This window comes from Neoarius graeffei, chromosome 17 (assembly GCF_027579695.1).
Source record: "Neoarius graeffei isolate fNeoGra1 chromosome 17, fNeoGra1.pri, whole genome shotgun sequence".
NCBI classification, from domain to species: domain Eukaryota; kingdom Metazoa; phylum Chordata; class Actinopteri; order Siluriformes; family Ariidae; genus Neoarius; species Neoarius graeffei.
In genome coordinates this window covers 55648154-55720242 of record NC_083585.1, presented here as the reverse complement: position 1 = coordinate 55720242, position 72089 = coordinate 55648154, and the positions used below count along the sequence as shown (strand labels likewise).

Below are 72089 nucleotides of genomic sequence, written 5' to 3'. Positions count from 1 at the left end.
GTGCCTACAGTGAAACATGGTGGTGGCAGTGTCCTTATGTGGGGCTGCATGAGTGCTGCTGGTGTCGGGGAGCTGCATTTCATTGATGGCATCATGAATTCACAGATGTATTGCTCTATACTGAAAGAGAAGATGCTACCATCACTCCGTGCTACCATCGTCGTGCACTTTTCCAACATGACTAAACACACATCTAAGGCCACTGTTGGATTTCTGAAGAAGAACAGGGTGAAAGTGATTCAGTGGCCAAGTACGTCTCCTGATCTGAACCCAATCGAACACCTATGGGGAATTCTGAAGAGACGAGTTGAGCATCACTCTCCATCCAGCATCCAGTCACTAAAAGAGGTCATTGTTGAAGAATGGAAAAAGATCGATGTTGCAAAATGTCGCCAACTTGTTCATTCCATGCCTAGAAGACTTGGTGCTGTCATTAAAAATCATGGAGGCCATACAAAGTACTAGATGTAGTAGTTTTTGTTGTGGGGTGCACTCAGTGGCGTGCACAGATAGACACGAGGTGGTGCTCAAGCACCTGCCTCTCTGCCCTCTGTCCAAAAAAGTGCCCTTTTGAATTTTTTTTTTTTACAGTTTACTGAGGCCAATGTCGACATGATCTTTTAGAAAAGCCGCGGCATTAAAAGCGTGTGTGAAAATAATGTCCCGATGTGTGCCCCCTCCGCACACACACCGGACCTCTGTCTCTCTTGCTCTGTCATGTGAACAAGCGTGCAGTGCATTCAATGTGAGGTTGCAGCAGCATAGCGTCCTGGAAGCCACGGCCTTGTCGTAGCACAGACAACACATCGGGCAGTCAGTCAGCTCTTCCCCTGCCCCACCAGCCAGGTAACACATGAATTGAGTGAAAATGTATTGTTTGCCCTCTAAGCCCAAGCTGTAATTATTTTGTCATGAAGTAGCCCGTCGCATACAGAAACAACTGCACATGAGTATTATATTTTTTGCTAGACCATTTTCAGATTTAGGAAAACAAACATTTCTTTTTCTATTTTGTTCAACTAGAGATTCCTGGCAAAGTCAAAAAGCCTTGATGTAATAAATTAACATTAAGTGGTTGTTTTACACCTTTAAAAACTAAAACGGGTCAGTGGCGACCCGAACACAAGAGGAGGGTTAAATCTCAGACTTTTATAATAAGGTGTTCCACATGCGCAAAAAAGTGCCTTTTTTCCCCCCAGAGCACTTGCCCCCCCCAAAATGTCTGTGCACGCCACTGGGTGTACTCATTTTTGCACCACCCTAATTTGAGAAAAACTGAAAAACGTGTCATCTAAGTTATATTATTAACCTTACTTTCACGTTATAAGTTAAACAGATGTTATATTAAACTTTGTCTTTTCAATATGTAGTGAAAATTCATTATGTCTGATTGATTATTATAACTATTCTTTAAGTTCGTTTCTTAAGACACGTATTTTTAGTAGGTTATCTCGTTTGTTGACAGTTTCGGCGAACACTTCCGCCTTCTTCAAAACAGTCACCAGATGTCGAGTGGTGACGTGCCTTATCAGCTGATGTTACTCTATGGAGGCGTGAACGTCCCGCCCAATTTGACAGGTAGTCCACGCCTCCTGCTGTCAGGTCGCTGCCCCAGGACTGCGCTCCAGGTGTGTGACAGCGCGTACGCTCCCTCATCCCGGTTCATCGTCCTCTGCGCCCGCTTTCGTATCTCCACTGCCTCCAAAACGGTGAAACGGGCAGATGCTTCCACACTCGCAGGAAAGAACACCAATTAGAATGTGAAAAAGAAACAACAAAAAGACTCACAAGATCCGAAAAAGAAAAAGCAAACCAAGAAAACTTAAAATCAGCCATTTCAGACCACTGCAAACGACAAAATCATATTATGAATTGGGAAGAGGCCAGAGTCATTCGCGCTGAAGAGAATAGATACCAGCGTTGGATTTTGGAGGCAGTGGAGATACGAAAGCGGGCGCAGAGGACGATGAACCGGGATGAGGGAGCGTACGTGCTGTCACACACCTGGAGTGCCGTCCTGGGGCAGCGACCTGACAGCAGGAGGCGTGGACTACCTGTCAAATTGGGCGGGACGTTCACGCCTCCATAGAGTAACATCAGCTGATAAGGCACGTCACCACTCGACATCTGGTGACTGTTTTGAAGAAGGTGGAAGTGTTCGCCGAAACTGTCAACAAACGAGGTAACATACTAAAAAATACGTGTCTTAAGAAACGAACTTAAAGAATAGTTATAAAAATTTGTCTTTTCAACATCTTGGAAATTGTTTGTGTTCATTGAGATATTGTTTAAAATGTTACTTTTCAAAGGGGGTGCACTTATTTACGCTGAGCACTGTACAACGGCATGCAGTCTGTGGTCTTGCGCTTAAACCTGGACAAATGTGTACATTTTCTCTCTCAGGCTCTTCTCTACTGAAAGCTCTTTGGGGTTTCAAAGACAAGAACCGAGCTCAACAGAAGTTGCTTGTATCTAATTTAAATCAGTGTCAGTAATTTTTGTTGCATTTGAGAAGGAATGAAAGAAGAAGAAATGTTCTGTGTATTATTTTTTTTTTTTTAGTGGATAGTTTGATCTGTTTGTCGCACCAATCGCACCATCTCATCTCATCTCATCTCATTATCTGTAGCCGCTTTATCCTGTTCTACAGGGTCGCAGGCAAGCTGGAGCCTATCCCAGCTGACTACGGGCGAAAGGCGGGGTACACCCTGGACAAGTCGCCAGGTCATCACAGGGCTGACACATAGACACAGACAACCATTCACACTCACATTCACACCTACGCTCAATTTAGAGTCACCAGTTAACCTAACCTACATGTCTTTGGACTGTGGGGGAAACCGGAGCACCCGGAGGAAACCCACGCGGACACGGGGAGAACATGCAAACTCCACACAGAAAGGCCCTCGCCGGCCACGGGGCTCGAACCCGGACCTTCTTGCTATGAGGCGACAGTGCTAACCACTACACATCATATCATCATACTTTTTTATTTTCTGCTTATAGTGACGTAATGGGCGGCACGGTGGTGTAGTGGTTAGCGCTGTCGCCTCACAGCAAGAAGGTCCTGGGTTCGAGCCCCGGGGCCGGCGAGGGCCTTTCTGTGCGGAGTTTGCATGTTGTCCACGTGGGTTTCCTCCGGGTGCTCCGGTTTCCCCCACAGTCCAAAGACATGCAGGTCAGGTTAACTGGTGACTCTAAATTGACCGTAGGTGTGAATGTGAGTGTGAATGGTTGTCTGTGTCTATGTGTCAGCCCTGTGATGACCTGGCGACTTGTCCAGGGTGTACCCCGCCTTTCGCCCGTAGTCAGCTGGGATAGACTCCAGCTTGCCTGCGACCCTGTAGAAGGATAAAAGCGGCTAGAGATAATGAGATGAGATGAGATAGTGACGTAATGTTGTGAAACATCCATGAAACTTATTACTGATGTTACAGCAGCTATAAACGTTTGTTCCGTGATGTTCTATTGAAGTTAAAACAGAAAAATGCACCATGTTAGGAAGGAACTGGAAAATGTCACTTCCTCTGTCCCAAAGACTTTCCTGTGGTGGAAAACCAAAAAAGGAAAAATGTTTACATCAGACTTTTCAACAGCGCGGACACTGGAGAGTCTTTATTTGTTCAGTAACACACTTTATCATTTTAGTTTTAGATTATATAAAGCATCCATGTGAAGGAGCTGTTACTATAGAAACTGTAACAGCTTTTCAGATGTAAATTGAGGGCTGTTTTAGTGGACAATGTAAATCAAGGAGAAAGCGTTTTGTGTGTGTCACAGTGCCACCTAGTGTCTGCTCTGTCATCTCACCGTTTCTGTTTCAGGGTCCAGAGGAGTACTGCCTGATTTGGGTCGCCACCGATCTCCTGTCCTTCGCTGTGGTCCTGGGGATTTTTGTCTTTCAGAAGTAAGGACTTTATCAGTTTGAGTGTGTAAAGGGTTTTTACAGGACAGAGACACGGTGCATGCAGAGTGAGAGATTTACAGGACAGATTTACACACTGTTTGGAGCGAAGCTCATATTTGTGCTTTATTATTTATTAAGCTGCACATCATCTGGATCTGTCTCTCATTCTCTTTCATGGATTCATCCTGCTAGTGGCAGTTAAATGGGTTGAAATAAACTAGAATTAGAAACTCGAAGTAAGAAATAAGGGTCAGTGAAGTGAAATGTTTGTTTTATTTTATTTTTTGGGGGAAATACAGTTACTGTAAAAGTCCCCTGATGGAGATGTGGCAAAAGTCACTATAATGGTAAAGGTGATAATCATATTCACCAAACATTACATTTGTGTGGTTTTAGAGTATACTGTAAAATGAAAATAGACTTAGGAAAATATTATTATTATTATTATTATTATTATTATTATGAATAATAATAATCAGGGCTTTGAACCGGTTCAAGGAACGAAAACGAAAACCGGGAACTTTTTCTATTTCACATGGAACAGAAACGAAACCAGAAACTTTATTATTTTTTATGTTCCGGAACAGAAACGCTTATTAAAAATAATGGTAACCGGTTAATACCGGTTTTTATTTCGTTCCTCAAAGTTTCCGTAGCCTACAAATAAAAAAGTCATTCTTCTCCTGCGCAAGTTTCTATGACCCGCTGGGGTTCACTTCCTGTGTGACGTTCGCTGACTGAATGGAGAGAGCGGGAGGGTGGACTACTATCACGTCTCCACATCTTAAATAAGAGGTAAATATTGCAGTCTATCGTTATTCAAAAACGTCAATTTCAAACACGATATCAATATATTTGTCCACATTAATGAGAGGCTCGCGGACATTAAATGACGTTAACCTCTGTTAGCCTATCAATGCATAGGGCCTGACTAGCCTTTGGTAACACACTAAACGAATTCTCTTTCATTTTTGGCACTTTTTCTGTTTGTGTAGATGGGAAGACATACTGAGAATCCAAATCGCCAACATTTGAAATAATAATTGTTTTGAATTATTTCTTGTCTTATTTAATGAAGGTTGTAATAGAATTAGCCTACATTTGGCTTAAGCTGGATGAGACAGAGACATCATTTTATAGCCATTTGTTAAACAGCTGACAGGGAACGTAATTAACCGTTCCGGGAACGAAATTTTTTTGTTCTAACCGGTTCGGGAACGTCTATTTAATGGTGGAACCCAAAACCGGAAACGTTAAAATTCCGTTTCTGTTCGGAACGAACCAATAGGAAAAAAATTCTGGTTCAAAGCCCTGATAATAATGTCAAGGTATTATTATTATTATTATTATTATTATTATTATACTTTTTTTTAAAAGGGAGAGACATTTAATAAGTATGAATTAAAACACTGGGGGGACGGTGGTGCTGTTATAGACCCCTTCGCATGTTTGTAAACAAACCGACCGTTGCCAGGATGCGCGCGCAGCCTGGACCCAGAAACAATGGCGCTGCCCATAGACCGGCATTATGAGCTGTCAGATTATGCCAAACAATTGTCGTTACAAGATCGAGAATGCTACATAAATAAGTTAACTCTAACAAGTGGACATCGCCTACCGGATCCGCATTTAATTAAAGAGTGGACGGACGATGTTAGTAAGTTCCCTGGTATACAATGGCCAGATATATACTCGTACCTTATTGACAAGACTTCAGTGTACACCCACGAAAAACTTCGTGCCTACAAGTCTTTAGACGCATATGATTATGTTATGTGCGGGCATGTACAACTTGATTAACAATGGGACATTCATATTCATTTTGTTTTAATCAAATTATGCCAGTGATGTGATGGCAATGTGGCTTTAGCTACAACAGCAAATACCAACACTAAACAGCAATTTGCAGGAGGTAATGGCATGAAAGGAATGATAGTGTAAAGAGTGCAGCTAAGAGAAATCAGAGCTGCGTAAAAAGCGAGAGGCAGAGAGCAGAAATGAAGCTGAACGGGGCGGGAGCTAGGTTAGAGCAGTCAGCGTAAGTTGGCATTTAGAGTGAGGGCACACAATTTTACCTTTCCATCCTTGCTTTAAAATTGTGATTTTCGGCATACACAAATAATGATGGCACAAAATCTGGACTGCTTGAGTCAAGCGAGACCTCTCCTACAAACAAAACTGCATGCAAAGCTAAGTTAACATACTAACAATATTCATTACATTGTGTAACTATGACCCAGCTAATCAGACAAACGTCACCAAAGTATTTTGCTACATCAATAAACGAAGACTAGAAAGAATAAAAAAGAAAGATTTAATAAATAGCCTGATCTTACCTGTGATGAAGTGGGCGCTGCAAACCCGCGCATTTTTGATGGTGCTTTCATCCCAGTCTACACGTTTGATGGCTTGTAGCCATAGACGTCGGCGATTTTTTTGGAATGGGTGAGATCCTGCTGGAATTCTGAACATTTTAACCCCATCACTGCTACGATTCTGACACCCGACAACACAACAACTAGGCATTTCTGAGTCTTTTTGGGTCCAGGCTGCGCGCGCAATTTCCGCTTACGTATGAATGACGTTTACTGCGAAGGGGTCTATAGGAAAAATAATCCTTACGTTATTTATCTCGTACCATAGCAACTGTCTTGTGCCAACTATTTTTTGATAACTGTTTTTTTTTTATTATGGTAAAGTATGAGGGCCATTGCAGAGATGGATGGAAAGAAAGAAAGAAAGAAAGAAAGAAAGAAAGAAAGAAAGAAAGAAAGAAAGAAAACTCAATTTCTGAGATTCAAGTCATAACTTTTACAAGAAAAAGCTCTCTGAAATTTTCACAAATTTATGAGAAATAAAACTTGGGGAAAGTTGTTTTTTTTTTTTTTTTTGGTCAAGGATTCCGATCGCTTCACTTTACAAGGTTGGATCTATGTCATCCCATCACAGACTTTACAGCTGAGCTGAGAGTTACAGGAAACACAGTGTTTCCTCCTCGATTGCGCAGTATAAAAGAATAAAGCACTAAGAGATTTTTAACTGCATTTCCCAGAATGCACTGCAGCCAGGAAGCTGGGAAACACGACAGGTTTTTTTTTTGTTGTTGTTTGTTTTTTTAATTTGTGACCACCTTAATCTAGAAATTTCCGACTTTTTAATCTCAAAGAATTTCTAATCCCCCCCCCCCCCCCCCCCCAAGTTTTAACTGTAATTTTGGAAATTCTGATCTTTTTTTTTTTCTGTTACTATTATCCCATTCCACCATTTTTTTTAAACTGCAATGGCCCTAATACACTGTCGTACATTTTATCCATTATTAATTACATTCAGTGTTGTTGGAAGTCCGCAAGACGAGTTTGTTCCAGCACTTCTGATCAATTGTTCCTTCATAATCACATCATTGTTTTTTCTCTCTCGTGAAGCGAATAAGACAAAAATGCTTTTTGTTACCAAGAAACGAGACCCTCCTCTGTCCTGAAGACGTTCCCATTACAGCTTTACCTGACACTGCAGAAACGCGTCCTTAGAGAAAACCTCCATGAGGTACATTATTAAATAAATAACAGCACATTTTTTAACCAGTTTATTATTAGATGTCGATTACAGGTAGCACAAATGTCTTGGCAATGAGCTGTTACTATGGAAATGATAACATATTAGAACAAGTAGATCCATACGAACCTGTTCTTGAGAATTAATCAAAACTTTATGACCAATCAGAATCAAGGCTTTAACAGCACTGTGGTATAAACAGAAAAAAAAATCTTGATCAGTGGAATTGTTTTGTATAAAATAATGTGAAATTAGTGAATTTAGAAGTTTATGAAAAGTTACAAAAAGCATTTTTGTCATCTTAATTTTAAAAGAGAGAAAGAAATGAGGGGATTGTTGGGGATTTTGTTTAGCTACAACTGAAACAAATTTGTCTTGCGGACATCTACAACATAGCTATTAATGGATAAAAATTGATGTCATTTTAGAAAAAAAATAGTAATTAAAAATGTAATTGCTATGAGACAAATAATGTTGATTGTTCTATCCATATTCACTGGATATGAGCAATCGCGTGCTCTGATTGGCTACTCTACTACTAGGATATCAGCTCATATACTGTGAGTAGAGAAAAACAAAATGGCAGCGCGTGTTGCTGAGCCACCCGAGGACGAAATAAAAACTCTACTCGAAAACAAACCCCTAAGAAATACAAAAAAAAGCAACAAAATATGGAATGAAAGTATTTGATGGTAAGAATTTATTATTTTTCAAGAATTATTATTATCGCATTTTTCACAAATTGCTCCTGTCATTTCGCTGGTTTGTTTACATTCTAAGTGGAAATTATTTTGTCGGATCTTTTGTATAAAGTTTTTATCCCCCGCTGGCTGAAAGGCCCGAAGGGGGATTACGTCGTGGCGATGTCCGTCCGTCCCGGGAAGGGTGCTCACCTTCTGAAATCAACTCCTCTCACAATTTTTGGAGGAATTTCACGAAACTTGGCAGGATTCTTTGCTACATGTCTATAATACACATATTGTAATTTTGTTAAATTGGGTCACATTTTGCCAGAGTTACAGCCGTTGATTAACAAAATTATACTTTGACAATTTCATGAGTGTTTTTTCCTTCTGGAATCAACTCCTCTTGCAATTTTTGGAGGAATTTCACCAAACTTGGCAAAAGGCTTTGTTATATGACAGTTAATAATAATAATCTTTATTATTTATACCGCGCATATATCATGTATATATGATCAAATGCGCCTTATAAATTCCAAATAAATAAACTACAATAAATTGCTAACTTTAAAATATTTACAAATTTAAAATTCAATAATACAACTATATATGAATATGTGAATGAAAATAATTCAAAGATTGATAATGGATTATAGAAAATATAATTACTTAGTGTTCATAAGCAATTCTGAATAAAATGTCTTTACTAAAATCTAAAATCTGTTATAATTATTCTCTTCTCTAATATGGCAATTGGGGCGGCACGGTGGTGTAGTGGTTAGCGCTGTCGCCTCACAGCAAGAAGGTCCGGGTTCGAGCCCCGTGGCGGGCGAGGGCCTTTCTGTGCGGAGTTTGCATGTTCTCCCCGTGTCCGCGTGGGTTTCCTCCGGGTGCTCCAGTTTCCCCCACAGTCCAAAGACATGCAGGTTAGGTTAACTGGTGACTCTAAATTGAGCGTAGGTGTGAATGTGAGTGTGAATGGTTGTCTGTGTCTATGTGTCAGCCCTGTGATGACCTGGCGACTTGTCCAGGGTGTACCCCGCCTTTCGCCCGTAGTCAGCTGGGATAGGCTCCAGCTTGCCTGCGACCCTGTAGAAGGATAAAGCGGCTAGAGATAATGAGATGAGATGAGAATATGGCAATTGTATACATAAAATATAAATACTCAATGTTCATAAGCAACTCTAATTAAAAATGTCTTTACTAAAGTCTTAAATCTGTTGTAATTGTTCTCTTCTCTAATATGGCGAGGCAGTGCGTTGAAGAGAGACGGGGAGGCTGCAGCAAAGGCCCGATCACCCAGAGTTTTCTAAGTCTTAGCACTGAATGGCTTCAGAAGAAGTTCGTTATTTCTGCGAAGAGCATAACAGCTAGGATGCTGCACTGATATGAGACAATTGATATACTCTGGAGCAAGACCATGAATAGCTTTAAACGTCAGCACAAGGATCTTGAAATGGACTCTTTCCTTTACTGGTAGCCAGTGCAACGACCGTAAAACAGGAGTTATGTGGTTATACTTGGGCGTGTTTGGTAATTAATCTTGCCGCAGCATTTTGTACTCGTTGTAATTTACAGATCGATTTCGCTGGTAATCCATAAAGTAAACTATTCCAGTAGTCAAGTCTTCCCATTACAACAGCATGGACAAGAGTTCGTGTTGCTTTGACAGAGAGATATTTTCTGATTCTTCTAATGTTGTGAATGGAGTACTGTAGAAAGCCATTTTACACATTACATTTTACAGTTATATGCATATTGATATTTTGTTCAATTCGGTCGCATTTTACCAGAGTTACCGTACAGCCCTTGATTAACAACCTTGTACTTTGACAATTTCACGAAGGTGTGCTCGTCTTCTGACATCAACTCCTCTCACAGTTTTTGGATGAATTTCTCGAAGCTTGGCAAAAGGCCTTCTTATACGACGGTAATACGCAGATTGCGATTTAATTTCGTTTGCGAAAATTTTCCCAGAGTTTTGACCCTTGATTAAATAACTTGTACTTTGACAATTTCATGAGGGTGGACGTTCTTCTGGAGGAATTTCACCAAACTTGGCAGAAGGCTTTGTTATATGACAGTTATAAGCAGACTGAAATTTCGTTTCATTTGGGCAAATTTTCCCAGAGTTATGCCCTTGATTATTAACAAACTTGTACTTTGGCGATTTCATCAAGGTGTGCTTGCGTTCTGAAATCAACTTCCCTCACAATTTTTGGTGGAATTTCATGTAATTTGGCAAAAAGGTTTTTTTTTTTTTTTTTTTTATCCCCCACTGGCCGAAAGGCCCAAAGGGGGATTATGTCGTGGCGCTGTTCGTCCGTCCGTCCCAGGAAGGGTACTCACTTTCTGAAATCAACTCCTCTCACAATTTTTGGAGGAATTTCATAAAACTTGACAAGATTCTTTGTTATACTGTAAGTTCATTCAATTCAGTCGCATTTTACAGAGTTATGTCCTTATAGCATTGATATAGTTGCCAGCGGGGGATATTGTGCTCTCAGAGCACTCTTGTTGTTTATCGAATTTGCTAAAAATAAAAATGCTCTGTTTCTCAAAATCCAGTGATGGTGGATAGAATAAAACAGTTATTCCACTCAATCTCATCATACATGGATTACAGCCAACTCGGTGCTATGCGCCTCGTCGGCTATCAGCTCATGTACGACTCGATTTCGTGGAATAACTGTTTTTCCTATAACAGCACACCCCTGAGTATTTTATTCCATATTGATAAAATGTCTCTCCACCTTTATAAATATAATAATATTTTTTTTTTATAATTTAAGATTACATTCACAATTTACAGCTTCAACATTAGATATGAGTGTTTCGGTAAAGGATGCACTGAAAGGAAAAAAGAAATCAAGTAAACTGGGGGGGGAGGAGAAAAGGTTTCAGGAGACTTTTCCCCTGCTGACTGAATGAGTGCATGAGCGGTGACTGTTTTTTTTTTTTACTGTTTCTATTTTAAAAGCGATTTGCTCCGATGTGTCTTCATTCTGTAAGCAGTAATCCGTGTGGGATTTTTCTGGCTACTGGTTTAGTGCTGACTTTGTGCTGCGCTTGGCATCGTGATTTCAGCTCTTGCTTCTGAACTGACCTCGTGATTCTCTCCTTCTGTTAATCTGTTCTCTTTCTGCCCTTCGTACCTTTTCCTCCTCTTCCTCCTCCTCCTCCTCCTCCTCCTCCTCCTCCTCCTCCTCCTCTTCTGCTGATGTGCATGCTCCTCTTCTCTGCTGCACTCTGGCATCTCTCAGCTATCACATGATCAGGTAACTGGGTCACTTCTACGACCCGCGATGCTCCGCTAGTGCGCATATCTATCATCTGTTACCCTTTTACACTCCTCTATCTATAACCAGCAATGGAAATAACAAATAATTGAGATATAGTATGAATGCATTTAAAGAGGAATGGGCATATAATTTTACACTTCTATAATTTTACATTGGATTTGTTCATGCTGAGCACGTGTTCACATTTCTCACCCCGTTGTTCAGGATCCAATTAAAGGTTCTGACTGCAAAGTTGAATTCTTGGTAAAATATTCTATCGCTGTTGGAGTTTCGAGATGTTTCGCTGCTGCACACACACACACACCTGTGCGTAAACGTTCTGACGAGATTAAAAGCGTCCCGCATTTTACGATTCCGGAGATTGCTGAAGCAAGTGAGCAACAATATCACATGACCACCAGGTGGCGTTTGAACCAAACTACTTTTAACCAGAACAAGTCTGAAAAGGAAAATGAAAGCCTGTCTAGTGAGCGCAACTGCAAGATCGAGCAAGGTTATTACTCTGACGTGTCATTTTTCTGGACAGATAACTAAATTATTCTAGCTAGCGCTTAGCTATCTTAGCATTAGAATGCATGGGCTCGACTCCACGGTAGCGAGTATGGCGTTACACACCTAATGTTTTGATCTTACAGAGAAAGAAACGAGAACACAAAAGCAGTGACAGGGAAAAGATATAAATATTCGTCTTTTGTTTCACGGATCTATTCGCGAACGTCAACCGCAAATTACATCCCTGCGACTCAAAACTCTTCGAGGTTGATGCGGAGTTACGATGTTTTCTGCGCGTCGCCATCTTGGTGTGACGCAGTTCCATAGTCATGCTAATTAGTTCAAGCTCCTCACTCAGCGGTTTCCTGTTTCCGTAGGGTCATACTACTTACCTCAAGAGAAAGGAAAACGGTCCCAAAACGGAGAAAAGCGACCCTCAGGGTATCAGAATGATCACATCTCGTGTACATGATATTATTCTTGCAAGACAGAGGAAAATACCATGCGCAATAATTTTTTTTTTTTTTTTAATTTCAGATGACTTTGCAGTTAGTATCTTTAACTATCTGCCATCGTCCATGCTCATTTATTCCATTTTTGTTTAAATATTTCGTTATTTATTTACTAATGCCCCAGACACATTTATTAGGCTGAATCCCAAATGGCTTTTTGTTCACTATTTTGGACTATTTCACTTTTAGGGCTCCATACCTAGTGCACTATTTGCACAATAAAATAAAGCATGTGATTCCTTCACAGAAAATATGAACTTTAAAATGCAGCTTTGCAAAATGAACTACTTAGATTTGAGTGCAAAAGTTTGTGCGCCCCATGCCCATATACAGTAGTTTGTGTTTTTAAGAAATAAATATACTGAACATCATAAGATCTTTTGTCGAATCTTCAGCGTGTCAATGTAGGAAATGCTACGAGTTCTGAAAAATATTAGAACTTTCCTAGGATGGTGCTTCTTCAGAACCAGTAACCATCCCGAGCACCCTGAAGGAGCATTTTATTTTATTTTATTTTATTTTATTTTATTAGAAATCTATTTAGCAGTTTATTTCAAACCAAAGAGTTTGAAAGAAGATCTCAAGGCCAAAGCATGGACTTGGGAGTTCTATCAGAATATTTATGACCCCTGATATCAGTCCTAATCAGCGTTATGAATATCGAAGGTATGCAAACTTTTGCACAGTAACATGTTTATATTTAATTACAAGTATAATAATTGTACTGTGTTATTTTTAAAAAATGGAAAACAGACTTTCGATGGTACGGAAGCCGAGAGAGGCCCTTCATATAATCCTTTTTTTTATTCACCTTGTTATCCCGAGATAACGACATAATTAATTCAGGATCTCGAGAAAACAACACAACTAATTCGAGATCTCGAGAAAACAAAACCGTTATTCCGAGATCTCGAGTAAACAGCTGAGAAATGGTTCATTCAGGAACGCCAAGAGACTTGTGATATGCTGACTTTGGGGCTATTTCTCATTCTGTATAGACACAACTTTGGTCATTAGAATGTCTGGAATAATCGATCACCTAATAAGGCAATATTTTGATCAGGGGTTGACACAGGGAGAGATTGCATTGTCTTTTAATAAGGGATAATTTCAAAATTAGTCCGCGGCACCTCCGCAGAAGACTGGCCCGGCTTCGCCTCTACCGACGGAGATACAGTGATCCAGCTGAGATCATGAAATAATTGTTTTGTTTTCTCGAGATCTCGGAATAACGGTTTTGTTTTCTCGAGATCTCGAATTAGTTGTGTTGTTTTCTCGAGATCCTGAATTAATGATGTCGTTATCTCGGGATAACAAGGTGAATAAAAAAAGATTATATGAAGGGCCTTTCGCGGCTTCCGTACGATGGTACTCAGGCATTGGGTGATGAAAATAATTTGGTTGCCCTTGAATATGTGAATATAATATTAAATAAAACTAACAGCGTGTAAACAGTACACTTTGTTTTATACGATCGAGCTCTTATTTGTGATGTTTTACGTTAAACTAAATCCACTATTCAGTGATGTCCCTTGGATCTTTCTCCTTTTTCTTTCTTCATTACTAACTTGTTAAAACAATGACACACTCTTCTAAAGCGTGAAACGCCTCTCAACACCCTGATTTAAGCTTTAAATGTGTCGCGCTACAGGATTTTTGTACCAGATGTTTACAGAACGCATAGAAACGGCGTTGAAAAATATTTTGCACCGTTTTCATTGGCTGATCCAGTCAGTGTCAATGAATAAGCACCTCAATAGCGCCCCTACAGGATACACTTTTTTAAAATCACTTTTAAAGGGGAACTAAAGGCAATTTTTTTAAAATCAAAATTATATTTATCTCATTTTATTAAATATAGGAATGCATTTTTGATCGCTATTTTGTCGCTGCTATAGCAAGTTCTGAGTGTTTGAAATATGCTCTGTAATATATCAGTCCATATGGCAAAGCGACGGCCGTAAACGAGATTTGCCGAGACCTGTGCGAGACATCATAGGATGGAAGTAAAACGTACAGCGGAAATCAAAGTGACCGACATCTGCCAACGTTGTCAAAAGACGCACGCGCCCTCTTTCGAATGCTGATGTAATCAAGCCGGAAGTTTTCCCTGTGTCCGAAATCGCTCCCTACTCACGATATAGGGCACTATGTAGTGAGGACGCCATTTTGTAGTGCTGTCCGAAACCTTAGTGAGGATTATGTGTGAAATGCGCTCAGTATAATATGGATTTGTCACAAAATTACATGCATGTATTTATTATTTTGAAAACCCACCAGCCGCCTGATCTGGCACGTTTTAATTGTGTGACAGTAATGACGTAAATTAGCCTGGGAAATCCCATGCTGCTTTGCACAATCGTTCCGATCTGAAAAGACAGCATGGAAATTATGGTCTAAAGGCTCGCCTGAGTTAGGGAGCCAATCAGAGAGTGGGGAGGGGTGGAAAGACGGTGACGCGTACTACTCGACAAACGGAAGCTTGTAGTTTATTTGGGACTGTTTACGGATCACATTTAACATGGCGGCGAGCGATACTAACCAAACTTTCGATCAAGCTTTAGACACTGTTCTGAATAGTTTAGAGCGAAAGTTTGTTTTAAAAAAAGAACAGGGTTTGGCGTTACAGTCTTTCTTCGCCTCTTCGTCGCTCTAACTACGTCACCGGGTACAACTGCCATGATTGGCCATGGGCTACATATACGCCAAATGATAGACATTCGCAACGTCCAATAAACGGCCGTTGACAATCGTAAACCACACCTCCCCTACGAGAAATTCAATAGGCGGATTCCAGACCATATTTCACTTGTGATATGGTCTGGTGTTAACCAGACTAGACGTAAATACCAGCGTGACGGACTCGTCCTTATCCTGTCGTCTTTCCGACTCTTCTCTACTCCACGTTGGTTCGAAGTCGTATGGAATAATCTCCATCACCGATGAAGCTGGCAAATCTCGAAATTAATCTAAATCGGAATGATATGGCGATCTGGCCGCTGTGTAAACAGTTTTCAAAATGGCGGCGCTGGCACTTCACGTTTGAAGTCTCGCACAGGTCTCGTGAAGATCGCGCGGATAAGCGACGCCTGCCGTGGACCAAACGAACTACATTCAACACGGCTAAAAACCGAAAAGGCCGATAAGTGTAATATAATATGCCAATACGAGTCACGATATAAGGTTAATAAAACCGAAAACGTAATTGAATAGCACGTTGATTAAGAAATAAAACAAGTTTAAAAATGACTTCAGTTCCCCTTTAACATCATCCATGACTGAGACGAGTATAGATCTGTACACATGTACACGTATACGCCGTATTGAGTGGCAGCAAGTCCGAGTAGCTTATTATCCCTATTTTTATTGTTATTTAATTGTTCTTTAGTCTTTTTATGCTTATGACTGGTGGAAATTTTTATTATTTTTTTATGAGCTGCTGGTTATTTGAATTTCCCCTTGGGGATAAATAAAGTATCTTATCTTATGCCATTAAAATCAGCGAATGACATTTTGATTTGTAGTGAAAATGCATCGATTGTCCGAGCAGAGTTTTTGTGCAACATTCGCTTGGCGGTGCTAATAGTTCACCACGTGTTTTCTTGACCTCCCGAGCAGCATTTTGTGGTTTGTTGCTCAACAAATCTGGGAAATTCGCCAATATTCTACAGTTGAGATCGCTTTCTGATAGATTCACGAGGTTCTGTAAGGTATCTGTAGTCAGTGCCTGGAAAATGGAGCATTTTGGGTCGCACGCACATAATTTAATGTCAGTAAGTTCCCTTGGTCCAATTTGACTTTGGTTTGTATTTCCTGCAGACGGAGGCTTGGTAGTATAATGCAGCAGGTATAACTCACAATCCTTCATCTGAGCATCTGGTATGAAAACGTGGTGGACAGACACAAATGTTTGAGTATGATAGTCATTAAACCACTACTTATTGTGTCCACTAGACGGCAGTATTGAGCCGTTGTTCGTGTCCGTAGCCTGTTAGCCTCAGACATGATTATTTAAAGCTTCCTGCCTGGGCGAGCGCTGAGGGTTTTTTTTTTTTTTTTTACCTCCCGTTGGAGTTGAGATGTAAATTTCTCCTGGTAGAGCGACGGAGGTGGCCAGGCGGAGATGGATGGTGGCTCTGCATTAATCACACGAACCTGCACTAAAAGTCAGTTATTTATAGCAGTGTGTCTGAGCTCAGACCCCCACACACATCCCACACACACACACTCACTCCAGTGAAGGACAAATAGAGACACTGCAGGGCACCAGAGATTTTATATCAGTGCTCCAGCTCACCAGAGTTCAGCGTGAGATTATTTAATAATCTCATTATCCATTGTTCTTATAGGAACGCGTTAGACTGTAAATATTGCTGAAACGTACAAATGACTCAGACACTCTTTACATCACCTATAGAGATCTTGCAGTCACGTGACCGGAATGTAAACAGCCGCCATCTTGTCGGTAAAAAACACAGCTGAATACTGCTGCACTCGTGTACAAAATGGATACATTTCAACCGACGGACTACACGGCTCATTTTTCTAATGAACAGATAACTAGATATATGTCTAAAATAAACGACCTACAGATTAGTGACCCTTATCGCTTACCGGACGTAGTTTTCACGACCGTGTCAGTGGATATTGAACTGCCAGAGGTGGAATACCCAGACGTGTATGATTACCTCATTAACTTTCCCTCGCTATTCAGTGGTGAAGCACTGCGTGCTTATAAATCTCTGGACAGTTATCTTTACAGAAATTCAGGATTTGTCAGCCGCCCTCAGATGTGGCATCTTGTAAACAAGAAAATAACAATCCTCATTGGACGGGTAAGTCACTTAAGTATTGAGTATAGCACTGACCAGCCGATAATAGAATAGAATAAGGTAATTCCAGCTGTAATTCCAAATCGTCCGTCTTGTTTACCATGGATCTGGCGTTGGAGAGGTAGAGGCGGCAGTGGAGATTTGAGTGGCTGTTTTCTGAGCTTAGTCAACAGGCCGGCTCTGCCTCCAGCCTCGCTTTTGCTTCCGCTCCCGGCGCCGCCTCCTTCGCCTGCCAGACCCGATAACAATCCACGGAGACCCCGCTGGTCTCGCTATCTCGTCCGGAATGTTGTGCATGCGATGGAAATCGCTACAAACCATAATTTTCTGCTGGAAACCAATGTCCAGTAAGTCCATACGGTTGTAGTGGATATTGAAGTCCGGTACAGACGAACAACACGCAAAAATACACACAAAAAACATAAACGTGCACAGGTAGGGAGAGCTTGTAGCCGCAGCCATTGTAGTAGAATTATATATAGTAGGGTTTTCCAGAAGAAAAGGTAGAAGCAGAAGTAGAAGGCGGAAATATGGCGTTTGACCGACAAGATGGCGTCTGTTACAATCTGGATCGGCTGTGACGTCACATGCAAGATCTCTATAGAGGTTTTCGACCCACGTGACCATTGCCATGTCGACAAGTAGATGGCGCCATTTTGGCGGTCACAACAATGGCGACTCCCGCTAGCCCAACATGTGGGTTATCGAGCGACATTACCTATTAATTACACTATTACCCTTTTCACAGCATGCATTGTTTGAATGGTTGCCATGACAACATACTGTATGCAAAGATTTCCAACAACATTTTGTGGCAAAAAAAATTCCATAACGGTCTACTTCAACGTGATACCAAATAAAAGTAAATTCATTGCAGTTAGAAAAATAGTGTCCAGGTTGAGAGAGAGAGAGAGAGAGAGAGAGAGAGAGTTACATTAATCATATAGAAAAACGCGTAATAATTAATATGTCTAGTATCGAATTCTAGTTTTGTCCATTGCATATTCACATCTAAAAAGTACAACCCATCCAACAACATGGCTCTGCCTCGCCTGTATGTTAAACCTAGACTACACGTAAGCCGCCCAAACACTAGTAAGAAGCCCGGTGCCAGGTCGCCCCATTGATGAGGCCGAGCGGTCCCCGTCTCACGTATATAAAACCATGGATGTATAAAGATAAAACCATCGTAGCCTGACTAGTGGGGCTAGGTGCCAGGTAGCCTGAACACCGCCTAACAGGGCTTACGTGTAGGCTAGGTGCTAGGCTACATGTATAATTTGTCATTTATCTCGCATACGATATCTTTAAACTTTTGGAAAAGTTACCTGAGACAAAATGTTCGCCACACAAACGCGTGAGTTCGGTGGGCTGCCAATTCTCTCGCCTGATCGCCGCGATCCACTTTTTGCGACGCTGCCGATCGGCCGGGAACCTATGGAACGTTAATCCAGGTTTATCCCCTCTTCTGTCGTGGCAGCTAACTGCACAACACGTATCAGGCATTCTACGATAAAAGTAAGCGATGAAGAAGATGGATATTACAAGCATTGTTTGCTGATAAGCGTGGCTTTGTTTGACCTCCAAAAGGGCGGCGTAAACAGTATCACATGACCCTATGACGTCAGGTCGAAAACCTCTATAGATCAGGGATGGAAGATATGATGATACGATATCCTGAAATACAGCGAAGTGCAAAAGTTTGCATCCCTCTTCACTTCAAGATGGAAAAAAAATATTTTTGTTACAGTTTATTTACAAAAATGTTCACGTAACACGATGACGATCTAAAACACGCCATAATCAACAGAAAAAAAAAACAACAGTGTTGGATATGAATGATCAAATTAATAAAAGATGAGTCATTAGAGATAATAAAATTGCAGAAGGTGGATGTTATTAGAGAATATTTATATTAGAAAGAGTGAGAAATTCAGAGAGAGAACTTTTTTAAACTGATAGCATTTTAAAGGAACAGTCCACCGTACTTCCATAATGAAATATGCTCTTATCTGAATTGAGACGAGCTGCTCCGTACCTCTCCGAGCTTTGCGCGACCTCCCAGTCAGTCAGACGCAGTCAGACGCGCTGTCACTCCTGTTAGCAATGTAGCTAGGCTCAGTATGGCCAATGGTATTTTTTGGGGCTGTAGTTAGATGCGACCAAACTCTTCCGCGTTTTTCCTGTTTACATAGGTTTATATGACCAGTGATATGAAACAAGTTCAGTTACACAAATTGAAACGTAGCGATTTTCTATGCTATGGAAAGTGCGCACTATAATGACAGGCGTACTAACACCTTCTGCGCGCTTCGGCAGCGCATTGATACGGAGCTCAGATATCAATGCGCTGCCGAAGCGCGCAGAAGGTGTTAGTACGCCTGTCATTATAGTGCGCACTTTCCATAGCATAGAAAATCGCTACGTTTCAATTTGTGTAACTGAACTTGTTTCATATCACTGGTCATATAAACCTATGTAAACAGGAAAAACGCGGAAGAGTTTGGTCGCATCTAACTACAGCCCCAAAAAATACCATTGGCCATACTGAGCCTAGCTACATTGCTAACAGGAGTGACAGCGCGTCTGACTGCGTCTGACTGACTGGGAGGTCGCGCAAAGCTCAGACAGGTACGGAGCAGCTCGTCTCAATTCAGATAAGAGCATATTTCATTATGGAAGTACGGTGGACTGTTCCTTTAATATTTTCCCCCTGTGATTAATATTGTAACATGCACTATTCATTTTTATTTGTAATTTGTTACATCGCTATTTGGTTACTTTTCTATTTCAATTAATTTATTAATGATTTACAGTTAATTTATTTTATGATTTTATTTAATGATTTTTAAAAATATATTTTATTTGTCGGTTTATTTATTTATTTATTTTATTGTTATTTTTTTTTGTATTTTGGTCAGACAAATCAAATCTATTTCCCCATCCCCCCCAGAAAACGAAGTCGAGCGTAAGGATGTTAGCTCTCCATATTTTCCATGAAAACTCTGCAATATTGTCCAGCACTCTACAAATAATATCCGGAGTTTATTTAAACCCCAGAAATATCCCCAGTGGAAAAAAAAAAGAATAAAATAGAGGTCTAAAGATTGTATCGTCTCATGGAAATGAGCAGTTACAGGCTTCCTTCCAGTAAAAATAAATGTATGAATGAATGAATGAATAAGAGGGGAAAAAATCAGGAAGTGTTATGGAGTAATGTAAACTGGCCACTCTGGTTTTAAATCCATCATCCTTACGACATTCATTTATCTTGAAGTACAGAACATTTTCGAGTTTCATTTCTTTTCCTGGAAACAGTGATCCCCAAACTAACGAACAGTATTTAACATTGAAAGTCTGGAAAGGTTTCGAAAGCAATTTGGGAAAAGTCTGGAATTTTTTTCATAAGTAAAAGCAAGAACCCTGAGTTACAGCTTCACTGTTTTTGAGTTTGTTTTTTCAAGTCATTATTTTTATCTGAACAAACTTCAGCTGTACATCCATAAAACAGTGTTCAATTGTTTTGCTGTTATTTAGTTCAGTAACTAGACCCATGCAGGAGGACATCATTAATGTGTGTGTGTGTGTGTGTAGGTGGAGGATGAGTGGCATGCGTAGCTACAACCCAGAGCAGATCATGCTGAGCGCCGCTGTCAGGAGGTCGAGCCGAGACGTCAACATCATGAAGGAGAAACTCATCTTCTCTGGTAAAGGGATTGTGTGTGTGTGTGTGTGTGTGTCCATACCTTTCATTTAGTGTTTGAGCATGAGCCCCATGATGTCTGCATGGCTGTGAGTGGTTCTGATGTTTCCTAAAGGTCAACAGCAGTAGCAGTTTAACCCCAGCTGTAACCCTCCATCATCTCATCTCCAATCCTGAACCATCCTACTCCATGCTGCTCCTCCCTGAACCATCCTAAATCATCTTTCACCATCCTGCTCCATCCCAATCCATCCTGAACCATCCTGCTCCATCCCAATCTCAATCCATCTTGAGCCATCCTGCTCCATCCCACATCATCTTTCACCATCCTGCTCCATCCCAATCTCAATCCATCTTGAACCATCCTGCTCCATCCCACATTATCTTTCACCATCCTGCTCCATCCCAATCCATCCCGAACCATCCTGCTCCTTCCCAATCTATCCCGAACCATCCTGCTCCTTCCCAATCCATCCCTAACTATCCTGCTCCATCCCAATCCATCCCGAACCATCCTGCTCCATCCCAATCCATCCTGCTCCATCCCGAACCATCCTGCTCCATCCCACATCATCTTTCACCATCCTGCTCCATCCCAATCCATCCTGAACCATCCTGCTCCATCCCGAACCATCCTGCTCCGTCCCAAGCCATCCTGCTCCATCCTAATCCATCCCAAACCATCCTGCTCCATCCCAATCCATCCTGCTCCATCCCGAACCATCCTGCTCCATCCCACATCATCTTTCACCATCCTGCTCCATCCCAATCCATCCTGAACCATCCTGCTCCATCCCGAACCATCCTGCTCCGTCCCAAGCCATCCTGCTCCATCCTAATCCATCCCGAACCATCCTGCTCCATCCCAAGCCATCCTGCTCCATCCCAATCCATCTTTCCCCATCCTGCTCAATCCCCCATCATCCACCATCTCGCTGCCTCTCACTGCATCTTGCCATCTCTCTATCCATCCACCCACCGCTCCATCCTTCCTTCACCTCCAGTCGTCTCATAAATGGCTCTGGTTGTCATTGCAGTTCTCTCATCATGGTGAGTAACAAAGTGTGGAGAAACTGTACAGAGCATTGCATAAGTTTTCCATCCATCCATCAATCCATTTGTAATTCTTCCTCACTTACGGTGACCAAGCGATTGGCTGCCATTTTGCCAAGTCATTCGAGGTGATTATCGAGAAATAGTCCGAATCTCTCGACCAATCAGCATGCATGATTTTCTATAATCACCTCCACATTTAAAGTTATCGGTACCAAAACTCCCTCATCATTCGAGCCCTAGTCATTGTTCTAGATGTAAACAAGTGTCTGAATGATAACTGAACTAAAGCGGACACTGATATCAACGTATTTAAAAGTAGAAAAGAGGAACGTTATAGTGTTTGGTGGTGTTTACTGGTTGTAGATGGGAATTACAAGTTGTAAATTCACCCTGAATACACCATGAGTGTAATGTGGCCTGGTACTGAGACCAAAATAGAACTGACACCTTTGTTCTGTTGTTGATCTTGGATTTGAATTCATTAGACAGTTTAATCGTGTAGTAGAATTTGAACTGTGTGTGTGTGTGTGTGTGCAGAGGTCAGCGATGGGGTCAGCTGTGAGGAAAATGGGTTCGACTTCTACACCAATCAGGATGTCCACTGACTCGGCGCCCCTCACTGACTGGGTCAGAAAGTATCATTTGCGACTTGGCCGTCCAGCCTGAACCGCCTTTCTTTCTTTTCCAGATGTTTCTGCTTCCCCTCATTGCTTTGCCACAGTTTTCCATTTTCAGTGTCCCTGTGAGCTCTGGAATGTCACTGTATTGCTAAAGGAACGTCAGTGTATATCCTGTATGTATAGTTTTTTTTTTTAAACTGTAAATTACTTGTGAAGAATTTGACGTGACCAGTCGGTGGTCTCTTGAGCGCTCATGACGACTGGAACATCCACCATTTTATTCTGGCTGCAAACACAGCTGTAATAAAACCCTCCCTTAATTTTGGAGATGACCGAGCGTAACCAGGGTGTGAGGAATATTTCTAAACGGACCTGTGTGTGTGCGTGTGGTTTATGATGCATGTTATGATTTCCTCTGGGACACTCTCCTGTCTTCTCGAAGGGCCAAAGCGACTTCCTGTGTGTTTACAGAGTGCCTGTATTTCTCTTTCCCGTGTATTTCATACACACCCATTTAACATTTTCAAGAAGAATGATTTTTATATTCATGTTTATGCCTTTTATAGCCTGAAAGGCTATCGGTTAAAGAAAGGGTCACATTTTTAAATAAACACGGAGTAGAGGTTGATTTAGTTGAACTTATAAAGGTTTGTTTTTATTGTAAAAGCAGGACGCTAGAAGAGATCGAGTACAAGCTTTTAAATAAAGGAAATCCAACCTGTCCATATTAGGTCTCTCACCTCGCCAGACAGATGAGCGAAGAAAGCTTTCATGCTAAATGTCATCGCGTGCGTCGTTGCAGATCTCAACTAGCTGTGTGCCAAGTCTCAAATGCGTCGTACTGTATGTATAGCTGCATTGCTTTGAGGGACTGAAGGGGATGATACACGGGGCAACTTTTTGGGCAATGTTGCCAGCAGCCAGGTGAGACACAGGGCAACTAATTAAGGCAATAGACAATGACCCTAACCTATAACTACGTCATTGCATGTTTACCGCAATGCATTATGGGCGATAATGGGGTCAGCTTCGCCGTATTGTTTACTTTCGCCTTTGTTAAACATTGCGTTGTTCTGTCTAACCTGCTTTAAGCACGCCTGAAGTGAATTGCTGTGTGCCTTACTGTGTCTCCACAACAAAGAGAACACCTCATTTGAGCTTTTATCAGCTGCCAGTTGAGAAGAAGAGAAGAAAGAAATGGATAAGTTTAATCTGCAATGAAAACCTTCGAACTGAATCAAAATGGACGAGTGTTTGTAGCTTACATTTCTCTGGTGGTGAAAAAGACATACTTAAACTGTGACCCAGCAATATTTCCATGGTCTGTGGAACAGCCTTCGGTTATAGATGATTATAACAATCAACACTGTTCATCGTCTGAAACTAGCGACATTCCAAAGCCTGTAAAACGAAGAAGCGTTCTTCGGCCTTTGCCTCTCAACGTACCGAAGCACTCGGCAGCCGAACGAGCCTGTTGGACCGATAAAACTCCCAAACCACCAAGGGTTCTCTTTCGGGTGTGGATAATGTTCAGTGTACCTCACTAGCGCCATTTATTAATGTGTCAACATCTGGGTCATATACATATCGACCTAATCCACTGTTTATTAAAGTTGAACTGAAGTCATTTTTAAACTTGCTTTATGTCTTAATTAACGTGTTATTCAATTACGTTTTCGGTTTTAGTAACCTTATATCGCGACTCGTATTGGCAACTAATTGCAATTAAATATTATACTTATCAGCCTGTTCGGTTTTTAGCCGTGTTAAATTTAGTTAGTTTGGTCCACGGCAGGCGTCGCTTATCCGCGCGATCTTCACGAGACTTGTGCGAGACTTCGAAACGTGAAGTGTCAACCAGGTGTCAGCGCCGCCATTTTGAAAACTGTTTTCCAAATGAAATATTGCACAAAAACGAGTTTAAATGACGATTACTGCCTACTTTTTTCAAACTTTCCTGATTGCTACCAAAACAAACAAAACTTCCGGCTTGATTACGTCAGCATTCGAAAGAGGGCGCGCGTGTCTTTTGACAACGTTGGCAGACGTCGGTCACTTTGATTTCCGCTGAACATTTTACTTCCGTCCTACAATGTCTCGCACAGGTCTCAACGAATCTCGTTTACGGCCGTCGCTTTGCCATATGGACTGATATATTACAGAGCATATTTCAAACACTCATAACTTGCTATAGCAGCGACAAAATAGCGATCAAAAATGCATTCGTATATTTAATAAAATGAGAAATAGAATTTTGATAAAAAAATTTGCCTTCAGTTTTCCTTTAAAGGTCATAGGCAAGGGTCGGAGGTGGAACGCGGAATATCAACTTTATTTTCTAGAAGAACGACCCAAAAAGCGAATTCAATCTTCCTGGTGTCTAATTTTCACCCTAAAATTGAATAAAACGGTTAAAATATACTGCTTTGCACAAGTTCCGAAGGTTTGTTTACATCTCACTTACGCGCACTTTCACCGCCGGGGGACCGTCGTCATGACGTCATTCAAGGCAAACAGACTGGGAGCAGTTCTGTGTTTACTTGCGAACCGAGCACATGTGTACGGACTTTGGTCGTGAGAGGTTGTGTAAAATGTCTGAAAGCGATAGCGATTTTGAAGTAGGAACTCTCCAAATTGAATATCGAGAGGTGAAACCGTATGAACCTATGGCTGTTGCAAAGCAATCGGTGAATGTGGCTCACTGGTTTGACCGTGCAGCCTCGGAATCGGACAGCGACTCGGCCGACTCTGATCGCGGCGACGCCAGACCTCAACGAGACTCGCGCCCAAACGATTTATCCTGGTAGTTATGATAAATTCTTACTTTCGTCTTAATACTAAATAAGAGCCCTTTTGAAGAATAATTAAACCACATGGGCACACTCACAATCCCTATAATATAACGTGGATTTGTTTATATTGCTAATATAATATATTGCGAATAGTAATACAAGCATTATACTATTTATAGCCTACTCTAAGTGAGGAAATATCCCTTTTGTCTCAATCTTCTCCTTTTTGCTTGAGCGTTGCTGCTCCGTTTCTTCTTTGACTGCTTGATTTTGTGTTCGAATTTTGTCGGAACAGCGCCAGGTTTGAGCCTTCTCTGTCCGACACTGACACCTACCGTAAACTCTCCAACAGATGGGGATTCTTCAAAAATGAATCGTCGTCGAAGTGATCGGAGCACAGAGTGGCGTATTTACCCGGCTGCCAACCCTCTCGCTTCACGTGCACAATCCACTCTCTCCGCCTCTTCTCCTCTTTTGGAAAAAGATTAAAAACTTCTTCCTGAACCGGTCCCATTGTTACAGTTCACTGCATAACAATAAGGCATGGTTTTTCTTTGGAAATTCCCGAACGCACGTCTGCACTCAAGCTGAACGGCAATGCAAATAAACAGAAGTGGACTCAACTCAAGCGATTTGTTTGGCTTGAACGACGTCACACGCCGAGTGGTCACGAAAATCGCCGAGCAGAAATTCGCCGCGATCCACGTTAACTTATTTTAATTATTACTTATTAACGATACTCCTTGGGACCAGAAGAAAATTACAGAGGGATTTTTAACATATAAAGTTTCAAATGTGCATAAATTGAAAACCTTCACCCTGTAAAACACACCAGAAATTAAGTTCAATCCGTGTTCAACAAATAAATCCAGATTAGACTTACAAAATAGTTTATTTCTTAAGATTTGACGAGATGTAGGAAAATGTTTCAAAATTAGGAATGAAATTATTTAGCATACAAATTATGTTGTTCGCACGTTTTTGTTGATTAGGCCTATAAAGTTTTGCTATACCTGGCCGCCGGACCTGGCAGTCGGCTTAACATGAATGTAACTTCACCATGAACACTATAGACATTACAGCCAATTTCAGAAAGGCTATCTATATACAATTCCCGATATTCAGGTAGATTTGTTTTCTCGATAAATTTTAGCTGGTGGAATATACATCCTCAGAAATGAGACATTCTGAGATTTGATGTTGTTGTTATACAGTATAGTAGACTCAGTCTAGACTCTTACCTTCTCACCAAGCTTGAGTTTAGATTCCGATTTTCCTGCTGTAAACCCTTGACATGTTCTCCACCTCTTTAAATCACCAATTTCATTGTCTTCCATGACAGAGCATGGTAAAATCGCTCCTCTCACATCGCTGTCACATAAAATTAATCTCACATCCGTCATATCGCTCAACTACCGACCCCGGTGATCCCCTGTTAGGGTTTTTTTCACCTCTGGCCCTCACCATCTCGAGATCAGTCCCCTCGTGTCACCCAGACGTCTGGGGGTGAGTCGCAGAAAAAAGAAAGGAACCCCATGCAAGTCCCCCTTGAGATGAGAATATACAGGGGTTTTATACGTGTGTATGTGAGTGAAACCTTGCATCAATCATGACAATTTTAAACAAAGACTATGTTTAGTCTAACAAAGAAGTGTCTTCTCCACTGGACGAAGGTCAGGTTACACAGGAATAGTTTAAAATCACTGTTATAGTATATGTAAGCTCTAAAATATTAAAATCATAAAGTCTTAACACCTTGTGCAGCAATAAGGCTAATATAAAACTATAAAACTAACATGAATCACTTAATGCAGCTTTAAATCTAACATTCAATCATTTCAATTTCAAATTCAACACTGAAGAGACTGGTTAAATCTAACAATCCTAAATCACGTGTAGCTATAAAACTAACTTAAATCATGGCTTTAAATCTAACTTTTAATCCCAAATACACGTTGGATGTGTGTGTGTGGGTCGTAGGATGTCAGACTATGGTGTGATGGTATGATGACGTAGGTCAGTAAACCTTGGACTGAGCAAAACACATCTTAATTCCATCATGTGTGTGAGTGAAAAATATATCCTGTATACATTTCATATTGGCAGATGTTCTAACAGATATCAACATTTACGCACAACCTTATGTTCTGATAGAATGTTCCAAAAGATATCAGTATTGCGTCTCGAGCAATGTGTCTAGCTTAGACAGAAGGTCACACAGTAACTTGGTCAAGTTACGCAGAATTCAATGCCTTCTAGCTGAAATAGTAAAATAGAACAGAACAGAACAATATTAAGAATAAATCCTTACAATTTTGTCACAAAATAAATTACTGCCTTCTTGGTCAAGAATAAATACTTACAATTATTTATCCTTACAAAGGAATAAAACCGGGGTGGCACGGTGGTGTAGTGGTTAGCGCTGTTGCCTCACAGCAAGAAGGTCCGGGTTCGAGCCCCGTGGCCGGCGAGGGCCTTTCTGTGTGGAGTTTGCATGTTCTCCCCGTGTCCGCGTGGGTTTCCTCCGGGTGCTCCGGTTTCCCCCACAGTCCAAAGACATGCAGGTTAGGTTAACTGGTGACTCTAAATTGAGCGTAGGTGTGAATGTGAGTGTGAATGGTTGTCTGTGTCTATGTGTCAGCCCTGTGATGACCTGGCGACTTGTCCAGGGTGTACCCCGCCTTTCGCCCGTAGTCAGCTGGGATAGGCTCCAGCTTGCCTGCGACCCTGTAGAACAGGATAAAGCGGCTAGAGATAATGAGATGAGATGAGGAATAAAACCTTACATCCCCCATAATGCATTGCGGTAAACAAGTGATGGTGTAGTTATGCTTGGGGGCTGTTGGCAACAACCAATCAGATAAGAGCAAATCTATTGCCAGAGAGACAGACACCGCAAAGATGGACACTGAAACGTTTGCAGCTGTCACTTTTGTTTTGGCTTCAGCCTTTATTTTGCTAACGTTATCCCTACATAGCTAGCGATAGCTTTCAGCTAACTATGTTAGCAAAAACCCAGCTAGTTAGCGAAATCCCATTCAGTCTCTATGGAGCGGTGGTTAGCTAGCGGCAGTTTACATTTAGCTGAAAAAAAATAAATCGATGTCTTAATTCCAACCTGAGCACATAAAAATAGATGCCTGTTGGTTAAGCATTTGATGAGGTAAATTCACCACTTTGGGTTTACACAGAACAACTTGCCAGCATAAAAAGATAGAAGTTGTCTCTCTTTTTCTTCGCTCCACTGCCGTTGAGACTCCGCTGCCATCGAAGCTCTCCGGCGGTCATGTGATTCGCTGCTAGTACTCTGATTTATTGGATGATCTTAAAAAGTTGCCCAAGATGATCAAAATTGTTCAGGTAGAAATTGTTATCCAGTCTCAATGGGAAAGTGTCGAAACGCAATTGCCCAGCAAAAAGTTGCCCCGCGTATCATCACCTTTAGTATACAACATTTGCGTCAACATGCCCACAGTTTCTCCAACATCTAGATTTCTCATTAACGCTGTACATTGAACAAGAAATGAAAAGATTTTGGTTTTCGGAGTGAACAGCAGAACCTGATCATTAGCCCTGATGCTTGAGAGTTTGTTGCAACTTTGCTAGTTTCAGAGCGACGCACAGCTGACAAGTTTGCGCCAGAATCGCCAAACGTCACGGATATTTCAGGATTAAAAATATTGAATAATGTTTCAGGGTGGAGTTTTTCTTTAATGTCGTTCTACACTGAAGTGGAATGAGTCTCAGTGCTGTGTGTAGTAATACTGGGAAACTGTGCGTTTCTATGTATAGACTGGACAGTCATTGTACATCATCATCATCATCATGGGCTCAGTGTGTTTTATTTGCTATGAACAGTTTATAAGTTATGGCACTGGTAGACATGTTAGGAGAGAGTTTAACAAATACTTCATAGGGTTCCTACTTCAAGTCAAATGTCAAGTTCCCTGACTGAAAATCTGAATTTCCATCATGAACAGAAAAACAGGCCGCCTTTACGAGGGTACTTCAAAAAGTTCTCGACCTCCCTCACCCAGAAAACTTCACAGAGCAATATGCTGCCATTGAGGCAAAATCTTTTTCAGGGAAGGCCTTTCTTCTTTCAGCAAAACAATGCTAAACTGCACGTATTAAAACTGCATGGCTCTGTAGTAAGAGTCCAGGTGCTAAACTGGCCTGCCTGCAGTCCAGCCCTGTCTCCTATTTAAAACATTTGGCACATCATTATCATGGGCTCAGCGTGTTTTATTTGCTATGAACAGTTTATAAGTTATGGCACTGGTAGACATGTTAGGAGAGAGTTTAACAAATGCTTCATAGGGTTCCTACTTCAAGTCAAATGTCAAGTTCCCTGGCTGAAAAGCTGAATTTCCATGATGAACAGAAAAACAGGCCGCCTTTACAAGGGTACTTCAAAAAGTTCTCGGCCTCCCTCACCCAGAAACCGTCACAGGAGAAAGATCATTCTTGCATTATTTTTCTACATAACTTCAGTGCACATGGTTCACCGATGTTCAAGCTTCGTTATCCTTTTGCAGAAGGTCGTCACATCTTGAGCCTCCAGATCCTCCTCAATCATCGTCACTCTGAAAATGGCGAGTTGGGAAACAGATAGAAGTCAAAGTGAGGCGGTGCCAGGTCGAGTGAGTAAGGTGCACGGGGTAACAGTTCAAAGCCACGTTTGGCTGCTTCTGCCCCCGCCCCCGTATCGTGTGGACGGGCGCATCGTCCTGGAGAAACATCACGCCAGCTGAAAGCTTTCTTTCCTTGCCTTTATTCTTTGATTGCTTCTTTCAGTTGAGTTTTTCCAGACAGTGATATAAGGCTTGATGGTATACAGTTACACCCCAAAATGGGAGTTAAGCCCCTTGTTTCCAGGCGAGGCCGAGAACTTTTTGAAGTACTCTGAGCAGATAAAAACCAGCCGCGGTGTTTTAAACCCATCAATTTGTGAGCTTTATTTACTAAATTTACAGAGGTTTATAATATAGACGTTAAATACTGCATGGAAAATGCTGACAATTTGACAAAATGGCAACTAAAATTTAAATACAAGACAAACAAAATTCCCTGATGTTCCCCAAAATATGATCAAATCCCTTGATGTTCAACATCTGGAATAGACTTTTTAAAATTCCATGATATTCCAGAAAGTCCCTCACCTGTAGGAACCTTTTCACATGCACACAAGAGACAATGAACAAATTGTGATTTTATTGTTTTATTTTGTAAATGTTGGTCAACAAATAAATAAAAATATGTATATTAAAATATATATATATATATATATATATATATATATTTGTGACGAGTGGGTTTTTTGGTGGTTTATTTATTTATTTTTTGGTGCGATGATAATTATTTGCAATCTTAAAAAAAAAAATAAATAAAAAATAATGTTGAACAGCCCAAATTTGTGAATCAAGAGAAACACAATGTACTGTACACTCACATATACATCATTTTGTCCCCCCCCCAAAAAAAGGGGGTTTCAGATCCAGTTCTTACAGGTGTACACACATCCACTCTGTAATAACATTTACTTTCGCTGGATTTTGACAAACATTTAAGCTCCAGGGCTGATATTTCATTTATATTCTGTATAAAAAACTATTTAGATTTTTTTTTTTTTTGGCTGTATGACCGACAACTTATTTTTCAAAGAGCTGAATATCAGGGAGGAAAAAAAACCCTTTAAATTATTCAGAACTGATGAATAGAAGCAGCCAAGAATCATGAGGGTTTATTGATATTTGAGACGTTTTATGTATAAAATATGTATTAAGTCACATGAAATGAATGTTTTTCCACGTTTACAATATTTTGGATTTTTTAAAGCATGAAGCACAATATTTTATTAATATTTTGTACATGTTGGGAAGAAAATGATAAATCGACAATTTGACGGCTGGATGGTGAAGATGACATTTCACACAGAGTGGAATAATTAAATGAGAAGCTGATTTTTTTTCCCTTCCAGAATTGAGGAACAGAAGAAACCAAAAATCATATACACTATTAAAATCACACGTGATAAATTTATCCCAAAATGATAGTGTATAGAATTTTTTTTTTACAATGAGTGCAAACTTGAAATTAAGCATTTAAGTCTCAGTATGTAAAAAACGAGAAATTAACAATAACAATTCACCCAAGTTCGATTCAATTTTCACACGATATTTTTGAAAAAGTAACATTTATTTCCCTTTTCTTGATCAACTTAAATATTACTTTTAAATAAAACACCTGTTTCATTTTCTTAACCAACAATACTCACCCACAGTTTTAGTAAAATATAATAGCCTATTATCTAAAATATTCCTTTTTGTCAAATAAGCCTTTTCTTCAAAACTTTCATGAACATTTGTATTCCCTCCATTTGCTTCTCCTCTCTATCTTTCAGCAGTCTGTAAAAAGAGCTCTGATTACTTGTTAAATGTTACGTCCTCTGCTGTCTAAAGATTCAAATCGTCATAATTTATCACTATTGCCGTATCATACATCATGTGCCTAATAATGATAACATTTGGCTTGGTTTATTCAAAAATTCTAAAATAAAACAAGACTTTACTTCTTAGATTTTGCCCCAAAACATACAAACTTTCTATTCAAGTTCTCTGAGGTGTATAAAAATATTAACTCGATTACGATTTTTATTCCAGACTTTGACGAAAAGGCGATGTCTTCAAAGCATTTAAGCCTCTGCATTTTTATTAAAGTGCAACATTTTTCTTCAAAAATCAAGCTTAAAATGTAAGATTATAAAAAGACAAAAATATATTACATATGTATTAGTAGGTAAAGGACAGTATCCATTTTGACACTTTTTTTGTACAGTTGACAGAAATATTTGGATGTCGGTTGAGTTTGAGACATCACATGATCACTTTTTTTTTTTTAAATATAAATAACCCCAATTCCAAAAAAGTTGGGACACTATAAAACAATGTGAGTATCTGCAAATCATGTTGAAACTGAGAAACTGTATTGTTTTGTGAAAAGTAAAAAAGTTCATTTTTAATTTGATGTCAGCAATAAGTTTCAGAAAAGTTGGGACGGGGCAAGAAAAGACTGAAAAAGTCGTGTAATGCTAAGAAACTAAATTTGGTTAATATAAACCGTTTCAGACCAATATGCTGCCATCTTGACAACCTCTTTTTCAGGGAAGGCCTTCCTTCTTTCAGCAAGACAATGCCAGACTACTTTCTGCACGTATAAAGACTACATGGCTCTGCAGTAAAAGAGTCTAGGTGCTCAACTGGCCTGCCCGCAGTCCAGCCGTGTCTCCTATTTAAAACATTTGGTGCATTATGAAGCGCAAAATACGACAAAGGAGGCCCTGAACTGTTGAGCAACTGAAATTGTATATCAGGCAAGAATGGGACAACATTTCTCTTTCAAAACTGGTCTCCTCAGTTCCCAAATGTTTAGTAGGGCTGGGTTCAAAAGATCGATCCACGATCCAATATCGATTCACGTTCAAAAAATACGAGATCGATTCAAAAATGTGTGGATCGATCTCTTCCAGGTGGCTATAGGCACTATTTTCTCGACCGCGCAAGGACCGCTATAAAAAGCGGGTGCCGGCAAACGAAACCGAAACTTAAGAACGCGAGATGGCTGAAGCTGCACAGCTAAAATCACTGGATGTATGGCATTACTTTGGATTCAAACGTTACGAGGACAGAGACGAAGTCGACAGAACAAAAGCAGTGTGCAAACTGTGCCACATAGAGGTAAAATATAGTGGCAATACAACCAATCTCCGCAACCACTTATCCAGGCACCACGCCAACACATTTTCAGCTAAACCTGCGGCGAATCAAACTGCACTGGAGAAGGCATTTGGTGTTAAATTACATGCACAAACACATATTGGGCTGTTCCTGTCAATAAGGACAGTTTTTACTTTAAAGCAGGGGTCTCCAAACTGATCCATAAAGGGCCGTGTGGCTGCAGGTTTTCATTCCAGCCATGCAGCAGCACACCTGATTTGGCTTATTCAATCAACTGAACTGTCTTCACACAGTCAAATACTTGCAGCCACACCCACCCTTGATTAAAGGGTGGGTGTGTCAGTTGATTGAATAAGCCAAATCAGGTGTGCTGCTGCATGGCTGGAATGAAAACCTGCAGCCACACGGCCCTTTATGGATCAGTTTGGACACCCCTGCTTTAAAGTGACAATCCAGCAATATCTAAGTAAATCGATATCGAATCGGATCGTGACCTTATGAATCGGAATCGATCCAGGAAATCTGGATCGATTCCCAGCCCTAATGTTTAGTGTTGTTAAAACTAGGTGATGCAACACAGTGGTAAACTTTTTTGAAACGTGTCGCTGATGACAAATTCAAAATGGGCATATATTTTTCAAAAAAAACCCAAAATTTCTCAGGTTCGACATTTGATATGTTGTCTTTGTACTATTTTCAATGAAATATAGGGTTTCCGTGATTTGCAAATCATTGCATTCTGTTTTTATTTACAGTTTACAGTGTGTCCAAACTTTTTTGGAATTGGGGTTATAAAGAAACGTCACTTTTTGCCCTTATCTGGTTAGCGAAACAGATCAGCATTTGTTTTCCTAATACCTAAAAAAGCCTGATCAGTCCATGACGCACAAATACCAGCAGCGAGTTTCTAAAAAGCAAAAAACAAATGACTGTAAACATGCCGGCTTCACTAAAAGTAGTCATTAATAAAAGACCAAAATGTTTGAAATAAATAAATAAATAAATAAATAAATAGCTGATGAATGACGGGTCACGGTCTCGAGAGACACTGAGACGTAGCGCTGTATTATACAGCTCTGGATGTGTCCCATCCCCCCCATCATCTTTAACCATCGGTGTGAATTATTATTGGCACCCCTCCAGTTGTATTTTCAGTAACATTTTGACTAAGAGACTGTGACGATGAGTTTGCCTGGAATCTCTCGTCTCAACTCATCACGCTGACTGACATTAATATTAACGCGCGTTCTTGATGGATCATCATGAACGCGGCCTTCTAGCTTCAGTCCAGGCAAAAAGCACATCATCATCATCATAACCATCACTACACTGTCAGAAATAGGGCTACAGTAGGAGTCCGTTTCTGTCCCCCAAGGTACAAGCTACACTAATGTACCCCCTAAGGCTCATTATTGGACCTCAAGGGAACTAGGTGTACCTTTTTAGCGCCAAAAAGGTCCATACATGTTACTAAGCAGTATATAAAGTGTACAAATGAGTACCTTCGAGGGTACTGCTCCAGTGACAAGCCGTTGTACCGCTAAAGGTACAGTACTGTACTTTATTTTCTGAGAGTGTATGGTCTCAGTTCAAATTTGCCAGAATAAATATAATTAATTAATTTAAATTATATGCTTTTTTAACATGGTGCTTTTATATACAGCCAATTGTCCAACCAACACGTCTATCATTCATTTTCTGTAGAAACTCTACAGTTTGGTCCCTAAACTTTTGATGATGAGCACCTTCTCCAAACCTTTCAGAAATGCACTCACGTGGTCCGCCCACATGGCTCGATATACAAATATTCAACACTGTTTTATTTAAATCCATGTGGCCGAAAGACTGACGATGAAACTCTTATGTGGTTTGTTACGTTTTAGTTGAAGCGCAACAGCAGTCCAAAAAAAATTTAAAAAAAGCTGGACAAATTGTACGAAACACCGCATGATGTTTCCACTCGGGGTTCAGCCGAAGTTGGTTTTGTGCAGGCGTCTGTTGGGAATCTCGATGGCGCTGACCTGCAGAGGCCACGATCCTCCCATGATGCCTGCCTGGAGCGCCACGCCCGTCACTACGGCTAGGTCTGGGTCCACGCGCGTGTTCACTTCTTTCCCAAAGTACTCACTGATGATCTGGCGAACGCGGGGGATCCTCGTGGAACCGCCCACCAGCACGACCTCATCCACCTCGTCCTTTTCCAGGCGTCCCTCCTCCAGGACCGTCTTGATGGGGGCCAGAATCTTCTGGAACAGATCTGCGTTGAGTTCCTCGAAGAGCTGGCGGCTGAGCTCCTGCTGGAAGGTGACGCGCTCCTCCTGCTGCGCTCCTGTGGTTTGGAGATGAAGAGGGACTTGAAGGGAGACGCTGGAATTGACGGTGAGGTTGAGTTTGGCTTCTTCTATGGCCTGACGGAGACGCTGGATGTCCTCCTTTAACGACGGCGCGACGCCGTACTGTTGAAGCACTCGCTCGCTGACGTACTGGAAGAGCCGCTGGGTGAAGTCCTGGCCTCCGAGCTTATTATTTCCTGTTCAGATGAGATCCGAGAGTTAGATGTAAAACACATCTGTCGTTTAGAAACAGATAACCGTCACACTTTCAGTTCCTTTACATTTATTGGTATGGCTTTGTTTCGAATACCAAATATATCTTAGCATAAACACCTGGATTCATTTTCACTAATATAGACCCGAGTGCAAAAGTTTGCACACCCTATCATTTCTGAACGGTAAAACCGAATCGAAAAGGGACTCGGAAAGATTGAGATTAATTTAAATAAGTAAGCGACTTAAAATATCAGTAACTCATCACAATTTACATGATTTTAATTCGATTAATCGAAGCAGTTTACATTCGCGAGTCTCCTTAAATGGAGCAAATGTGTGGCATGATCGTTTTCATGAACGCCACATTTCTTGGAAAAATGCTCCAACAAATGATTTTCAAACAAACAAACAAAGTTACGATCCAGCTTGATAAATAAGGCTGCTTGTTACAATACTTTGTTGTTTCTTCATGGTGTTCATGGAATTTCTATTCAACTAGTGTGATAATGATTTTTTCCCTTGACTGCAATTTTTCCATTTTAAAATATCATGATAAAATTATTTCATCGTCAAACCCCGTTAGTCTAAAGAGACAGGAAAGCGAGCTTTTCCACTATTTCAGGTTTAAACAGAGTAGCGAGTAAAGTCTGATTGGTAAATCAGCATGCAGATAATATTAGAGGATGTGAGCTAATCGCAGATACATCGCATCAGATAAATTAGAAAACCCAAACGACAATTAAAAAAAAAAAAAAATGGAAGATGTATCCTTTCAACCATGTTATGAGTGTTGTCATTGTGTAGTTTGTCCACCAGAGGGCATACCGCAACTCCGCTGTTGGTAATGCATGTGTTTTGGAACACCACAAAATCACAACAATCAGCTGACCCAAGCGGAGTCGAGAGGAGTAGCCCACTGTGTTCAGGGTAAGATAACGGTCACATGAGATACATGACTTTATTAATAATAATAATAATAATAATAATAATAATAATTTCTCCACTTACCCTAAAGAAGCCTGGATATATTTTTCTAAATTTGACTCCTATTGAGCAAAACTTGTAGACACATATACCCCTTTTCCACCAAATCAGTTCCAGGGCTGGTTCGGGGCCAGTGCTGGTGCTGGTTCACAACTTGTTCAACTTGCGAGCCAGCTGAGAACCAGTTTGCTTTTCCATAGCTCGCAGAGCTGTCATTACGTCGCTGTATACGTCATTACGTTGCTACGTTTGCATAAACCTTGGTGCGAATATCGAAGCAAAAACAACATGGAAGCAGCAGCAACAACAATAACAATAATGGATGACTTCGCGTTTGTACAGCTGCTGCTTCTCGTCACTTAAAAATGGCGATCTTTCACGGTCTTGTTATTGTTGTTGGTCTTAACAACTCCGCCCCCCCGCTGATGTAAGCGGTTCTTTCCTCTGGCCCAGCAGAGAGTTGGTGCTAGCCTGGAACCGGTTTTTCTGGCCCAGAGCCAGTTCTTTGTCGGTGGAAACAGAAAACCCGGTTCCAAACTAAGCACTGGCCCCGAACCAGCCCTGGAACTGCTTTGGTGGAAAAGGGGCAACAGTCTTGTGCAAAAGTCTGAGGCGCATGTAAAGAAATGCCATCGACCAAAAATGGCTTAAAAATAATGAAATTAAATGTTTCAACATTAAAAAAAAATAATAATACAGTAATCAGTAAGCCATAATAAATGTAACAGTCAATATTTGACACGAGACGACCCTTTGCTTTAAAAAAAAAATAGTAGTCTGAGGTCCAGTGAGTGCAGTTTTATGCGGAAATGATCTGTAGGTTTTACTGAGCATCTTCCAGAACCAGCCCCAGTTCTTCTGGACACTTTGACCGTCACACACACACTTCTTCATTTTGCACCAAAACCCAGCAGCCTTCATTATGTTTTCTTTTTAATCTGAAAAGTGGCTCTTATGGAATACGCTGCTCAGATACACACTTTTTTTTTTTTTTTCCTGTAACGTTTAATTTTTTATACCGCAAGTTGGCCTAGCGGTTAGCGTGTCCGCCTCTCGATCGGGAGATCGCGAGTTCTACTCACGGTCGGGTCGTACCAAAGAACATCATAAAAATGGTACCTACTGCCGTCTGGCAAGGCACGCTGCAATACAGATGCGAGTGGGGAGTCAAACTCTCGCGGTTACCAGAGGACCCGCCCCCCACTGTAACCCGAACTATGTAATAGGCGAGAGGCTGAGGGCTACGGAAACTGAGATCGGCGCCGCCACATGGTGTGGGAAGGGACTGACTTTTAACGTTTAATTTTGTACTGGGGGAAAAAAAAAAAATGTTTGGACTCTAAAATGTTTTTGTAATATTTTGACTCAATGTAGAAGTCTATGGAATCAATTTTGTGCCAAAATGTTCATACAATACTTTTGAAATATCAAACAAAAACGACAAATCAAAATACAAAAAAAGTCAATTTTTTTTAGACTGGCAAACAAATTATTCATGTAATCGTGCAAAATCTCAGTCTATCACTCTTCAGAAACCTTTTATTTTTGTTCCGCGTCTTTCTCAGTTTTGTTTGACGTAATTTATTTTGGTGGCGATTCCAGCTTTCTCGTTTGCGCTCCCTGACTTTTTGCTTGCAGTTTTGGCACAAACTTCACGTGTGGGCGGGCTGTCCAGGAATGCATTCGCATTGGCTAACTTGTGTTTGACTGACAGCTACACTCAGCCATTCCCTACTCGGATTCTGGTGGGCTGTTTGACGAGTGAGCGATCCATTGACGGTAAACAAGGATCGAGTGGACTTCAGTGGCGACTATGATATTGAATTTACACTTTGTTGAATTAATTCAATATCATAGTCGCCACTGAAGTCCACTCGATCCTTGTTTACCGTCAATGGATCGGTCACTCGTCAAACAGTCCGCCAGAATCCGAGTAGGGAATGGCTGAGCGTAGCTGTCAGTCAAACACAAGTTAGCCAATGGGAATGCATTCCTGGACAGCCCACCCACACGTGAAGTTTGTGCCAAAACTGCAAGCAAAAAGTCAGGGAGCGCAAACGAGAAAGCTGGAATCGCAACCAAAATAAATTACATCAAACAAAACTGAGAAAGACGTGGAACAAAAATAAAAGGTTTCTGAAGAGTAATAGACTGATATTTTGCACAATTACACAAAATTTGTTTGCCAGTCCAAAAAAATTGACTTTTTTTTTGTATTTTGATTTGTCGCTTTTGTTTGATATTTCAAAAGTATTGTATGAACATTTTGGCACAAAATTGATTCCATAGAAGTCATAAAATAGAAATCTATAACAAAGTTTGTATGAAGGGAGAGAAAAAAAAAAAAAAAAAAAGACTTTTGCACAGCCCTGTATTTTGTTGTGCTTTGTTCTGACCTGCCATGGCCCTGGTGAGGAACATCCCGCCCTGCTTATTGAGCAGAGACACATCCAGCGTTCCTCCTCCCAGATCCACCACCAGCACGTTAAACACGTCCGCTTTATGAAGCCCGTATGCCATCGCCGCCGCTGTGGGCTCGTTAATGACCCTCAAGATGTCCAGCCCTGAAGAACAAAACCCACAGAATCACAACCTACTACTACTAATAAAATAAATGCACTGTTTACACCTGCTATAACACAAACGGTAACAGGAACCGACTTGTTTCACGGCGCTTCCGCAACACAACTATAAACATAAAAATCAATAATATTGGCAACTTGCTACAATATACTTTGTCACATGCTGTTAGAGGAAAATAATCACGTTCAGGAAGATATTTCCTCGACGTCATCACACCACCCTGTTGTTGATTATTTTCCTTTCCAAGCATGCCACGGCGTGATTCGTCTCACTTAACCTTCATCCTACCAAGTGGGGTCCATCTGGACCCCGCACCTATATGTTTGTTTGCCATTTTAAAAATATGTGACATACTGCCTCACCGTTTTATGAATTTGTCGGAATTTATGTCTTAATTAAAACACTAAAGCACCGGAAGATCAGCTTTTTGCATTGTGAAGGTATAATTAATTTGTTACTGGGGTCCAACCGGACCCCAGAGTAAAGTTTATCTGTCTTTCATTTTATAATTGAATAGCACACTGAAAGTTAACTTCTTTTATTTCTTTTATGTTCCATAATGAAACTACCAAGGCATTCCTTCTTGGGGTCCGTGTGGACCCCACTGCTGCAATAAGCACAGGCTGCAAAACAAAAGCCCTAAATTATTTTACAATTACTTTTTTGTTTTAAATTCTGTAAGAAAAGACCTAAGTTGTAATCCAGAATGTTTTACAGCTGCATGAGCTGCAAAAATCATGTATATAATGCCAATTTTTTTTGTGGCGCTATAATTTGCGACATGTATGCTAGTTATTGCAATATTATTGCAATGTTATTGCATTTATAATACATCATTGATATTCAGCCATAGTGGATTTTGTTCTTCAATAAAGTTATGTCTGTTTGCTGCATTGAATTGGTTCTTACTGCATTGATTTCAAGGTATTCCCTCCTGGGGTCCATACGGACCCCGCCTGGTAGTTTGTGTATGTAAAATCGGCTGGTAGGATGAAGGTTAAGTGTGTTCTTTATGCCTTGGGCCCTTTAGTGTATTGCTGTTATTAATACAAGATGTTCTGAACAAAACTTATCTGGTGATTTTGTCTTTATAAGCTTTAATTTTAAAGTATTGGGGTCCAAACGGACCCCACATGGTAAGATTAAGGTGTAAAATAGCATGGTAGGATGAGGGTTAAACATGCTCCGCCTTCTTCGATCACATCACGAGTGTATACAGTGCCGACATGACTCGTTATTCATACTGTAAGATGATGATGATGATGTGAGATACGTTGCAAGCAAATGTTCACAACACTGCATCATCAATATCAAGAGCCAACCAGGTCACAGTATGCAAATGAAGACCATGTTAGCAGTACAAAGAGGCGGGGCTTGGAGGTTTAGGAAGACGAACGCGTGAGCGAATCGGAAAATATCGGGTCTGTTTGCAAACGAAGGAAAGTCTTGGAGTTTTGCTAATTTATTATACTAATGCCCTGCATTTTTTTTTTTCACGAATGAACATTTTAACGGCTTTTTAAACAAAAGAAACAAGCTGTTTTTTTTTTACCAAGTGGTCTTTAAAACTAAAAACTAAATTGAAAGTATTTTATTGAAGCCTTAGATTTAGTGCACACAGTCCTGCAGTACTTTTGCTTTACGATGATCATAAATTCACCCGGAAGTTGCAGGAAGTCCTGATCGGATCCATTAACCGCTATAAATTAACTGCTGCAGCTAGAGTGTGTAGACAACAACAATCATCTTTATTACCCTTATTAGTGCCGTTTACGGTTTTCTGAACAGATATTTCTCATAAGTTTGAATAAAAATAGACTGAGGGCACTGGCAACCTGAAATAACCCTCGATGGCTAAAAATGCCAAGTAAAAACTTATGAAAATATCCATTCGAAACATGTAAATAGTGCTAATAAGGGTAATAAAGATTATTGTTGTAGATTAAGCACGTGGTTTAATGGCTGACGGACCTGCTAAAGTGGCGGCTTTGATGGTGTAGTTCCTCTGCGTCTCGTCGAACTCTGCTGGCACTGATATCACCGCTTTGTCGACGGGGACCCCGAGGTGCTGCTCCGCCATTTTCTTCATCTTCATCAGCAGCCGAGAGCTGATGAACTCCGGGCTCACGCTGAACGTGCTGCTTGTATGGAGCAGGAACTCGGCGCTGCCGTTGTTCAGCACGACCTGCATGAACGCAATCATGATGCACAGCTTAGAACTCTCTCGAGCTTCAGGAAGCCCGGATTATACACCAAAGGGGAATATGCTGCTCAGATGCAAACTTTTTTTTTTTTCCTGTAACGTTTAATTTTTTATACCGCGAGTTGGCCTAGCGGTTAGCGTGTCTGCCTCTCGATCGGGAGATCGCGAGTTCTACTCACGGTCAGGTCGTACCAAAGACCATCATAAAAACGGTACCTACTGCCGTCTGACAAGGCACGCTGCAATCCGGATACGAGTGGGAAGTCAAACTCTCGCAGTTACCAGAGGACCCGCCCCCCCCCACCACCCCACTGTAACCCTAGCTATGTAATAGGCGAGAGGCCGAGGGCTACGGAAACGGAGATCGGCGCCGCCACATGGCGTGGGAAGGACTTTGATTGATCTGATTACGTTAATTATATATACGCGTTAGTTTACAACATGGCAACCACGATAAAACGGTAAACGAAAACACATCTGAGGACTTGAGCGTCTCCTGAGCTTCAAAACATCACGAAATAACAGAAAATGGTGAAAAAGGTGATTTGCGAATCCGAACGAAAAATCAGATGAATTTACAAACCTTTCACGAAGTGATCACTGCAAACTCAAACAAACATTCTTCAACTTGACTTCTATCACAGCGAAAGGTTCAAGAGCCACCTTTCTCATCATTGTTTCTTTTAGTAAAATCCTTTGCTCTTTCGGCCTTTATCACTTCATGCGGAACCCTGAAAAAACTTATCAGTTTCACAGTTTGTTCGATTCAAACAAACAACGCAAGCGTAGGGCGTTTTAACGACTAGCGAGGCGCGCCAGTGATGGTAACGCTTTGTGAACAGTGAGCTCAGCTGACCACCACTTCATGTCTCACATATCTAATGAGGCGGATGTGACGCTGGATTTAAACCAGAAATTGTACCTGACTAAAGATTAGCTTCAACTTGAAACAAACAAAAAAAATTGCGATCCACTAGATGGCGCTTCGCAGAAACACTGTCTTACACCGCGGCAATTTGTTCGAAATTTTAAAAAAAACACGCTTCTCTTTAACATCGAGAACAACAGGCTGTACTTTTTATCCGTTTAATGTTGTGGAACATCAAGGACACTGGAGACTCCTTCCATAAACGTTAAACAAAAAAGAAAATTTCTTCGTGTTAACGTTGATACCTTTTTCTTAATTTATAACAATTTGTTAAGACTTTGGTTATGTAGCTATTGTTACTATAGAAACAGTGATGTAATAGATTATACATACACACAGTATAAACATTCATACATGCATATATTTTCATTTTTTACTTATTAAAACAAGTCTGAAATCTAATATCCTATACGATGTGAAAACTTTTGCACTCCACACACCATATCGTGTATCTCACACACACACGGGTTCTTTCACCAATTTGTCGTACTCCTGCGTACTCAGGTTCGTGAAAAGTGGAGGCTAAAGTTCAGAGAAACACTTAGAATAAAAGTGCACTTTTTTTTTTTTTACCTTGAAGGGGTATCGAGCGCTCTCCTGCTCCAACGTCTTCTGGTCAAAAATCTTCCCGATAAATCGTTTAGCGTCGTAAACTGTATTTTGCGGGTTGATGTCTGCCAGTTCCTGTCCTTCGTGTCCGGCGTATACACCCGTCTCGGTGAAGGACACCACACTCGGGATGCTTTTTCTTCCCTTCTCGTCTCCGATCACCTCTACGTCCCCTGTCCCCGGCTGGAAGACTCCTACTGAGCAGAACGTCGTCCCGAGGTCGAGCCCGATGACTCGGGGTTTAGGAGGAGGCAGATACTGCTGTCCGAGATACCCGGCGAGGAATAACGCCAGGATCACAGAACCTGGGGGGAGAAAAAGGAAAAGACAATTTACTGTCACCAAGAGACATCTTACACATCCTAAATGGTCGCTCAAATGATGATGAAATCCTAATGATATATAAAGACAGAATTGTGTTCCAGAGTCTGTAATCATGATTAACTTTTTTTTTTTGATTAGAAAAACATCACGATACCCACGATATCTCAAAACAATGTATCATGATGGAATTTATCACAATATCATAGTATCATATCGCCCAGGCCTACTTCTCAATCTGTCTTTACTGCGCTAAACAGCCCCACCTGCTGGGTTAAAAAAAAAAATGATAATAAATCACATAACTCGCTAGCCTGGCAAGCCAGACTAAATGTGAATATTTAGTCTGGCCTCGATCCGTAGACATTTGTGAAGGGTGTGGGAGGAACAACCCGCTGTCTTTCAAACTGTCTCTGTGCGTATAGGCCAACGCTCTGACCAATCAGTGCAACAGTGACTGTGACGTAGTCAGAGCGACAGAAAGCAGTGGGGGAGACCTTGAAATAAATAATTTTTCAAAATGCGTATTAATTAATAAACAGGTTCTAGATATTAAGAAGTTTGGAGATAATGACCACAAGTTTGGAGTCTGTACCACATACACTCATTTTTTTTTCCCCAAGTGTTTTTCAAGGGTTTGCTTAAACTGTTTTTGAGAGTTTTTATTTAGTGGTGTTTGGTGAAATAATTTCCCTTAAATTTAAAATAACGGGAAAATAAGAAACAATCAAAAAGTAATGTTTCAAAGCTGTTTATTAATTCTTCGTACTGCACAAACTAGCCCCATCCTTTTGGCTACGAGCGGAGCCAGCTGGTAGATCAGACTTTTGCCATAGCCGGTCGGCAAAACGGCGAAAACGTCCTTCTTGAAAAGGAATGAGCGGAGAGCCTCTTCCTGCTCATGTTTCAACCAAAACTCCAAGTCTAATTCTTCTAAAACTGATTCCAAAGCGGAGTCAAACGCGCGCTGTTCACTAGCCGTAGCCATCTTTCCTGTTGTGCTGTCTCCAGCGTCGCGCAGCTTTGTTGTCACTCCTGCAAAAGCCCGCCCAAAGAATCCAAACAAAAACCTTGCGTTGTGATTGGCGGGCACGATTTGATGCCCGGGGTGTTTTTGTTTATATGGTGCGAGGCTAGACCCACTCGCTAGGCAAAAATATTTTTGGCCGCTAGGCGAGTGGGTCTAGTTTACTAGGCTAATAACTCGCACCTTCTTCCAAACAAAATCAACTCCAACCATTTATTAGATTCAGGGATCATGTTAACGCAGAAATTGTGCATTTTTACACACAAAAAAAACACCAAAAAAGGCATGTTCAGGATTTTAACGCGTCCCAGGACGCAGGACTTTGACTTGAAGCCTTTTTCCCCAAATGCCTTGGCAAATCTGTTAGATTATGTTGTTTAACAAATAAAGCAAAAGTAAACAGAACGAAAAGGTCCCCTAGTGCTGACGTCACACTTACGTTATCAGCCATTGCTACCCTTGTCCCGGGGGACAAGTGAACTTTGTTTATATACTGAAAATAAGCGATACTGAAGACGTCAGACATCTGTAGTTCAAAGAAAGCAACAGTTAAAAAAGCTTTACTACCGGATTACTCGGATAATCCAAGTCAGAAAGAAGTAAAGGATTGATATATACACAGAAATTAGAGTTTATTAGCGGTTATGATCTGTACAAAATTCCCCCAAACGACTGGAGTGACGATATAGATATGTGACCTAGCATAGAATTACCGACATAGATGTTGGAATGTACCTTCTCACTGCATTTTCTCTGTTTTAATGATCTCATCTCATTATCTGTAGCCGCTTTATCCTGTTCTACAGGGTCGCAGGCAAGCTGGAGCCTATCCCAGCTGACTACGGGCGAAAGGCGGGGTACACCCTGGACAAGTCGCCAGGTCATCACAGGGCTGACACATAGACACAGACAACCATTCACACTCACATTCACACCTACGCTCAATTTAGAGTCACCAGTTAACCTAACCTGCATGTCTTTGGACTGTGGGGGAAACCGGAGCACCCGGAGGAAACCCACGCGGACACGGGGAGAACATGCAAACTCCACACAGAAAGGCCCTCGCCGGCCACGGGGCTCGAACCCAGACCTTCTTGCTGTGAGGCGACAGCGCTAACCACTACACCACCGTGCCACCCTTCTCTGAGTGTGATATATAAAAATATATAAAATATTTGGGACCTACAAAACATGCCAAATCATGTGGGTCCCTGGACCCAGAACAAACAAGGTCAACTGTGAGCTCCTGCTCCCTTACGTATCCCCCCCCCTCGCTTATATCAGAATGCAAGCAATTGAAGGAATAGGACACTTATTATGAATGTTGACTTCAACAAATAATGAACCCTGAAACAAGTAAGTAAAGAGCAGTGTCTCTCCCCAGGGATTTCAAACAGCATTCTGGTAAACTGTCATTCTGCGTCTTGAAATAGTGTCAAAATCCACCCTACATGTTTCGTAAATACATTGAGTCGGTGAACAGGAAGTTGATGTGAGACAGACCTGAAAATGGTACACACGGTATAGAACCCCAAGCTGAAGCTCGGTACCGAATATCAAGCAGTTGTGATTTGTAGTTGCTGAGAAAAATGTGTTACAAAAATTTTGTAATTCCACGCTATATGTTTTGGGGCAGCACGGTGGTGTAGTGGTTAGCACGGTCACCTCACAGCAAGAAGGGTTCTGGGTTCGAACCCAGTGGCCTTTCTGTGTGGAGTTTGCATGTTCTCCCCGTGTCTGCGTGGGTTTCCTCTGGGTGCTCCGGTTTCCCCCACAGTCCAAAGACATGCAGTTGGGTTAATATGGGACGGCCTTGGGCTGAGGTGCCCTTGAGCGAGGCACCTAACTCCCAACTGCTCCCCGGGCGCTGTTAGCATGGCTGCCCACTGCTCTGGGTATGTGTGTGTTCACTGCTTCAGATGGGTTAAATGCAGAGAGGAAATTTCACAAGTGTGTGATGAATAAAGTTGTGCTTTCTTTTTCTTTCTCTCTTTTTCGTAAATACATTCAGGTGGTAAACAGGAAGTCCATGTGCAACAGACCTGAAAACGGTATACACCAGACTTGGGCATTTTCCGGCCCGCGGGCCGCATCCGGCCCTTTGGTTCATTCTGACCGGCCCGCGTAAGGTTAATTAGAAATTACAAAATAAAGGTATTTTCTAATTTTACCTCATGCATGGACTGAATGTGCATTGCTTTTATTTTGAAGTTGTGTTCAACAAAAACGCAATGCGCGCGACATGAACATGACATGAAATCCCACGAAACCTAATCCCGCGATAACTACTTCCGTAATTTGTCCAGACCAACCACAAACTTGTACGTCATCCTTCAAACGGTCCAGCCAATCACATAGTGTGACGTCACCAGCAGGCGCCGGAGCCCGAGCCGATCTGTAGATCTGATTCCTACACCGAATCGACTGATGATCATCTGTCAGCTGTGCTTCGCATCTCCACCTCAGACATTCAACCTGACTCTGATGCGCTCGTTAAAGACCAACAGAGACGAGATTTCTCTCACTGAACAAATGAAAAACACCAAATGAGGTGATTAGACTACAAATGTGGGCATCATTTTTATAATATGATGTATCTTGCTTGATATTTGGAGTAGAAAGACAATATTGTGATGTCTTTATTGTGTTTTGGGGTGAATGTGACTGAAAAAAAAAAAGGTACAAACGTTCACATTTTGTTAACCATTGTTTTGGGAAATTTGATTGAATAAATGACATTTTTTGTAAGGCAACCTCGTTTTTTTCCATACTCTTACCAGTCTTAGCAGCTTGTAAAAACAATGTTATTTACTGCTTTATATAAAGAAATACAATTAACATTATGCAGAATTTAGTTCAGCCTTTTGGTCCGGCCCTCCACAAAATTTTCTGTTTCTCATGTGGCCCCAGGGAAAAAATAATTGCCCATCCCTGGTATACAAGCTGAAGTGGCTATGATTTGTCGTTGCTGAGAAAAAGGTTGTTTCGGACGGACAGAGTATACCCCCAGTATAACCAGTATACCCACCCCCTCCTACGGAGCGGGGGTATAAAAATCTTAGCGCCATCCCTGAGATTGAGTTGATGAGAGAATCGTAGGGAATAATGTCCATGAAGACACACATAACACACACACACACACCTGACCAAGCTGTTACTGTTAAGGAGCTGCTCTTGTCGAGCAAGCCCCGCCCCAAGGGGCAGGACATAACGACATTAACGTTCTAGAGAGCATCTGATTGGACGAATGCACAACTAGTACAGCATGCATCATGATAAAAATGTAATTATTTCAAATCAAAAGTGATGTACTATAATAATAATAATAATAATAATAATAATAATATTTTAAAATATTTTAAAGGTACACCATCATACTGGTGCCCATGATATAAACAGACATTTTTAAGACTGTGTTCCTAAATGTTTACTATAAACCTATAAATGTCCTCGTTTTTAAACACTTTAATCTCGATATTTTTATTTAATCATTTCTACTGAATCTTGGTGCTAATTATTATTATTATTATTATTATTATTATTATTATTATAAATATTATAGTCTGAGTTGAAGATGTTATCAGGCGAGCTATGAAACTTAGCTGGCTAACTAGACCAGCTTTTGTGGATTTTATAAATAATATTAAACAATAACTATTCAGTTAAACACATTAATCAGTTATCACAGAAATATAATAATCATTAGCCTATATAACCGTTACCTTGACAACAGCATGGGCTTAGCGCACGAGACCCGGAAATGAGCAACAATCACTAACTATTTATACATTTCCCCGAAATATCGCTAAATATTCTGACTAAACAGCTAACCCGAGAAATAACTCACCGATTACAGACATCTCTCCTGCCATTTCTGCTCCACGTCTTTTAATAAATAACACCAACTAAAGTGACGTTCATTCAGGAACTCGGAACTGAAACCGAGCCGGCAGACGAACATATTTACCATCCAGTTTGTCCACGTCCACCTAACCGGAGAGTGTTGTGTTTATGGGAAATGTAGTCTTTCTTCCTGCACTTACACACTGAATCAAAGTTTTCACAACTACATGTCCCATAATGCTCTGCGCGGACCACTTTCCGGAAGTTCCGCCTTGTATCTCTGCGATTTTACCTCTCAAGACTCAACAATTATCCAGAAATAAATAACTTTAAAAATAAATTCAGTTTGTAAAATAATTAATTATTTAATAGCATTTATATGTCTAAACATTGATAATTAATATCTAAAACGGTTTCGCCACCGAATTAGCCGTGCTTGCTATCTACGTCACTTCTTCCGCCATATTGGATAGGGCAAAATAAACTTCCGAGATGGTGTTGTGTACTGTGGTCAAATCATATTCTGTGTGGTATTTAGGTTAAATGTATGTATGGTTGGGTGATGTAGATGTAGATATGATTTAAAAAAAAACACAATAAAACATGTAACAAACAATTCAGCAAGAAATGTATTCTTGGTCATACATTTACATTAAAATAAGTGGAGGACAATATTAATACATATCACTGAAAGGAATCAACATCTCATCTCATTATCTCTAGCCGCTTTATCCTGTTCTACAGGGTCGCAGGCAAGCTGGAGCCTATCCCAGCTGACTACGGGCGAAAGGCGGGGTACACCCTGGACAAGTCGCCAGGTCATCACAGGGCTGACACATAGACACAACCATTCACACTCACATTCACACCTACGGTCAATTTAGAGTCACCAGTTAACCTAACCTGCATGTCTTTGGACTGTGGGGGAAACCGGAGCACCCGGAGGAAACCCACGCGGACATGGGGAGAACATGCAAACTCCGCACAGAAAGGCCCTCGCCGGCCACGGGGCTCAAACCCGGACCTTCTTGCTGTGAGGCGACAGCGCTAACCACTACACCACCGTGCCACCCCATGTTAAGATACTTTAACCAAAATATCTGAGCCCAATAAGGCATATCGCTTTATATTTCTGGAGTGAAATGAACATATAATTAGCAGCACGGTGGTGTAGTGGTCAGTACGATCGCCTCACAGCAAGAAGGTTCTGGGTTCGAGCCCAGTGACCGACGGGGGCATTTCTGTGTGGAGTTTGCATGTTCTCCCCGTGTCTGCATGGGTTTCCTCCGGGTGCTCCGGTTTCCCCCAAAGACATGCGGTTAGGTTAATAAGGTGCCCTTGAGCGAGGCGCCTAACTCCCAACTGCTCCCCGGGCGCTGTTAGCATGGCTGCCCACTGCTCTGGGTGTGTGTGTGTGTGTGTGTGTGTTTACTGCTTCAGATGGGTTAAATGCAGAGAGGAATTTCACTTCCTCTGTGTGTGTGCTTTCTTTCTTTAATCAATATAAATAAAAATAAAGACCTAGGATATAAGATGCATGTATTATACTTATTATTATTGTGATGCATTACAGTCCCTATTCCAATAAATCCAGCCTTCTGAACTACAACTTGTTATTAAGATACCACTATTTTAGCTTTTTGGTTATTTAAGTGACTTGAAATTGAATGTTAACACAAAAACTCAAAATGCAAATAGCAGTCTAGTGATAAAATGCTAAAAATGCCATGACTATGTTTATTTGTTTGTTTGCTTATCAATAAATATAACATTGGTAATGTCTAAACGTCTTTTTTTTACATCTTTAATGATTGCATAATTTTAAAACAATTTAAAAGAAGACCCTCAAAATTGCCATCTAGGTATAGATAATTAATATTAATTTGCCACACCCCCAACAAGAATTGCTTAGCTCCACCCCATTTCCTTAAAAGGTAACTCAAGGCACACATAACCAGAGCTTCATTGCAGATGCAGTTTGTATCTCAGGCAGCAGGGGGCGCTCATGATGATCAAACATGAGACTGGCGCCAGATTGAATTCACTGGTTTCCACCATTTTGGATTTTAAATCTCTGTTCAATTTATAATAATAATAATAATAATAATAATAATAATAATAATAATAATGCTTCAATAGTCTAATAATATTTGAAGTGAGAAAAATATCATTGTTTAAAAAACAGAAAATCCATCTGACCTCCAACACTGACCCGGTTAGAGGCTGGAAATGGGAAATTATGACAAACTTAATGTCAAACAAATAATTTATTAACTCTTACAGTGTATTAAAAAGTAGAAATATATACACACACAAACACACACACACAGTAGGTTGATATTAATAGTAGTAACAGAGACCAACAGAAACAGAAATGAGTACATCCTGTACAAATACAAAACTCAGCAGATATTTTAACATCGTAAACTCTAGACCTATTGACACAAAAACATCTAAATATTTGAAATTGTGAGTAGTTGTAAATCGTTATAGCTCAATTCAGAGAAAAGAGACGTTAGTGAATGTCGGAATCCTCTCTGCTAGCGTCTGGACACTCCTTTGGGATGAAACAGCCCGAGTCCCGAGGACAGTCACTCGCCTCCTCGTCATCGTCCTCGTCCTTGTCCTCGTCGTCCTCCTCACCCTTCGTCTCGTCCTCGTCCAGCTCGCCCCCTGAGGGTCACAGCAGATAGAGGTTAGAGTGTGTGGATCTCCTTCTTACTCCTGCTGCTTAATTACGTCTCAGTCAAGCAAACTGAGCAGAAGGTTTGGCCGAATGGACCTGACCCAAATGGAGTTAATGGTAATGAAATGACCGGATCTGTCACTGGTTATTAAAGTGTGTGCACAGATCAGAACAAGAACAATGGCGGGTTTCCCAAAAGCCTCTTAACGCTAAGAGCATCTTAACTAGGAAAGACAGTGTTCATTGTGCTGCTCGCTCTACCATTTAAAGGACATGGGACATGAAACATAAAAGCACGCTATATCAGTTTCTTTCCATATAAAATATGAAATAATTGCATCAACAAATGCAAAATTGTCTATTAAATTCAGCAAAATCGTTATATTCGTGATGATGATATGGCATTTCTGCTCGAGCTCCGATATGCATATTTTACAACCGGAAGAGCCGCTGTCACGTGATCATACGTCACAAAAACTTTCGGGTACAGCACAAGCGGGTAGATGAATATGGAGAAGTGTGAATCGTGATGATGACGAATGCGACAAAATAGTTTTTGTGTCTTGGATGACAAGAAAATTGTTTCGTTTTTAGAGTGTTTAACGTACATTGAACATCATGGTGTATTGCGACCTCCCAGTCAGTCAGACGCGCTGTCACTCCTGTTAGCAATGTAGCTAGGCTCAGCATGGCCAATGGTATTTTTTGGGGCTGTAGTTAGATGCGACCAAACTCTTCCACGTTTTTCCTGTTTACATAGGTTTATATGACCAGTGACATGAAACAAAGTTCAGTTACACAAATTGAAATGTGGCGATTTTCTATGCTATGGAAAGTCCGCACTATAATGACAGGCGTACTAACACCTTCTGCGCGCTTCGACAGCGCATTGATACCTTCACTCGGAGTTGTACCATTTTTTTAGACAGGGCGGACGGACCAGGGCATTCGCCCGCCTGGCTGTGCCCGACGAGGAGCGCTCTCGGCTGGCTTGGGAGGCAGACGGCAGCCCCTCCTGGAAGTGTGGTTTTACCATGGGCCTCATGCGGTAAGGATTAGTATTATAATTTTGGGTGTATCAATTATTAATTATCATAATTCTGACTCGTTTCGCCATTTTGAATGTTTTCATCTTGGACTCTGGAAGCATTGTATCTCAATCAATCTCGAAAAATATCAGCAAAAAAAAACTAGCTTGCAACGGACTTTAGCTAGATCTATGATGAACTTTCAATGTATGATACAAAAATAATACTTCTTTCAACAGATCATTAGCCTTTGAGCAGAATTGTTTTTAACTTACCAGGAAGTGTTATCGAGCCGACCGCTTTCAGTTTCATGAGGGCTGAATGAACTCTCACTCTCAGAATCATCTGACCCGTCAGAGTAAAGACAAGATCCATGTTCATGTGAATTTCCAGCTATCGGTTCGAACTGATAGGGTCTAACTTCACATCTCTGTGAAACATCGGGAATATCACTGTCGATGGTGTCCATTTCGGTAACCTGTTTACATTAGATTCCCAAGTGCTGGCTCCTTGGAAAGTTTTTGTGACGTCACGGGTCACGTGACCACCTAGCTAATTAACGAGTCATTGTTTTACGCTGATGTATAAAAAAGTTGAATAATGTGATGATTTTCACATTTTTGACGCCCTGCAGTGATTTAGATGGCATTTCTTATGTCCTTTATACATAATTATACCCAGAAAAAAATCCATGTCCCATATCCTTTAACGATGATCTTTGTGCGATGATGCTTTTGGGAAACTTGGCAGATCAGCTACATGATATCTGTCTGGAATAAACGTACATATTCTGTACACTAACACTAAACACAACAGCAACAACACCAAGGACACACATTTGTTTTCAAAGTTGTAACTCGTAATTCACAACCTCCAACTAGGAAAAACCAAAGAAATCTGATGAACTCAGGACGGTCTCTTCAACCCCTGAGTTCAGGAAGTGACATCAAATCAACATCAAGGATCAGGAGTAAACACAGTCACACTTCTTCCCTTTAATATTTAATATTTACTTTCGATCCATCAACATCCACACACATATCCACTTGTTAAATCTATAACACAGATGCTACACTTCACCGTTTTGACAAAGAGAATATACATCACTCATCACAGCTAGCTAGCTAGCCTGTTGCTAACATCCAGGTGTCCATGTTTTTTCCACACTTTTGTACCTGACATCATCCCAAGCTCGGATTTCCTACTTCCGAGGTAAAATGAATAAAGCATAATATAGACTTTCATGACAAATAATATTAAACATTTTTATATATTTGATGGAATCTGAATTTAAACAGAGTGTGATTTTTTTATCTTATAATATTATATTGACCCGAGGGTTTTACTGGGAAATACACCACTCGTATTTTTCATATGATCTCCATCCGGGCCCTGGAGAACCAAAACCGTGACATAAATCTCTATAAGTCACTCGTGAGGAAATCGATGAATGAGTTGTTTTGATAAATCTGGGGACTTTTTGTTTGTGAATGTTTCGATATAATAAAAAGAAAATCACACGCTGGCTTGAAGATATGAAGTTTATCTTCTCGTGTTGAAAAACTTGAATTTTTCATACGAAGTACACTACCGTTCAAAAGTTTGGGGTCACTTTGAAATTTCCTTATTTTTGAAAGAAAAGCACTGTTCTTTTCAATGAAGATCACTTTAAACTAATCAGAAATCCACTCTATACATTGCTAATGTGGTAAATGATTATTCTAGCTGCAAATGTCTGGTTTTTGGTGCAATATCTCCATAGGTGTATAGAGGCCCATTTCCAGCAACTCTCACTCCAGTGTTCTAATGGTACAATGTGTTTGCTCATTGCCTCAGAAGGCTAATGGATGATTAGAAAACCCTTGTACAATCATGTTAGCACAGCTGAAAACAGTTGAGCTCTTTAGAGAAGCTATAAAACTGACCTTCCTTTGAGCAGATTGAGTTTCTGGAGCATCACATTTGTGGGGTCGATTAAATGCTCAAAATGGCCAGAAAAATGTCTCGACTATATTTTCTATTCATTTTACAACTTATGGTGGTAAATAAAAGTGTGACTTTTCATGGAAAACACAAAATTGTCTGGGTGACCCCAAACTTTTGAACGGTAGTGTACATCACGGATTTGAGTGACATATTTAAATAATATTGGCTGGCTTTTTTTCCATGGTATATCAGATATATTCCATTCAGCTAGCATGATTACTGAACGAGTCGAAGACAAGTCGCTGAATGGAATATATCTGATATACCATGAAAAAAAAGCTAGCCAATATTATTATTATTATTATTATTATTATTATTATTATTATTATACATTCCTTTCGGGCATTCAATGCATCGTTCTCTTTCAAAATTCTCTCAAAATCTTCTGTATTTAATGAAGCGAACCTGGCGGCCATGTTTGTTCACAAATTGTCCCAGTCGCTCGCTAGCGCAGAAGTTTTACATCTCCACCGTGTGACGTCACGTTGTCTTGACAACCATGCAATATCGTAAACCATATTCGACGCTCATTCTCCATTAGGTAGAGTGATGTAATACACGTAGGATAAGCGATATGCTAACAATATTGCATGCTATCAAACCAAATGAATGAAACCCGCTAGAAGGGAATAGAACACGTTTTTATTCCATCGAAAAAGTGTCCTGTATGCATAATAATTCCTGATATTTCACTCCGATGACGTCAATCCCAGTGTTTTCCTGCTGACTAGATGTGCGTTGCTAAAATGGCAAACCAGTTCAAAATTAAAATTCTTTTGATTAACTTGCATATATATTTTTTGTGGATGCGTCCGTATAATATAAAGAACATTACACGGTGGCGCGAATATATGAAGTTTATCTTCTCGTGTTGAAAAATATATGAATACGTTCACGACTCGAAGATAAACTTCATATATTTGCGCCACCGTGTAATATCCTATATATATTAAACCCTTATAAAATAGTGCATTTTCACTGCATTATAAAGTATCATTACGTTATCGTTTGAATACGTCATTATGGCAGCTAATCAGCAAACAGCTCGCTCTTTTCATGACTGTTTAATACTTTATTATAATAGACACAGCTTGTTAGTTCCAAAACACTGATTTCAAATAGGATTCTTGTATTAATGTGTAAAACACTTCTCTCTTTACTGATCTAATGAATATTAATGACTATCGGGAGCTCTGCCTTATGAATATTGATGACTAGTGAAAATATGCTGTAAGTTATAGAGACAGAAGAATGTCCTTCTGCAATTATTACATAATATATTTACAGAATAGACAGAATTTTCACTCAAGCTGTGGTTTGTAGATATTTAGGAATAATACAAAAATGCCTCAAATTAAAACAAAAAATCCTTGATTCGACCTAAACTCTGATTAATCTGATCTTCATTATTTCATTTCTTCAGAAAGGAGACGATTATTATCATTGATTATAAACTCTGTTCCTGGATGTAAACCTTTTGTACAGAATTCACTTCCAACCCAAATCCGTCACACAGCCGATATGACGAGTCGGATCAGATCCCGCTTTGGGCTGGAGATAAACTCGGATTCAGATTTTTTTCTTTTCTTTTGCAGGAATGTCAGCTTTGATACTCACGGCCCATGTCATAGATGACCTCTGAGGCGGCGAGTAGTTTGCGTCTGTGCTCAGGATCTGTGACGTTCAGCTCAATCAGATGCTGGTCTTTCAAGTGCTTCAGGTCATCCACTGACTGGTAGCCATTCAAAAGCAGCGTCGAGGCGTATTCCTGCGGGGTTCAAGGTGGTAGAAAAGTTAGAAACGTGAGCGTGTGTGGGTGTGAGCGAGTGAGTGAGTGAGTCAGAATGATGTTGTGAAAGATCAAGGCTCAGAACCTGATCTTCTCAAACATTTCATTGAACTAAACAAAATCATGGCTAGCATTGAGAAGTATCGTGCAATACTGGATTCTGATTGGTCCGAAAGTGTTGATTAATTTTCTATAAAGCTACGGTCACACTACAGCTCGTGAATACTTGGCGATGAAAAATTGGTAGCCACCAATCGTGTGATGCATGGTGAATGTTCTCCATGCTTCGTGAGTTGTTTTTTGGTGTGTCTCCACCTCATGAGTGCCACAAAAGATTTCAATGCATGCACTGACATTTGGTGGCAATGTTTTTGTCAGCAAACTAAGCAGTGAGTCTTCACAGATGGGTTTGGGAATACTTCGCGAAGCTCAGGGAACCTTCGTCAAGCCTCTTGAAATGTATTTGTCTTGAATCCATATCCCCAATGCTTGCTGGTTCCTTGCTGGTTCCTTGGTGGTATAGATCTTCACTGAGACTTAAATTGCATTTACAGTACATTCGGCGAGCCTTCGTTGAGGTTCGTAATTGGTTGGGTGAAGGATTCATGAATATTCGGCAAATGTTTGGTGATATAGTGGTTAGCACTGTCACCTCACAGCAAGAAGGTCCGGGTTCGAGCCCCGTGGCCGGCGAGGGCCTTTCTGTGTGGAGTTTGCATGTTCTCCCCGTGTCCGCGTGGGTTTCCTCCGGGTGCTCCGGTTTCCCCCACAGTCCAAAGACATGCAGGTTAGGTTAACTGGTAACTCTAAATTGACTGTAGGTGTGAATGTGAGTGTGAATGGTTGTCTGTGTCTATATGTCAGCCCTGTGATGACCTGGCGACTTGTCCAGGGTGTACCCCGCCTTTCGCCTGTAGTCAGCTGGGATAGACTCCAGCTTGCCTGCGACCCTGTAGAACAGGATAAAGCAGCTACAGATAATGAGATGAGATGAGATGTTTGGCGATATAGACTTGTGATAATTGCTGATTGGTTGGCGCTGACATCACTCATTGTTGAAATCTCTTGAGCAAGGCATCGGCGATCATTTTCATACAAAACCCTCAAGCATGCCTCCTAGGCACAACGCCAGGTTTCCTCAAAAGAACATCATCAAGTGTTTGCCTGCTGTACGAAGTACACATCGCCACCAAATGCCTCATTTACCGTACATCAATAATCCATCGCAAAGCATCGCGAGCTGTAGTGTGACCGTAGTCTAACGGCAGCTTGGACTTCTATTAATCCTTTGCTTCTGTATCACTATGCTATCATTTCTAGATTGGATCTCCATTAATTCTAACAACAGCAACATGAAAAAAAGTGTTATTTAACACTGATTGAACAAGTGTATATATCTTTTCTGGAAAAAAAAATATTTCACACTGATAGGAGTCTCTACTGTAGTGTCAGTGCTTTGTAACAGCCAGCGGTAAATCTGTAACTTCTGACACAGGAAAGTTTTCATGACACAGGATGTTGCGTTTTAGATTTTATTTCCTGTTAATCGTAATAACAGGATGTAACTCATTTTACGGATCTTCGAAAACATTAACAGTAACTATAAATTAATACAAAGCATGATGTGTTGTTGATTATTAAACTTAAAATGGTCGTCCCAGGCAAATTGCTGTCATACAAGAGGAATAAAGGACTTTAGGATGTACTGTTATTAGCGGCGCAAAGCTTCGTAATTAAAGGTACTGACTCCAAAGTCAGCTGAAATTTTCAATTTTTTTATTATGCACGGCATTTTCCTTTGTCTCGCAAGAACAATATCATGTGAACAAGATGTGATCATTTTGATGTCCCGAGGGTCGGTTTTCTCCATTTTGTGACCGTTTTCCTCCTTCTTGAGGTAAACAGTATGAGTACGGCCCTATGGAAACAGGAAACAGACGAACGCAAGGGAGGAGCTTTAACTAATTAGGATAACTTTGAAACTGCGTCACACCAAGATGGCGACGTGTGGGAAATCATCGTGACTCTGCGTCGACTTTGGAGAGTTTTGAGTCACAGGGATGTAATTTGTGGTTGACGTTCGCGAATAGATCTGTGAAACAAAAGATGAATATTTATAGCTTTTGTCTGTTCCGGCTTTTGTGTTCTCGTTTCTTTCTCTGTAAGATCAAAACATTAGGTGTGTAACTCCATACTTGCTACCGTGGAGTCGAGCCCATGCATTCTAAGGGTGTTTTCACACCTGGTCCCCTTTAAAGGAACCAGACTCAGTCCTCTTTAAGTGGACCAAAAAGTGGACCAACAGAAAAAGAACTCAGTTCTTTTTGTGTTCACACTGTGAATTTATTACAAAGAGGACTGGGTTCTCTTTCTGGTCCAGTTAAGCTTTGATGGGGCCTCAGTCCTCTTTCTGTTCACACCAGGTCCTCTAGAGCCCTCAGACCCCCAGTGCACGGAATTCTGGGTAATTTTCTCTTGAATCAAAATGTCTGCTGCCATGCTTGCCCTGCTGTATTCTTTGATCAAAATAGTGCGGATTAAGGAAAATAAATTTATTATATTATATATATTTATATATATATTTATATATATAAATATATATATAAATATAAACATATATATATATATATATATATATATATATATACAAATATAAACACACACACACACACACACATATATATATATATATATATATATTTTTTTTTTATATAGTTATATTATTGTGGCCGACTCATCAGTCAGTAAGTTCAGAGAACTGTAAAGCGGCTGTGGTAAGTTGCAAAAGGAAGTTGAGTTTCCCTGCTACAGTCACGTGACCAACTACGGCAAACGAAGAAGGTTAAACTACAGTGAAAAAGGCGAAGTAAACCCGGTGCGCTTTTTGTTCACAATGCGCAGATTAGGCGAACCGTACCGTTGATTTTTAGCGAACCGTACTGAGACCACCTCCTGAGGTGGTCTCAGTTCGGTTTGCTTTAAAGGGGTCTGGGTACGGTTGGAGTGTTCACACATGCGCAAAAAATGCTGAGTCATCGATCTGAGTTCGGTTAGATGGCTGAAAGGGACCAAGTGTGAAAACACCCTAAGGCTAAGATAGCTAAGCACTAGCTAGAATGATTTAGTTATCTGTCCAGAAAAATGACACGTCAGAGTAATAACCTTGCTCTATCTTGTAGCTGCACTGACTCGGCAACTTTCTTTTTGTTTTCCGCTGGCGGGAGAGCCGAGTCCGGCATGTTTGCCTAAACTGACTTGTTTTGATTAAAAGTAGGTCAAACCCCCCCCCCCCGGTGGTCATGTGATATATTGTTGCTCACTTGCTTCGGCGATCTCTGGAATTGTAAAATGCGGGACGCTTTTTATCTAGTCAGAACATTTACACACAGGATACACGGTGTGTGTGTGCAGCAGCGAAACATCTCGAAACTCCTACAGCGATAGAAATAGAATATTTTTACCCAGATTTCAACTTTGCAGTCAGAACCTTTAAGAGAATACGGTGATGCATCAACCTGATTTTTGACGGTGTTTGTGACCGTATGATGACCGTACATACGAACAACGTCCGTGTACCAATACAGGAACCCAACCGTAAGTGCAAGGCAACGTATCTTATAAACAATTGACCACCAGACAACAAAATCTCAATGCTTATTTACATAAAATAGATGGATTTTTATCCAGGGCTTATTTTTAATTTGCTTTAAAAAAAATAATAATGGAGGATTATTTACTAACACATTTTACACTCATCGGGAGCTCTGCTTTGAGCGAATGCCTAAGTTTATATATTATTTGTAGAAAATGATCAATTTCAGGAAGGTAGCAATCACTCTGCTTCATCACACCACCTCATTGTTGATTATTTTCCTCGAACAGTATGACAGCATTTTTATTCCTTTCATAGCTGTGAGGCTTGACAGTTCACATTTTAAAAATAGTTTTTAAAAAAAAGTCATCTATTTTTATTTTATATGCATTAACAAATCCTATACACTTGGCTTGGATTGATGTCTGAAACCTTTATCTGGCACCGGTGGATGAAGCTCATCATGTGTTTGAGATGTTTACCTCCAAATGCAACCTCTCCAGTAACTCCAGCAGTGTTTTGGGTCGAGGTCTTTTGGACAGTCTCTGAGGTCTGATCTTAAGAGCATCTTCCTCTTCCTCTTTTTCTTCCTCTTCATCTTTTTCTTTCTCAAGTAGCACCTCCACGTAGATAAACTTGAAATTTCCTACTTTGTTGTTCAGCATGCCTGTCCATATTCCCATCGGGGGTTTGCTTATGATATTGATAATATCGCCGACCTGAGAGGAATGTAAACACGTTGACTGTCAAAGTTTGCAAATATTTAGATGGTGATAAGTAAATATTTCCTTGTGATGCCAAGTTACAGAGTCAGATGCACAATGATGATGATGATGATGTGAAAAGTACATAAAGCAGATGGCGGGCTGACCTTGAGCTTGAGCAAGTCCGTGTCATACGGACTGGGGACGAAGTCTGTATGCACTCGGGCTCGTCCACAAAACGGCCCTGTGTAGGACGCGTCCTCGTCCAACCTCAGGCTGTCTCTGTTACCGGACACGTCCAAGCTGCTGGTCATGGCACCTGAGTGAGACAGGAAGGATGAACGACAGTATGAGTGTGTTGTTCAACTCTTATGGTTTTAATCAGTGTTTTTTGTTTTTGTTTTTTCAAATGTGTGAGTATTTACTGGAAGAGCTCTGTCCAATAGAGAGACTTTCTAACGAGTTATTCGAGTGGTTTGGAGTTTTCCCCAACTGAGAACTGCTTTCTGTACCTCCTTCTGGTTCCCTGTCTGTGTCGTCACCCTGCAGAAATGAATCAGAAAAGATTATTTAAAGCAGTTAAAGGTGGAACAGTAATATAAAAAAAATAATGAACAAAAATCACAGCCAAGAAAATAAATATTCATGTTCAAATACACTGTATTTATGAATGTTATACTGTATTAAAAAAAAAAAAAGATCAAAGTACCAATTAATCAGCTATGAATGTGTCTTAAACATTATTTAGAAGTCTTGGTTGGGTTCGTTTAACCACCAGGTAGAATTTTCATAAGTGTTTGATTGTATTTAAATGCTTAAATGGCTTTTGCCCGTCATATTTGTCTAATATTTTTTGCTTGAATTCAGAAGTACATAATTATAACACTAGATCTAGAAATAATATTCATATGTCAAAAGTTACTTCTAAATCTGGCCTTCGTTCTTTTTCCTTTTCTGCTGCCAAATTGTTTAATAGTCTTGATGACGGTATCAAGGAATCTTTTTCTGTGAGGGCTTTTACTAATAATTACTGGTCTAAAGTTAATTATTAGTCTGTATATTTTGTATGTATTTAAGTATTGGCACTAATCTGACCTTCGATATTATTTCATCTGATGCTATGCAGAATTGTTTAATGTAGTTTCTTATTGTTTCATTATAATTATTATTAATCTTTGTTAATTTTTATTTGAATTTTTTTGTAAAATCTATATTTTTATACATAATTCCTTTAACTAAAGACAGCGCCAATGTAAATAAGGTTTATCTTTTTGTGTATATATATATATATATATATATATATATATATATATATATATATATATATATATATATAAACCTAAACAAAAAAAATTAAAAATAAACAGCAGTTGTGCTTGCTTATTAAAATGCAACTAATGGGATTACAGTATAATAATATATAATATATCCCAAAATAAAAAAATTGCAATTGTTCTTGCATAATAAAATACAACTAATCAGATTACAGTATAATGATATAATATATAATATATCCCAAAATAAAAAAAAAAAAAAATATATATATATATATATATATATATATATATATATATATATATATATATATATAAAACAAAAAAAAATCATAATTGTTCTTGTATAATAAAATACAACTAATTGGATTACACTATAATAATATAATATATCCCAATTAAAAAAAACAAACTATAAAAAAAAACAAAAAAAATTCAATTGTTCTTGCATAATAAAATAATCGGATTACAGTATAATGATATAATATATAATATACTCAAAAAAAATATATATATATAAAAACAAAAAAAATCTCAATTGTTATAAAGCTACATTTTTTATTCATATATTGTACATCATTATGTCACATAATGCCAACCAATACTGTAGACTTCATGTTCTTTGGAGAAAGGGGTGGATATGTAGAAGGTAAATCAAGCCGAATCATAAAATCCATTCAGATTTCCATTTCTAATTGCCATATGAGGTTAATATCACAAAAACAAAAAGGAAAGTGTTTGATTAGACCAATCTTGAAAGGGAAATTCAAGCTGTGCCTTGAACCATTTGTATAATTACAGGATTTCGTTTTCGGAATCAAACCACAGTTTTGTAATTCCGCTCCAGGAAGCTAACCATGTCCTCTGACATCATGGGGAAGGTTCCTGTCATTTACTCGGTGTTGAAATCTCACGTGTGGTTCCCTGTGACTCACCACGTCCTCAGAACAGGACTTGATCTGTTTCTTGCCTCTCCTCATAGTCAGTGCGATTGCCTTCATCTTTTTCCCCAAACTGTGCTGCTTGTCTTTCCTCTGCACTCCTGACTCACCCTCAGCCTGCTCCAAACACACAGCATAATGAATATTGACATCGATATACAGGCTTTCGTCTGCTGCCAAGTGCTGAGTAAGCTCAGAACTTGGAGCAACATCCCACTTAATCATTCGCAGCATAGAATTGCACCGTGTCTTGGCCTAAATTTAGTATCTCTATCCCCCACCCACCGCACCAAAGCCCGGGGAGTTATTTATCAAAATGTAAATCAAAAATTTCATACCAGAGCTGTTCCATCTTCCTCAAGCCTTGGATGCATGAAGCTCTCAAATTTTCCAAAACTGGTGGCTCTCTGTACGAGGGCAAAAAGATTTATGTTGAACATGTTAACCACACACACACCATGCAAATACATTCACTAGCAATGCATTATAATAATTCAGTGTCCAAGCATTACATGCTGTTTGTTTGCTTCTATAAATGCCATATATTTGCTTTTACAACACAGTTTTGATCACATCTGCAAAAACCGAGACACGTTTTACCCATCTGTTACTCGACAACTTGTTCAGTAAGGTAGTCTGAATAAAAATGCCTGTACGGTATTTCTGAAACTGTAGCGTTCACATCTGTACGTCCATCTGGAATAGATGTGTTGGTAAATACATGTTTGCTGAATTGTCCAAAACGCCAATCATTTTGAAGTTACAGCAGTTACTCAGCAGTTACACGGGGAAGCCATGACCTAAAGGTTAGAGATGCAGCTTTGGGACCAAAAGGTTGCTGGTTCGATTCCCTGGACCAGCAGGAATGGCTGAAGTGCCCTTGAGCAAGGCACCGAACCCCCAACTGCTCCCCAGGCTGCTCTGGGTATGTTGTACGTCGCTCTGGATAAGAGCGTCTGATACCGTAAATGCCTCTAATGTTCACAAACAATTATTCTCAGACCCCTATAATTGCTGCTTGCTGATATCATTCTATTTGGAAATAATTAACCATCAAATCTATATCAATTTACACAGATTTCTCAAGCTGGATTGTTCATTTATGTATTATATAATGTCTTCTATACTGGAATAAATTTCCAACACTTTTTTGTTTGTTTGTTTGCTCATATCAGTGAAATATGATCGGATCCCTATAATTGCTGTTTGCTGATAATGGGTTGAAATAACATCAAAAATGAAGGTTTAGTGTCAGGTTTCGAATTTGATAAAAGCACACAAAGCCTTTGACTCTGTCACCCGAGCAAATGATCAGAGTTACGAAAACCATCGTTAATCCACAAAATCCATGAAATCTTCTCTAAATCCTGGACACATGGCTCAGAACAGAAGGCATGTCACATTAGTGTTTCTGACCCAAATAAAGTCAATCTTTTTCTGTGTTATAAATATTTCAACAGTAACATTAATTTCACATTTATCTACATTAAAGTAATACATAATATCATACAATATAACACACGTAATAATGTTTTATTTTCTTTCATCACACCAATGGTGAATAATGATGCCTTACCTTAGGTTTCATGTTTTTAGGTTTATCGGAGACATTTGAAGCTGCCCTTTGAAGCATGGCCTTACTTTTTTTCTTACAATTGTATTCTTATTCTTATTCTTATTATTTATTTTTTTTAAATCCCAGCTCGTCTTCTTGACCTTTGAATCTAAAGTGCTAACTGCAGTGGTTCTTCAGATGAGTCTTGCTTTCTGACTTCCTCAGATCACACAGGATGTGGCACAATATGTGTTCTGTCTGTTATCAAAGCAGTTTCGGAGGAAAAAAAATGCTTGAGTTTGCATTTGTGGTCTGGGTGATAACCAGTTCCCAGTCATTTCAAGGAACTTACTTACATGAAGCAAATATGCACATGTGTGACGACAAAAAAAAAAAACGAAAAAGAAACTTTCCACAAAAGTTACTGTTGTGATTATAATTAAAATGATCCAGATTAATTATTATTGATGTCTTATAATATTTCTGTGTACGTCTAAATAATAGGGTCAGTTAGATTTATTCGGGAACTGAAAATAAAGAGAAGAAAAAGTAACTTTGTCCCAAGTTGCAAAATCTGGTCTCTTTATAAGGGGAAGTAGAAGCTGGTATAAATATACAGGAACACAAAAACGGAGACGTCATTTTACTGAAAGTGTACTTCTCATATTTCCCAACCCAGTGCATTTCATTACAGAGTTACTCACAGATTGAATACAATATAGTTTTATTATCTCTCTCTCTCTCTCTCTCTGTATGTACGTATCATTAACTGAATCTTTCACTGAATCACAGTACTTAAAGTTAAATATGCCTTAAAAGTTGCTTTCCCTGATCTGTACTGCACCTACTGTGTATCTGTGTAGACTTTATTTGGCATAGATGACTTACAAAGTGTATGTTCTTCCAAACTCTTTTGTTATTTCGTATCACAGGCATTAAAGAGATCAGCAAAACTTCCCTAAAAATGAACTGCTTGGACCCCTATAATCGCTACTTGTAATGTTTTGATATGATATTTGATCAGCTCATCATCTCTAGCCGCTTTATCCTGTTCTACAGGGTCACAGGCAAGCTGGAGCCTATCCCAGCTGACTACGGGCGAAAGGCGGGGTACACCCTGGACAAGTCGCCAGGTCATCACAGGGCTGACACATAGACACAGACAACCATTCACACTCACATTCACACCTACGGTCAATTTAGAGTCACCAGTTAACCTAACCTGCATGTCTTTGGACTGTGGGGGAAACCGGAGCACCCGGAGGAAACCCATGGGGACACGGGGAGAACATGCAAACTCCACACAGAAAGGCCCTCGCCGGCCACGGGGCTCGAACCCGGACCTTCTTGCTGTGAGGCGACAGCGCTAACCACTACACCACCGTGCCGCCCCGATATTTGATATCAGATTCTTAATTCAATACTCAATAAAAATGCACAAAATCTAGCTGGACTAGTTTCTCAAACCCTGCACAGACATTTTCGATGAGCCTGCATTCATGTCTCTTAAATAATTCATATTCATAGTGCCTTACTTCTGCAAAACTCATCATTACTGGTTTGACCTATTCCAGGATTTCTGTTCTGCTCTCAAATCGGCTGAGTGCAGAGGTTTTTATTTATATCTATAGAGTTTTAAAAGAAATATCTGACCAGTCAAATCCTTCCAGTTGTTCTTATCAACGCAATCTGATCCTTATGGTTCATGTAACAAAACTTTGGTGCTTTTTCGTACATAGAGAACACAACAGAAAGGAGTCCAGGTTATTCTCCAACCTGCACTGACAGAAATAGGGTTACAGTAGGAGTCCGTTTCTATACCCCAAGGTACAGTCGGCACTATTATTATTCACATCCACTGGATAGGAGCAATTGCGCACTCTGATTGGCGACTCTACTAATAGGATATCAGCTCATATACTGTGAGTAGAGAAAAACAAAAGGGCGGAGCGTATTGCTAAACCAACCAAGGATGAAATAAATACTCAAAAACAAAACCCCAAAAAATAAATAAAATAAAAAAAAAAAATTAAATTCTGTAAAAAGCTTGTTAGGGATAAAATTAGCTCATGTTTAAAGGCATTTACATTCTGTAAAGCTGCTTTGCGACACTGTCTATTGTTAAAAGCGCTATAAAAATAAACTTGACAAAAAATACAAAAAAAGCAACAAAATATGTTATGTTGTGTAGGATTTGATGTTGATATCCCTCGTTACATGCATACTTGATGCACCAATGAGACTCTGTGGGGTGGTCGATTGAGTGATGGCATCCTTTGGGTTATCAAGTGGGTGCCCTCCTTCATGGGTGTTTCGCTGATAGACCCACGACACCTCCAGAGGGTTCAGCAGTGAATTCCAGCATCCCAGGTTCACCCCCTAGATGCCATCAACTCATTTGAGGGCCCAAGTGGAGTCCTTCCTCTTCATCCACAGCCACTGACTCCCCTTTTCAGCAGCCTTGGAGAGGTCTTTGACTGCCTGCTGGTGGGCCTTCCCTTGCAATCCCATCTCCCTGAATAGCCTGGATGTAGAGGTGGCTACGAACCCTCTGCAGCCTACTTCCACCGGGCATACCTTCATTTTCCAGCCTTGTTGTTGCACATCAGCTGCAAGCTCAGCATACCTCAGCTTCTTCCGCTCATAGGCCTCCTCCACTGCACTCTCCCAGGGCACAGTGCGCTTGATGATGAAGACCAGCTTGAGCGAGGCTGACCACAGCACAAGGTCTGGTCACAGGTTGGTGGATCCGATCTCAGCTGGGAAGCAGAGCTTCTGGCCCACGTCTGCCAGCATCTTCCAGCCCCGTGCACTGTCTAGCTGCCCAGTGTCTGGTCTTATGGTGGTGAGGCTTGCTTGACCCTCGCCATCCCAGACAAATGTTGTTGCCTGCCAGTGGGATGATGGGGGTGGAAGGGCATTGGCACTTGTCCGTTGACTTTCCAGCACTGCTGCAAGACATTTTAACACCTGGTTGTGCCGCCAGGTGTAATGGCCTTGGGTGAGGCTGGTCTTGCAGCCCACTAAGATGTGCTTCAGTGTTGCTGGACTTGGACATAGAGGGCACATGGGGTCTTCACCATACCACTGGCTTAGGTTTGTGGGAGAAGGCAGGACATTGTAGGCAGCCCTGATGGTAAAGCTCATCCTGAATACCTCCATCTCCCACAGCTCTTTCCAGGAGATCTTACTCTTCTCCACTCCTTCCCATGCTGTCCACTGCCCTTGCTTTGCCTGCACCACAGCTTGTGCATGCCTTCCTGCTTCCTCTTCCCGACGTACCTCCTGGACCACCAGCTTGCGTCTCTGTGATGGAGTGGCCTTGCTCCAGGCTGGTGTGCTGGCCCCAAGGCCAAGACCGCTCCTCCCCTCCTGCACTCGGCCCACAATGTCCCTGTGTCTGAGTGCTGCCTTGGCCTGCTCAGTTGCAGCCAGTGGAGTCCACTTCCTCCCGGTGGCCAGAAATGGGGGCAGCCTGGGCTACAAATGGATCACTTGAATCCAGCATCATCATCTCCAGTCTGACTTTGGTGCACTTGTACTCCTCTCATAGACTGGCGATGGGCAGATCTAACATCCCTTTGCCATAAAGCCCAATACTGCTGGGGCACCTGGGAAGGCCAAGCCACTTGCATACAAGCTGACCAGCCTCTCCAGCTTTTCCACCTTCGAGAGCAAGACTTCATAGAGGGTTAGTGGCCACATAAGATGTGGAAGTAGTCCATACTGCATGCACCAGAGCTTCAGCTTGCCAGGAAGTAGGGTTCTGTCGATGTTCTCCAGACCACTGGCTACCTCCTTCCTGAGCTGATCTACCTGCTCTTAGTCTTTGAGGGAGGCATCATACCAATGACCTAGGCTCTTCACAGGCTTCTCGGAGACAGTTGGAATAAGTTCCTCACCAATGTGGAAGCAGTGGACTGAGAGTTTCCCCTTGACAATGGAGATGCTTCTGGACTTGCTCGGTTTGATCTTCATGTGAACCAGCTCGATGTTTTCCTGGAGCTTTCTTAGCAGCCGTACAGTGCAAGCCTTGGTCATGGTGAGTGTTGTGAGGTCATCCATGTAGGCTCTGACAGGCGGCAGCCTCAGGCCAGGTCTTATTCGCTGTCCGCCATAAATAATAAAAGTATTATTATTTTTTTAAAAGATATTTTTGGGCTTTTTTCACCTTTATTATTGGATAGGACAGTGTAGAGACAGGAAATGAGCAGGAGAGAGAGACGGGGAGGGATCGGGAAATGACCTCGGGCCAGAATCAAACCTGGGTCCCCGGATTTATGGTATGGCGCCTTATCCACCTGAGCAACGATGCCCCCCCATAATAAAAGTATTATAATGGAATAAAAGTATTTCATGGTAAGAATGTAATAAAAAAAATTCAATATTATTATTATTATTATTATTATTATTATTATCCCTGTGATGACCTGGCGACTTGTCCAGGGTGTACCCTGCCTTTCGCCCGTAGTCAGCTGGGATAGGCTCCAGCTTGCCTGTGACCCTGTAGAACAGGATAAAGCGGCTAGAGATAATGAGATGAGATGAATAATAATAATAATAATAATAATAATAATAATAATAATAATAATAATATTATTATTATTATTATTATCCCTGTGATGACCTGGCGACTTGTCCAGGGTGTACCCCGCCTTCCGCCCATAATCAGCTGGGATAGGCTCCAGCTTGCCTGCGACCCTGTAGAACAGGATAAGTGGCTGCAGATAATGGATAGAATGGATATTATTATTATTATTATTATTATTATTATTATTATTATTATTATTATTACATTTTTCACAAATTGCTCCTGTCATTTCACTGGTTTGTTTACATTCTAAGCAGAAATTATTTTGTTGGACATTTTGTATAAAGTGTTTATTTATAGAATTTGCAAAAAAAAATGCTCTGTTTCTCAAAATCCAGTGAATGTGGATAGAATAAAGCAGTTATTCCACTCAATCTCATCATACATGGATTATAGCTGACTCGGTGCTACGCGCCTCGTCGGCTATCAGCTCATGTACAACTCGATTTCATGGAATAGCTGTTAAATGTAACCCCTAGGGTCAGTGTTGTAGTCGAGTCACCAAACCTCGTGTCTGAGTCCAGTCTTGAGTTCCCAGTCTTGAAGTCCGAGTCATTGAAGAAAATTTCAAGTCGAGTCCGAGAACAAGACTCCAACCGCACTATTTGACGGTGGCTGTTGCTGCCTTTATGTGAAAGCGTCTCTGTTACTGTGTCGGACTAACGTTACTGCTCGACTGCCCCATTTTAGTTAATAGGCTACAGATAAAAAGCTTGTTCTTCACTCAGCAAGCCCTGCCCACTATCAACAGGGCAAATTACATGAGAGAGGGTTAACACTAGCTAGTTCATCGCTCAGCAAGCCCTGCTATCAACATGATGATGATGATGATGATGATGATGATGATGATCTTTATTGTCACTAGTCACATGTACCAGCGAAATTAGCCGTCAACCTGTCTGTACATATACAACATACAATTGAGATAGGGTAGACAGGACAGGAAGACAGGAATAAAAATAAAAAGAAAACACAACATGAGGAGAGATAAGGAAAAAAGAACACCCCCACACTATGCTCCTGTCAGGAGTACAGTGTGGGAACATTTAAAAAACCTTGCATAAGCACAACTACAACACAGGTACACTTTAAACACGGGATTTGAGGGGGGGAGTAAGGGGTAAGGGGGGAGGGAGGGGAGGGGAGGGGAGGGGAGGAGGTAATCCAGCACAAGCAAGCAGCCATCCGCTCTTGCAGCCATGAAGGCACTGGTCACGTACCCGCTTGTCACACTGGGGGTAAAAATGGCGACCGCGGAGAGTTAGAGAGCAATGCGAGGAATGAGAGCGTCTCCCGGCATTGACCTTCAGGGGGAAATGTTTTCTCAGCAACAGCCTAAAACAAGGCCGGTGCTGTCTCAGGGCGCCGAATGTCGATAAGATATGAATTGTTTGGTCTTTCCAGACACAAGTCTTTGCACATCCTCACCGCTTGTCCATATCTGTCCATTCTGTTCAATTCAAATTCAAATTGATCTCCGAAAAACGTATTCCTTGCAAAGCTGGAAGCTGCTCCGAGATAACAACCATTTTGTGGTTAAAGTTTTGAATGTCCACAGTTCGAGTGCCAACAGCTTTGCCCACCACTCCAATATCGGGCAGATTTGTGGGGCTTTGAACAGCTGTCACCGTTGTCTGATTTCCTCGATATACCAGGGCAATGCCATCAGCAAAAGTCCTGTAATCATGGTTCCGAATAGGTAGATATCTTCAATGTCCTCCACAGAAAGAATCGCCAGGCACATGACCCGCCACCACTCCCACGCATCCATCGTGTAACCAGCCACAAACGTTCCGGCAAGACAAACGGGTTCCCCCGAACCCAAAACTGTGTCAATTTCGTTAGGAGACCAATTTATCAATTCCATGCTTTTTTAGTTTAGAAAGTAATGCAGGAAGAGTCTCTTCAAAAGCAGACGAGGCAAAACATAAAAGCACAAGCAGGGAAAAAAGGAGGGAGAGGGAGAGCAGAAAAAAATGGAACATGGCAAGGAACATAGCGTGTCACTTCCTTCTCTGGGTGTGGTTTTGCCAAATAATGATTGAAGTTCGAGGTTGTCCCCGTCGTCTCCTCGATAGTTCTTCTATATATGGAACACATAGCAGTGCATTTTTTTCCCACTGTACGAGAAGTCTGTATAAGCGAAGCGGACAATCCTAGGAGTGTTCTTTCCAGGCATTTTAGCGCCATTAACATTAGTTTGTTCCTGAACATGACATATAAACAGGTGAATGTGCATTCTCTTGCACGAAATTAATGTAGATATAAATATTTTATGCCAAATTATTATGGCATGTTGCAAAAAATAAAGATCCAAGTCCTCATCTCCAATTTACAAGTCCAAATGCAGTTAATGCATGAATCCGAGTCCAAGTCTGAGTCATCAGTGCTCAAGTCCAAATCAAGTCACAAGTCCTTAAAATTAGGGCACAAGTCAGACTCGAGTTTGAATCCTGGACTCGAGTACTACAAGCCTGCCTAGGGCTCATTATTAGACTTCAACATAACTATGTGTACCTTTTTAGGGTCAAAAAGATATGTACCGTATGGGCGTTTCTTCAAGTAGGGGCACTTTTACCATTGTGAAGTTGATGAAAAAAAACTTTTTCAAAATTTACCTAATTCAGTATCATACATTTAAATAACATACCTAGTTTTAAGATATGTAAGAGTTCAAACTTAGATTACAAGACAAATTGTTATTTTTGACATTTTATCTGACCCGCAGTGAAGAAATGTCATTTCCACCACATCTCAATCTACAACTGTAAAGTAAAAGTAGAATAAATTACACCATTTAATAATTGTTTAGGATCATGTTTGTAAGTAACTTTACCCATTTGTCCATGATATAAAACAACCATGCATTTTTAAATGAGATAAATAACTGTCCTATGGACCAAATGCTGTATTGAACACCTGTCACAGTGGGAAACTTAACGTTGGTTTGGGTAGGACCTTGTTAGAAAATAAATAACATTATTTTTTATGTTAAATAACACAAGATCTCAGAAACTGTGCATATAGTTTTAATGTGTGATGAGAACTGTTTGAATATTTTCAAAAATTATGTGTGGTGATGTAAATGACATGTGGTGGTGGAAATGACCAGGTGTTGTGGAAATGACAATGAATTGACATAAAAGTATATTTATTAGAAAAATTATAAAACTCATTTCACAGTTCACAAAATGATTAAACACACCTGTTTTTAGTTTAGTGCCAAGCCAATATCTGAATTTCATCAAACAGTTTGACTTGATGTCTCAAACATGAATGAGTACAGTTCATAGGCTGCAAATAACTCATTAAACCTATGGCTTAAGGCAGAAATATTAAAAAGTGGATTCTGAAAATTTCTAATTGGTCTCTTAAATGAACACTCTGTACTTGAAACTGTAACTGACTCCTGAAATTGTATGATTTGTATCATGGAACATCATGGAACTGCCTACTAATAGAAAGATGACCTAACAGAGGGTCTTAAAAACAGGGTATCAACGCCCACAATGCTGAACCTGAAGGGGGCTTAGATGGGTGTAACAGTCTAGGCCTACAAGTGTGTGTGTGTGAGAGTGTATGAGAGAGAGAGAGTGAGTGTATGAGTGAGTGTATGAGCGTATGAGAGAGAGTGTATGAGAGAGAGTGTGTATGAGAGAGTGAGTGAGTGTACTGTATGAAAGAGAGAGTGACTGAGTGTATGAGAGAG

At 40.6% G+C, this 72089-nt stretch overlaps 3 protein-coding genes across 9 annotated transcripts in view; 1 reads left to right on the top strand and 2 right to left on the bottom strand.

The window, feature by feature from the left end:
* gdpd5b (glycerophosphodiester phosphodiesterase domain containing 5b) overlaps positions 1 to 23001 on the top strand; it is a 187194-nt gene extending 164193 nt beyond the window's left edge. For 5 of the 6 annotated variants that reach the window (XM_060897759.1, XM_060897758.1, XM_060897761.1 and 2 more), the window contains 3 exons: positions 3825 to 3907; positions 20875 to 20987; positions 22577 to 23001. In XM_060897759.1, the coding sequence (XP_060753742.1) occupies positions 3825 to 3907; positions 20875 to 20987; positions 22577 to 22644 (264 nt within the window). In that variant the 3' untranslated portion in view covers positions 22645 to 23001. Of the gene's footprint in view, positions 1 to 3824; positions 3908 to 20874; positions 20988 to 21098; positions 22034 to 22576 lie in introns of all 6 variants that reach the window. The other variant, XR_009650210.1, reaches the window with a different exon arrangement.
* Positions 23002 to 33593: 10592 nt separating this feature from the next.
* hspa13 (heat shock protein 70 family, member 13) lies at positions 33594 to 48339 on the bottom strand. Its single transcript, XM_060897757.1, has 5 exons — positions 48239 to 48339; positions 43008 to 43348; positions 41275 to 41488; positions 39117 to 39284; positions 33594 to 35717 (listed from the first exon to the last, which is right to left on the bottom strand). Exons 1-5 carry the CDS (start codon positions 48261 to 48263, stop codon positions 35155 to 35157), a joined length of 1311 nt encoding a protein of 436 aa, XP_060753740.1. The 5' UTR covers positions 48264 to 48339; the 3' UTR covers positions 33594 to 35154.
* A 2143-nt stretch (positions 48340 to 50482) lies between these two features.
* Positions 50483 to 64036, bottom strand: samsn1a (SAM domain, SH3 domain and nuclear localisation signals 1a). Of its 2 annotated transcripts, none has more exons than XM_060897755.1 (8): positions 63811 to 64036; positions 62573 to 62641; positions 62229 to 62354; positions 60445 to 60562; positions 60187 to 60338; positions 59798 to 60034; positions 55552 to 55702; positions 50483 to 50907 (listed from the first exon to the last, which is right to left on the bottom strand). In XM_060897755.1, exons 1-8 carry the CDS (start codon positions 63865 to 63867, stop codon positions 50750 to 50752), a joined length of 1068 nt encoding a protein of 355 aa, XP_060753738.1. In that variant the 5' UTR covers positions 63868 to 64036; the 3' UTR covers positions 50483 to 50749. The 2 variants fall into 2 exon arrangements, with proteins under 2 accessions (XP_060753738.1, XP_060753739.1); XM_060897756.1 differs by having other exon boundaries at positions 62229 to 62351.
* Between the last annotated feature and the right edge of the window lie 8053 nt (positions 64037 to 72089).

Coding starts and splice junctions, on each gene's coding strand:
- hspa13 (XM_060897757.1), bottom strand. CDS start 48,263: ATGGCAGGAGAGATGTCTGTAATCG. Junction 43,349..48,238: donor AGGAGAGATGTCTGTAATCG/GTGAGTTATTTC, acceptor TTCTCCCCCCAG/GTTCTGTGATCCTGGCGTTA. Junction 39,285..41,274: donor CAAAGCCGCCACTTTAGCAG/GTCCGTCAGCCA, acceptor TTTGTTCTTCAG/GGCTGGACATCTTGAGGGTC.
- samsn1a (XM_060897755.1), bottom strand. CDS start 63,867: ATGCTTCAAAGGGCAGCTTCAAATGTCTCCGATAAACCTAAAAACATG. Junction 62,355..62,572: donor AGGAAGATGGAACAGCTCTG/GTATGAAATTTT, acceptor GTGTGTTTGGAG/CAGGCTGAGGGTGAGTCAGG. Junction 55,703..59,797: donor TGGAGAGGTTGCATTTGGAG/GTAAACATCTCA, acceptor TGAACCCCGCAG/GAATACGCCTCGACGCTGCT.